The sequence below is a fragment of the Miscanthus floridulus genome, chromosome 3 (assembly GCF_019320115.1).
Source record: "Miscanthus floridulus cultivar M001 chromosome 3, ASM1932011v1, whole genome shotgun sequence".
Lineage (NCBI taxonomy): Eukaryota > Viridiplantae > Streptophyta > Magnoliopsida > Poales > Poaceae > Miscanthus > Miscanthus floridulus.
Genome location: NC_089582.1, coordinates 68931869 through 69003957, shown reverse-complemented (window position 1 = coordinate 69003957; position 72089 = coordinate 68931869). Strand labels below are relative to the sequence as shown.

Here is a 72089-nt window from a genome sequence, read left to right as displayed (position 1 = left end):
ACTAGGATGTCTATATGTTGGCAACACATATATACATGCATAGGTGCCCAAGGTGTAAATAGAAATAGGAACTAGAAATAGAAAAGTGATTTAGAAAAGGAAGGAAATTGGAAAGGCCAAAGCAGCCTAAGCAGCCCAAGCCACCCAAGCTAGCCTAGCTCTCCCCGGGCGTGCACCCATGCCCATGCGGCCAAGCTAGCCCAGCTCTCGCCGTCATGCCCCTGCTCCCCCTCTCATCGGGTGACCAACAGGCAGGCCCCATGGGACCTCCTTGTCATCCCCCTCACTCTTCCCCCTCCTCTGCTTTTCCTGCCATGAGCCGTCGAGTAGAGCATCTCCCCAGAGCGGGCATCCGAGGCCCTGCCTTGCATCCTCACTGCCCATTCCCGGGCCTTGGGCACCGACGTGTAGATGGACGCCACATCCATGATTTGTGTCACCCCAGACCCCTCCCCCAACCATGTTGTGCCACTACGGATGCCCGCCACCATGGCCCCGCACCATGACACCACCACGACCCCATTTTGACTGGACACCGCTCGAATTGGGAGCGCCAGCGCTCACGCAATCAACCTGCACACCCAAAACCCTAGCCTAGAGGCTGTATCGGCCCTACACATACCCCCCTCTACCCTTCCTCATTGTCCACCACTAGCCATGGGTGAGCTCGGGGTATAAAACCCCCTCCCTAGTGCCCTAGGCCCTCTCCTATCCACCCTACCACCACTGGTGGCTTCACCAGCCATGCCAAGCCAAAGAAGAGGAGGAGAAGGGAGGAGAAGAAGGAAGGGGGGCAAGCACCACCTGCCAGAGCTGATCGCTGCCATGGAGTCACTACGGGAGCCAGAGACGCAACCCCGATCGGCTATGTCGGAGTAGCTGCTCGGCATGGCACTGCACCACCTCGCCACAACCCTGCCTTGTCACTACACCGCTACCCTACAACCCCATGCCCGATGATGAGCCTTGACCCCCTCCTATCCACCGTCGCGTGTTCGCCATGATCACTGCCATGTTCTCTCCACCTGGGAGAGGCAAAGGCCAAGCCTTTAGGCTCCACACCACACCGCACATGCCAGAGCATGTACATGGCAAAGAACCCGCCCTTGCCAAGCCTTGGGTGCTTGGGACCACCAGTGTGCCCTCGCCGTGCACCGTACGGTCGCCATGGTTGAGGCCACCTATGGCGTCGCCATGTTCTAGCCACACCAGGCCGGTAGCGGTTCCCAAACCACTGGGGGTGGACTCGCCTTGACGAGTAGCCACCAAAGCATGCATCTTTTTGTCGTAGAGGGCCTAGATGCCATAGCCCGTGACCGCCTCGATGGTGCTGCTACAAGTTAGAACGTCGCCGTGTCAAGGACATTCTCGACGATCCTAGTTACCTTACATCATGAGGAGGGGCTGTTGATGTTCGCCGTGACCCCGCGCACCCCACCATCTAGTCAGTTGAAAGAAAAGTGCCCACCTTGCCTTGGTCTATCAAGGCCACACGCTCGCCGAAGGTCCGTCGTGTACCCTCGCTGCGGAGCAGACTCCGCCATGCCCATTAGTCATTGTCGGTGAGCCTTTTAGCTCTCTGATGACCCCAATCGAAGGAAAAGAGCCACCTTTGGCTCTATTGGTGACCGTAGAGTTATCGCCAGATCCTACCATCGCCGTTGGGCCACCATTGTCGGTCACTTAGAACCCCAAGCCGATGCCTTTTAGCCCCTCAATGGATTTGCTTCGAAGCCTGATGACATGGATGCCCCTGGTTGCCCTGCTAGGCCACCATATCACTCGACCTAGCGTGCTCGCCGCCGGTGGAGGTGCCACTACAAGAGAGGAGTGAGGAGGACAAGGAGGCAGCAGTGCCATGGGCACGTTCCATTATGAGCTAAGGAGAGAGAGGGGTGAGTGGACCCGGTCCACCATGGACTAGCCTATGGTCCATGGTGCACTAGCCTCGTGCCCATCGTGAGTCGACCCCATGGACCAAGCCTAGTAGAAGCCCGTGCACGCCACATGGCCAGCATGGTAGATCACCACATGTCTAGGCCAGGCCAGCCCAACCCGGCCCAATCCGACCCATGACCGGCTCACTAAGCCCAGTCAAGCCCCATCAACGTTGACCATTGACCAGTCAACACTGACCGTTGATCGCGGTCCCACCTATCAGTAGCCCACGCCACTTCGACCAATCCTGTGCTACCACGTGTCAAGCCCTGGATTTTCCATTTCTTTTTCTTTTTCAAAATAAGATTTAATCTTGGAAAATTCATAGAAAATTCATACGACTTCAGAAAAATATGAAACTAGAGTCCAAATTTTTCTAAAAAGGAGCTCAACATCATAGGGTTATGTTTGAGTCCATTTGGATCTTTTGAATTTTTGTTGCTTCTTTGTGATCATCTATAGGAGTCGCTTATTGCGGCTATATGTCTCATTGATAGACCTAGAGGAGTCACATACTGAGGAGCATGACCCCGACTACACTGAGGAGCTTGGAGACGGCCTACCAGGTGCCACATCCCATCCAACCTCATAGAATTCTATTAGACATGCTATAATGTAGATGCTAGTGCTTTATTTTATGCAAATGATCTGTGATAGATTACCGATAATATGGTAACAACCAAGGAGATCTTACCCCTACACACCCACTATTAGGCTAGACACTCGCTTACTTACTTGCTACTGCTTCTACTATGCATTATATTTATGATGTGATGCTTGGTGGAGGGTTGTTTGTGAGTGGTTAAGGCACTTGGTGCCATTAATGTGGTAACAACCGGGGAGATCTTGGCGTGTGTCTTGGGTGTGTGGTGAGGATTGAGTCAATCAGGTAGGATCTTATGATATGTCGTTGGACAAGTCTTGCCGGGGGGTGCGACCTAGGCATCCCCTACGAGAGGTACCTATGGCAGGTGCATGTGAGATGAGATCCTGGGGTGGAGTGTCTTTGTAGGATGAAGCCCCGAGATGGAGGTGCCATCGAGGCATGGGGCATTGGTTGGCCCCTTGTGAAGATATCATGTCTGGTCCCCCTAAGGACTGGTATGTCGAGAGAACTGGATGATAGGACCCTACATGCAAGCCACTTGTTCCTAAATGGGCGGGGGACGGATGCTGACCAACTAGGATAGTGCCACTACTACTAGGTTGGAAGTGGATAGTGTAGGGAGGTACAGGCGTGTGACCCATAGCCTCCTAAGACAGCGTAGTGACCTTAGGGGCCTAGTACTACGTCTCATAGTCTTAGCGTTTCGGTGGACTCTGGGGTTGCCTAGGGCTGAGTGGTAGGGTGGCATCTCACCGGTTGGAAGGTAGCCCGATATCAGCCTAGGTGGGCCACTGCCAATGATGGTGGGCCACCGCCAATGATGGTGATCTTGTGATTCTAGGTGTACACGATCTGCAGGGTTGATTAACCTATACGTATAGTCACATCCTCGGATATGGACATTCCTATGACCTACGCTTCCCTTGATTAGTGAGTGGAGTCCTTCTCTCCCCCTAGGTTCTTGTATTGGATTCCGAATTTGGCCGATGAGGCAAGGCACGAGAGGGAGTCGTCCTTATCGCCTAGGGAGTGTGAGAGTGGTGAGATATGTGTGATGGGGATGGGATAACGTGTGGATGAGATGGGTTAAAACTTGATGCATTATTATTAAAACTTGACATACTCGCATAGGAAACTACAACCACAAATAGGTCTTTTGCTCTACCCTTGCGTTCCACTATCACAAAGCAAACGCAAAGCATTGGGTGGGAGCCAGTGGCCAGTACAAATCATACTGATAATTGTTTGGCAGGTTTTCGAGTCTGAGTACGACTTCTAGGGAGACGGTTGGGAGGATTATAGGTTCTATTCCTGCGCTCAAGTTTGGTTCATGAAGATGGAGTCGACGTCCGCTGTCATTCTACTTGATGTTGTTCTAGTTGCTGCATGCCCTGAGTGATTCCACCAAGTGGCGATGTAATAATGAGTAAACCTTGCTATTTGTACTCTTTTTAAGATAGGTATTCAATGTATGACTGTGATATCGACTGTTATTTGATAATGTGATGGGATGATCGCCTGGGACTATCATGTTATACTTTGAATCTGTGGATTTCCCTTCGAGGAAATCAGGATCGTTTCAGTTAGTCCAACAAAATATCCAGTATCTGTTAAGGCAATTTTTAGTTCAATAACTAAACTGGACTCCATGTCTAATTTGATTAAGGAAGGCATTTTAACCTAAGCACCTCGCTTAATTTAAAATGCCTTTGGAAGTATGTTGAGTACTTCCAAACCAAAACTTACTATGGCAGACAAAGGTAACATGAAAGCACTATAGAGATCTACTCAAACGGAGATGAAAGAACACGATTGTTATTTAGCAAATTGAGCATGGCTTAAAGGTAGAGACAACCAAAATTAGCAACATGGCATAAGATTTTTTTAGAGAAGGTTATCCCCCACACTTGAATTTTGCAAGGCAAAATCAAGTTTGGATGGATATGATTTAACGTTGCATAATAATTGGTTGGACATACCTTGAGTCATCATCCTTCATTCTTTTCGCTTCAAACCTGAAATGGTTAGTGATAAAAATGTCCGAAGGAATATTTTCACAACTATGTTTCTATGCTTGTTTCACAAGGGTATCATAGCAGAAGGTGAAAACTCATATTATCTTCCAAAAGTGCTTGCTTTAGGACAAAAGCTCGTCCTCGGAAAACCTTCTAATTACGCTTCTAATTGGTGAAGTGGTTTCCCCTCCAACACTAATCTTTGTGTACCTATCAAAAGATTCATGCCAATGAGATTTACAATATTTATGATAAACATATGCATCTACAACCACCCTTTCAAAGTCTTTATGAATAGGAAGCACGAGGAGGTTGAAGATCTCATGTGTGGCAACGTTGGAGAGACTAATTAATTTAGGAGATTTCTCATGTGAGCATGGATTTGACAAGGTTTTCATGAAATAACTTCCATGCTCATCGATGTCATCTTCCTTTTCAAGCTCCAAGGGTGTTTCTTCATGAATGTGTATAGGTGGAAATATTGTCTCCATCATTCCATGCCTATGACATTCATTGGACATTTTTTTGTCCAAGATTTCCCATTGATTGGTGGTTCTCGGGTTGATCTCGCCTAAGGCCTTCTCCAAATATGGATGAGTCATGTTTGTAAAAGAGATCGATTTAAGCTCACTATTTGAATCTAGACCAAGTTTGGATTGTACCCATAAGGCTTCATCCTTGTCCATCCATTCTTTAGCAATGGCATATGAATTCTTAATATATTCTAGCCAATTCTTAATACATTCCAGCCATTATCGTTGCTCTTCTTGGTCATCCTTGTGGTCTTCATGGCTCCTATACTTCAATTGTATTAATGGATTTCTAGGGTCATAAGACTTAGGAGAAAGAGCATAAAAGGGATCATCAGGGTCAAGGATGGGTTGAGAAATAGGTTCAAATAAAACATCTAATGTGGTTATAGAAGGGGGAGAAGATAGGAATGGCTTCCAAATGACTTGGCTCTCCTTCTATGGGTTCATTAGACATGTCATCCTTAAATTCTTCCCAATGTCCTATGTGGGAATAAGGACACTTTCTAAGAGGTCTCTTCTTGAGAGGATTTGAATTATATTCGCTCGAAGGTCTCTTATGAAGGTGAGAATTTAAGCTTTTCCCAAAATTAACATAAAAAAGATCATCCTTGATTTCAACAGGGATTCCCAAAGGTGAAATTCCTTCTTCTCTTAGACAATTTTGGGTATTGATGGTTTGGGATTGATAGTTAAACCTTAGGATTGGAGTGGTTGTGATTTGGCTATCAAAACTTCCTCTTCTTGTTCAGGAGAGATGATTCCTTCTCTTCCTCAGGGAGTTTATTATGAATGCTAGTGCATGGAGTCTTTCCACTAATTCTATCAAGCATAGACCTTGCTTCACTAGCAGATAAATGAAGGAAAGCTCCTCTAGAGGCTGCATCAAGGGATTCCTTCACATCCTTGCTAAGACCCATGTAAAAATATTGAAGAAATACAGGGTCTTGAATGGCAAGGTCTGGCCTAGGGATGATGAGTTCGTTAAAATGATCCCATGATGTACCAAGAGATTCTTCTTCTAGTTGTCTAAAATTTAGAATCTCTTTTCAAAGGCTAACCACTTTAGAGATGAGAAAGAAACATAAACAAAATTTAGAGCATAGCGTTTCCCAATCTCCTTGCATACTTCCTACGGTTACACTAAACCATTGTTTAGCTCTTCCCATCAAAGAGAACAGAAACAACTTTCATCTTAAGGTCTTGTCAGACATGCAAGCGATGTGCAAGCATGTGCAGGTCTGTTCAAGCTCTTGTAGGTGTGAGTATGGGTTTTCGTTGCCTTCTTCTAAGAAGGATTTATCTCAAATACAGGCTTGTTATGATAGGCTCTAAAGATTCTAGTGGCTTTAGGCTTGTGCTTGTGGGTTTAGCATATTAATAGATAGGAGTGGAATCCATGCTAAAAGAAAAAGTAAAACAAAAGAAAGAATAAAATATAAAAGGTTAAGCTAGGCTTGTAGTTAATTCAGGAACCATTTCCCCAGCAACGGCGCCAAAAAACTTGTTGGTATATTTTAACGCACACAGATAAATCCGCAAGCACACGGATACCGCTGTAGCTTTCACCCGGAAGTATTCTAAGTATCATATCCACAGGGAAATGTGTGAGACTAACTATGGTCTAACTTAACTAAGGATAGCAACAAGGTTAGGATAAATAGGAGCGTAGAGAGAAAAACTAAGGTTGTCTAATTTTGACTTGGATAAGCTATGTCTTCTACTATTTAACTAGGGACATTACTAGGAAAAGACACCAGCAAAGGATGCTTTCCTTCGAAACCGCATCCTACATACCCTTACAAATGGGAGGTGGACTACAGAGGATCCAACGAGGCTATAAGAGTCACCCTCATGAGCTACCATCAATATGGAATGCAGGATGCATCTACGATTAACCAAAGTCTAAGCACCATGCTTACACTTATGGTTAATACTTTATTCCCCTAGGAAGAGAATAAAGCACTCAAAAAAGTCGCAAACCTACTAAACAATATAAACAAGATGCTTACTTAGATCAGAAGTTGATTACTAGAGAAATCTCAGAGGCAAGCTCATATAGAACTTGGATCCGCCAAGGTACAAGCCGTAGATAGAGCACCGATAGGCCGGCACCTCCTCCAAACTCTTCCCTCACTCTCTATCTCACTATTTTTATTTATAAGACTAGATCCTAAAGAGGACTAATCTTCTCTTGATAGTTGGCTCTGATCCTGACAAGGAGAATATGAATTAGGGTTTTAGAATGAATTCAGGGAGGGGGGCAGGGGCTAATATATATAGACCGGAGCATCAATTCTGGACCCTTAGATCAAACTGACTTAAAGGACAGCGTAGATGCAACCTAGGAGATAGTGGAAAACCGACATATGAAGGAGGGGCTGATAGGTGGGCCTAGCGAGCCAGGCGGCCTGTAGCTGGGGCCGGTTGAAAGGTCCTAATGGCTAGAGGGGGGTGAATAGCCTATTAAAAATTTTCTACAACAACACTTAACAAACTAGTTAGACAATTATGAGGCAAAGTGAGTGTTGCGTTAGCCTACTAAAAATGCAAGCCACCTACCACAATTCTAGTTTATGTAGTTTCAATCCACACAATAACTATGTCACTACACTAAGTTAGTGTGCTCTCAAAAGGCTATGTCACCATGATCAGAGCCGGAGACAATCACCAACCTCCGCTCAATGATCCTCGCTGCTCCAAGCCATCTAGGTGGCGGCAACCACCAAGAGTAACAAGTGAATCCCGCAGCGAAACACGAACACCAAGTGCCTCTAGATGCAAACACTCAAGCAATGCACTTGGATTCTCTCCTAATCTCACAAAGATGATGAATCAATGATGGAGATGAGTGGGAGGGCTTTGGCTAAGCTCACAAAGTTGCTATGTCAATGCAAATGGCCAAGAGAGAGAGCTTGAGCCGGCCATGGGGCTTAAATAGAAGCCCCTACGAAATAGAGCCATTGTACCCCTTTACTGGGCACAACACGGGGTGACCGGACGCTCCAGTCATATCGACCAGACACTGGACCTTAGCGTCTGGTCATGCGATGCGTGCCACGTGTCCCCTCTCTTCAAATGTTGATCGCCCGATCTCAACGGTCAAGTGACAACCGGACGCAGCAGCTCAAAGTGACCGGACGCTGAACCCCAGCATCTGGTCGTTTTTAGTAAGCATCCTGAGACGACTTTTCATGACCAGACATGTCCGGTCATGCTCGACCGGACACACCCAGCGTTCGGTCACTCGGTGACTCCTCTGTCCACTGCCATGTCAGTAGGACCGGACGCACCCTGTCAGGGTCCGGTCACTAAGTGACCCAGCGTCCGGTTAGAGACCGACACTACGTGCCCTCTGCTGCCACTAACTAGATGCGCTGGTCCAACCAAGACCAGCATCCGGTCACTTACAGTGACCTCCATCTTTTCTATTAGGGCACCAGTGGCACCGTTGGACTATCCGCACTCTATGGGCAGACACTCTGCCGGTGAAGTTCCTAACCCTTGCTCAAATGTGCCAACCACCAAGTGTATCACCTTGTGCACATGTGTTAGCACTCCACTAGATCCTAAATGCATATGCAATGAGTTAGAGCATCTAGTGGAATTTGATAACCATATTTTGATACGAGTTTCACCCCTCTTAATAGTATGGCTATCGAACCTAAATGTGATCACACTCGCTAAGTGTCTAGATCACCAAAACAAAATGGCTCCTACCATTTATACCTTTGCCTTGAGCCTTTTGTTTTTCTCTTTCTTATTTTGAAGTCCAAGCACTTGATCATCACCATGGCATCACCATCATCATGTCATGATCTTCATTTGCTTCACCACGTGGAATGTGCTACCTATCTCATGATCACTTGATAAACTAGGTTAGCACTTAGGGTTTCATCAATTCACTAAAACCAAACTAGAGCTTTCAATCTCCCCCTTTTTGGTAATTGATGACAACCCTTTCACAAATATATGAATTAAAATTCAATTGAATCCATGTTACTTGCCTAAGCATATTTACCATGTGTAAAAGGATATGGACAAGTTTCATGAACCCCAAATGGTAGCAATTGCTCCCCCTACATATGTGCTAAGAGTTTGGATTGAAGCTTGCACATATGCTTAGATAGGAAATATAGGAGACATTATCTACCAAATAATGCTAAGGTATAAAAGATGGACCTTTGAAGCGTGATACCAATTGGAGTGCACCAATATACCATCCTTAGCACCATGGTTAGCTCGATACCACTTGGAAACACTTAGAAATGAAATCACTAGATAACCTATGCTTTCTAGATTTTCATTTCATCATTCAAACCTACAACTAGCATACATCACACAAGCATGGATATTAAAATTTAAAACTTGTGCCATGCAAGCAAACATATGAAATGCACATTCAAATGCACCATACAAGTTCATGAGCTTGCTCCCCCTACTTATGTGCTCAACATTTTAATTGATCCCTTTCCTTTGTCATATTTCTCACCTTATGTCAAGTTCTCCCCCTATCACTTGTATCTTTATTTCTCTTCCTCTTTATGTTGTCTTTTCACTATCTTTGTGCACTATTTCTCTCCCTTTATCATCAATGACCACAAAGACTTAAATTATAGATAGGTTGAGATTATCAATGTCAATCAATGGGGTGAGGATCATTTTCCCAAATTTGGTCCAATCTAGATTATTTACCAAAGATATTTAACTCGGTTTGATCCAAGGACAAGCTTCTTCACATCTCCAAATAAGGGTTATCTTGTACCATGTTGAGTTAAACACTTAGAGCTCATTTTCTAGATCAAACACTAGGTTTACAAGCCCACAAACATGTCATATGCTACCACTAGATCAAAATAAGCATAGAAGCAATAGTGGTACCATATAATCATCAAATTCATTTGATTTTCATGAATGAGCCTATTTAATGTGAGAGATGACTAGATGCACTAAACATGTCCTTAGCAAGGATGTTTGCCATGCCAATCAACTTTTACCTTGGATTGCTCGAAGGAGATGCATGTCACATGAGTGGGGGTGCATCAATACATATTTGAGAAATCCAATATGTTCAAATCATTCCTTAGCTTACAAAACCTTTTCTCATCCAATGGCTTGGTGAATATATCAGCAAGTTGATCTTTGGTGCCTACACTCTCAATGCAAATGTCCCCTTTTTGTTGGTGATCTCTTATGAAATGGTGGCGGACATCAATGTGCTTTGTTCTTGCATGTTGAACTAGATTGTTTGTCAACTTGATTGCACTCTCATTGTCACATAGCAATGGCACTTTCTTGAACTTGGTTCCAAAGTCACTTAAAGTGGCCTTCATCCAAAGTATTTGTGCACAATAACTACTGGCAGATATATATTCGGCTTTGACGGTTGATAATGCAACACTATTTTGCTTCTTTGATGACCATGAGACAAGTGATCTTCCCAACAATTGACATGTGCCCGATGTGCTCTTTCTTTCAACCTTGCATCCCGCATAATCTGAGTCAGAGTAACCAACTAGCTCAAACTTTGCTCCTTTGGGATACCATAAACCAACATTTTGTGTATGCTTCAAGTACCTCAATATTCTCTTTGTAGCCTTCAAATGACTTTCTCTTGGTGTGGCTTGAAATCTTGCACACATGCATACACAAAACATGACATTCGGCCTTAATGCAGTCACATAGAGTAGGCTTCCAATCATAGACCAATACAATTTTTGATCCACCATATTTCCACTTGCATTACTATCCAAGTTGTCATTTGTTCCCATTGGTGTGCTAATAGCTTTGCTATCACTCATGCCAAACTTCTTGATCATGTCCTTGATATACTTGCCTTGACTCACAAATCTACCATTCTTCAATTGCTTGATTTGAAGACTAAAGAAGTAACTTAACTCTCCAATCATGGACATCTCAAACTCATTAGCCATCATCTTTCCAAACTCATCACAAAAGTCTTGATTGGTTGATCCAAATATGATGTCATCAACATAGATTTGCAACACAAATAAATCTTTTCCAATCTTATTGATGAAAAGAGTGGTGTCAACCTTGTCCATCATGAACCCTTTAGAGAGTAGGAAGTCCCTCAATCTCTCATACCATGCTCTAGGTGCTTGCTTCAAACTATACAATGCCTTCTTCAACTTGTACACATGGTCGAGCTTCTTATCATCTTCAAAACCAGGAGGTTGCTCAACATATACTTCTTCATTGATGTAACCATTGAGAAATGTACTCTTGACATCCATTTGATAGAGTTTGATGTTGTGGGCACAAGCATAGGCTAGCAAGATTCTTATTGCTTCCAATCTAGCAACTAGGGTATATGTTTCTCCAAAGTCAAGACCTTCAACTTGTGTATAGCCTTGTGCTACCAATCTTGCTTTGTTCCTTACCACTATCCCATCTTGATCTTGCTTATTTCTAAAGACCCATTTGGTTCCAATCACATTGTGTCTCTTTGGTCTCTCTACTAATTCTCATACTTTATTTCTTGTGAAGTTATTCAATTCTTCATGCATAGCATTCACCCAGTCAATATCCTTCAATGCTTCATCTATCTTCTTTGGTTCAATGGATGACACAAATGAGAAATGCTCACAAAATGAAGCCAATCTAGATCTTGTTTGTACACCTCTAGAAATATCACCAATTATAGTGTCCAATGGATGATCCCTTACAATATTGGTTGGTTGGAGGATTGGAACTTGATTGCTTGCACTTGCTTGATCATTGGGTTGAGATGATGTACTAGCCACTTGATCTTGTTCATTGTCATGAGAGCCACTTGTACTAGCTTGATTTGTATAATCTTGCATATTTGAGTTAGAGAGCACTTGCACTTGATCATCTTCATCATCATTCACTTGCCTAGGCCTCAATTCACCAACATCCATGTTCTTCATGGCATTTAAAAGTTGAATGCCTCTAACATCTTCCAAGTTCTCATTCTCTACTTGTGAACCCTTGGTTTCATCAAATTCAACATCATGAACTTCCTCAAGAGTACCACTATCCAAATTCCAAACTCTATATCCTTTGCTTGTAGTGGAATAACCAAGTAGGAATCCTTCATCACATTTCTTGTCAAACTTGCCCAATCTAGTGCCTTTCTTCAAGATATAGCATTTACAACCAAAGACCCAAAAATATGCAATGTTGGGCTTTCTACCATTCAAGAGCTCATATGGTGTCTTCTCTTTCAACGGGTGACAATAGAGGTGATTGCTACAATAGCAAGTTACGTTGATAGCTTCGGCCCAAAAAGATTGACTCACATTGTACTCACTAAGCATAGACCTTGCCATATCAATGAGTGTTCTATTTTTCCTCTCAACAAGGTCATTTGATTGTGGAGTGTACTTGGCCGAGAATTGATGTCTAATTCCAAATTCATCACACAACTCATCAATTCTAGTGTTCTTGAACTTACTACCATTGTCACTTCTAACTCTCTTGATGGTTGTTTCAAACTCATTGTGAATGCCCTTGACAAATGATTTGAATGTTACAAACACATCACTTTTGTCCATTAGAAAGAATACCCATGTGTATCTAGTGTAATCATCCACTATCATAAAGCCATATTTATTTCCACCAATGCTAGTGTATTGTGTTGGCCCAAACAAGTCCATATGCAATAACTCAAATGCTTTACTAGTGCTCATCATGCTTTTCTTAGGATGGGTGCTTTCAACTTGTTTTTCGGCTTGACAAGAGCTACAAAGCTTATCCTTTTCAAACACAACATCTTTCAAGCCTCCAACCAAGTCATGCTTAACCAATCTATTCAATTGTTTCATTCCAACATGACCAAGTCTTCTATGCCATAACCAACCCATGCTAGACTTAGTGAACAAGCATGTAGATAATCTAGCTTCACTAGCATTGAAATCAACCAAGTATAGATTCTCATATCTAAAGCCTTTGAAGATCAAGTTAGAGCCATCTACACTTATGATCTCTACATCATCTACCCCAAATATGCATTTGAATTCAAGATCACACAATTAAGCCATGGATAGCAAGTTGAAGTTCAAGCTCTCTACTAGCAACACATTGGATATGCTCATGTCATTGGATATTATAATCTTACCAAGCCCTTTGACTTTGCCTTTGCCATTGTCACCAAATGTGATACTATCATAACCATCATTGCCATTGGTGTTGATTGAGTTGAACATTCTTGCATCACCGGTCATGTGTTGAGTGCACCCACTATCAAGAACCCAATGCCTTCCTCCAGCTTTGTAATTAACCTACAAAAGAAGATCAATTCTTTTTAGGTACCCAAACTTGCTTGGATCCTTGAAGGTTAGTCACTAAGTTATTTGGTACCCAAATGGCTTTCTTCTTTGAGCCCATCCATGGTTTACTAATGAACTTAGCCTTTATACCATTTGTACCCTTAGTAAGCACATAGAAAGAATTAAGCTTAATGGAGGATACATTAGCATTTTTGCTCTTGGTCTTGCACTCATGCTCTTTATGACCAACTTGCTTGCAACTAGTGCAAAACTGACCATTGTTCTTCACAAAACTAGTCTTGTGAGGAGCAAAGGCCGCCTTGCCTTTCTTGGGGGTATAGCCCAATCCCTCTTTATAGAGAGAAGCTCTTTGGCTACCCAAGCACATAAGCAAGCGATCCTCACCACCATAGGCCTTAGCCAAAGTGTGAGTGAGCTTGTTGACCTCTTTCTTGAGGTTCTCATTCTCAACCATTAGTGAGGCATCACAAGTGAAACCATCACTACTAGATGAGGTGGAAGTAGAAGTACTACAAGAAGGGTTAGTGGGAGCAACAATGATAGACATAGATAATGATTCATCAATTATATCACAAGTTAAGCCTATATTGCAAGTTTCAACATGCTTCTTTTTATTTTGCTCATCAAGCAAAGAGGAATGAGCCTTTTCAAGCTTTTTGTGAGCCTTGCCAAGCTTCTCATGGGCTTCCTCTAGCCTCTCATGAGTTGCCTTGAGCTCATCAAGGGCTTACTTGAGGGCTTTTACCTCCATATTCAAGCTCTTGCATTCCCTTCTCTTAATATCAAAGTGTTCTTTAGCATCTTCTAGCATGTCAAATAATTCATCTTTAGTAGGTTCATCATCATCACTATCACTATCATTTTCACTATCATGTTCATTTTCACTTCCATCATCACAAATTTATACCTTAGTGGCCTTAGCCATGAAGCAAGATGGAGTGTCAAAGAGAGAAGGCTTTTCATTGATTGCAATGCTAGCAAGTGCCTTCTTCTTGGTGGTCTTGTCATCATCACTTAAGGAAGCATCACTATCCCAAGTGACCACATATGAACCACCCTTCTTCTTCTTGAAGGTCATCTTGTCCTTCTTCTCTTTCTTTTCCTTCTTGTTCTTCTTGTTACCATCATCATTGTCGCTATTGTATGGACATTGAGCAACAAGATAATCTTTGCTTCTACACTTAAAGCACCTTCTTGACTCTTCTTTGTTCTTGGATGAAGACTTCTTTCTTCTAGCATGGTAGCCCTTCTTCACCATGAACTTGTCAAATCTCTTGACAGAGAGCCATCTTCTCAACATCATCATCATCCCATGAATCATCATCTTCACTTGTTGTTTCTTGCTTAGCTTTGCCCTTGGATGATGTGGCCTTGAATGCCACGCTCTTCCATCCCTCTTCTGATCCTTCTTCTCCCTCTTTTCTTCCTTTTCATCATCATCTCTATAAGCATCATCGGTTATAATATCTCCCAAGATTTGGTTTGGTGTCATTGTGTCCAAACCGGTCCTCACTAGCAAGGTGACCAACATTCCAAATCTTGCGGGTAAACATCTCAAGAACCTTGTCCTCTATCTTCTCACCAAGTGCTTTGAGATCATTGACAATCACTTCTAGCCTATGGAACATCTCCAGCACGCTCCCATCCTCCTTTATCTTGAAGCTTGCAAACTTCTCTTTGAGAATGTATGCCTTTGTACCCTTCACGCCTTGAATGCCCTCAAATGATTTCTCCAACTTCTTCCAAGCCTCATGAGCCATCTCAATATTCTTAATTTGCTCAAATGTTCTTTCATCAATTGCATCATGAATGGCACTTAGAGCAATGTCATTGTTTTGGAGAAGCACTTCTTCAGTCGCAGTGGGATTCTCCGGATCCTCAATCTCAATTTTGGTTTCTACCACCTTCCACACTCTTCTATTGATTGACTTGATATGTGTGGTCATCTTTGATTTCCAATATGGATAATTTGTGCCATCAAATTGGGGTGGCTTCTTGGTGTTGTTGATTTGAGCCATTTTTACACTGAAGGTTGTTAAGCCTCAAATCACGGTGACCTCGGCTCTGATACCACTTGAAAGGTCCTAATGGCTAGAGGGGGTGAATAGCCTATTAAAAAGTTTCTACAACAATACTTAACAAACCGGTTAGACAATTATGAGGCAAAGCGAGTGTTGCACTAGCCTACTAAAAATGCAAGCCACCTACCACAATTCTAGTTTATGTAGTTTCAATCCACACAATAACTATGTCACTACACTAAGTTAGTGTGCTCTCAAAAGGCTAACTAAAGAGTCACACTAACCAAACTAACAAGCTCTCACAACTAGCTACACTAAAGAGCTTGACAACTAGTTTGCGGTAATGTAGATAGTGTGTGAGATAGTTATACCACCGTGTCGAGGAGTGAACCAATCAATCACAAGAATGAATACCAATGAAAACCAATCACCTCATAATCAAATGATGAACACAATGATTTTTATCGAGGTTCACTTACTTGCCGGCAAGCTACTCCTCGTTGTGGTGATTCACTCAATTGGAGGTTCATGCGCTAATTGATATCACACGCCAAACCCTCAATAGGGTGCCACAAAACCAACATAAGATGAGGATCACACAAGCCACGTGCAATCCACTAGAGTATCTTTTGGCTCTCCACTGGGAAAAGGTCAATAACCCCTCACAATCACCACGATCGGAGCTAGAGACAATCACCAACCTTCGCTCAACGATCCTCGCTGCTCCAAGCCATCTAGGTGGCGGCAACCACCAAGAATAACAAGTGAATCCCATAGCAAAACACGAACACCAAGTGCCTCTAGATGCAAACACTCAAGAAATGCACTTGGATTCTCTCCCAATCTCACAAAGATGATGAATCAATGATGGAGATGAGTGGGAGAGCTTTGGCTAAGCTCACAAGGTTGCTATGTCAATGCAAATGGCCAAGAGAGAGAGCTTAAGCCGGCCATGGGGCTTAAATAGAAGCCCCCACGAAATAGAGTCGTTGTACCTCTTTACTGGGCACAACATGGGGTGACCGGACGCTCTGGTCATATCAACCGGACACTGGACCTCAGCGTCCGGTCATGCGATGCGTACCACATGTCCCCTCTCTTCAAATGTTGATCGCCCAATCTCAATAGTCAAGTGACGACTAGACGCAGCAGCTCAAAGTGACCGGACACTGAACCCCAGCGTCCGGTCGTTTCCAATAAGCATCCAGAGATGACTTTTCATGACCGGACGCGTCTGGTCATGCTCGACTAGACACACCCAGCTTTTGGTCACTCGATGACTCCTCTGTCTAGTGCCACATCAGCAGGACCGGATGCACCCTGTCAGCGTCCAGTCACTGAGTGACCCAGCGTCCGGTCAGAGACCGACGCTGTGCGCCCTCTGCTGCCACTAACCGGACATGATGGTCCAACTGAGACCAGTGTCTGGTCACTTACAGTGACCTCCATCTTTTCTGTTAGGGCACCAGTGGCACCATCGGATTGTCCGCACTATATGGGTGGACACTTCACCGGTGAAGTTCATAATCCTTGCTCAAATGTGCCAACCACCAAGTGTATCACCTTGTGCACATGTGTTAGCACTCCACTAGATCCTAAATGCATATGCAATGAGTTAGAGCATCTAGTGGCACTTTGATAACCGCATTTCAAAATGAGTTTCACCCCTCTTAATAGTACGGCTATCAAACCTAAATGTGATCACACTCGCTAAGTGTCTAGATCACCAAAACAAAATGGCTCCTACCATTTATACCTTTGCCTTGAGCCTTTTGTTTTTCTCTTTCTTCTTTTCAAGTCCAAGCACTTGATCATCACCATGGCATCACCATCATCATATCATGATCTTTATTTTCTTCACCACGTGGAATGTGCTACCTATCTCATAATCACTTGATAAACTAGATTAGCACTTAGGGTTTCATCAATTCACCAAAACCAAACTAGAGCTTTCACCGATCGGCCCCACATGGCAGCCACCTTCCCTCCACTTTGGTGGTTTGCCTTCTGGAGTCTTCTACAGTCTTCCCACATTGGTTTTGCTATGGATAAACATGATTTGCTTTGATGAATAAGTCCACCTTGCTGGTTTTCTAGATAAACCATGCTAAAAACACAAATTCACCAAAACATGTGGAATTTGTCAGTTTAAACCCCTAAACCTATCTTGGTGATCATTTTAATGCATTGATTTAAGTTATGTTGATGGTTTATAATTGATGTTAACGACTGTCAACAACAACTGGGCACTGGGAGTGGGAGATGGCGAGCGTAGTGTGTACCCATCCTGTGAATCCGTCTAGGATGGCGCAAGGAGGTGGAGTAATGTATTCTCGAGTAGCACAGACCGGTTCATGTTTTGAAAGATTTGAGTGAAGGTTGATATATGTAGGTCCGGGACCTACATATGTCGTGTGGTAAGGAAACCCTAGCTAGTCCTAATCGATTCAAATCATCATGCTCCTCGATTATGGAGACTTGATCAACTGCCCTGCATCATAGTTTAATCTATGAAACATGGTAACTTTGGATACGAGCTGATATAAGATGAGATGAGATGAATAATGAAGTGATTTATTTAGATCATGTGCAAACTAGATACTACTAATGACTTAATATGAAGCTAAAACATTGAAAGTAAGCATCCACTCATAGTAAGCTTTTATGCAAAAGTTACTTATTGCTACAATTTTCCCTTTAAGCCAGCATGCCCTTGGAGTCTTTTCTTTTGGTTAGGTAAGACTTGTTGAGTACCCTCAAGTACTCAAGGTTTGTTAACCCCTATTGTAGGTTTGGACTTGTGCTGTTATTCGAGGTCATGTTGGTGGGCTCGACATGATCTAGCTATCTCTCCTACCTTAGATGCTTTACCTAAGTCGCTTTCGTAATTCTACTCATCATTTGGAACTTAGTTCAGTTTTTACTTAAACATGTTTTGTAAACTAATGTTATAGGTCTTCCACACTTTGATGTAAGTTATTTTTTAACCAAATGTTGTAATGTTGTGGCAACTCCATTGTTGATCATATATGAGTTGTAAAAAGTGGATGATTTAGGGTTCCCCGAGGACACCCGATAGACTACCAGGATTATCTGGCTCTCGTGTGCAGCAGTTTGAGGTCTTTAGGACAATGATAGGTACATGTGGGCCATTTAATTAGTAATCAGGGTGGTTCTGTCATAGCTGGTATCGAAGCTCATACATGGATCTACAACAATGTTACATTTGAAAACTTCAAAAGGAATTTACAATTTAAAAGTTTTTGAATGTAGCAAATTAAAAATGTTCTTTAACCTCCCTTATGCTTGCTACTGAAGACTCGTGAAGACTTTCTGGTGACTCAAGTAGAAGGCACCAAAAGGATTTCAACTCTTCTTCCGCAAGTCATGTAGAGAGAGTCGAACTCCTCCGATAATGCTCTACAGAGTGCTATTCAACATCCGTTAGGGCCAGAGTGAAGATAGTGTATAAAATATTGCCCTATATAAATAACTTGTGTCTAGCTAACGTTGTGAAGACGTATAAGGTGAGCATGCATCATATCATCCACATAAGGTTAGAATATAATGATGTTGAGATTCCCTCCTTAAATTTCGGGGACAACTATTTTGCCTTATAGCTATCCTATTCCAATAAATCTCATCATGTACCAGGTTTTTTTTGCCAAATTAAACCACCCTTTGACAATCTTTGCTCCATAAGTTCTTAATCCTTGGAGAACTTCTGGATGTACTTATTTACTATGCCAACTCAATACGAAAGCCTAGTTGATCCTTGACTTCTCAATCTATGCCTATGTCAGCCCTTGTTTTCTTCTACCATGACACATGACATACCTTGATTCTGATAGCCAACATGTGTTGGTTGAAAGTTACTACAATTGTGCCCTATGGGGGTAACATGATCCGTGACCATGATACAACATCAAAACCTAGGGTCTCCTGTTGACCATGGTCATCAAAGGAAATACTGTTGGTTGCTCATTGTTATCGAGGTCTATGGTCATGATCCACTATCGCCCACAATTAAGGTACTTTCTCACTTCTTTGAATCTCTTTTGGAAATTCATGTCCATGTTATCTTGAATTTCCTAATCCCATGTTAATTACAAAACTTCCTTTGATCTTGGCCGTAATCTCTGAATCAACCCTTGTTGTTTTATGAACTTCTTAGAAGTTAATGTGCTTGACACATTTTCTTTTTCATTACTGAACCCACAGGCTCTGCACCCTATAATCTTAGGACGAGATTTCTTTAAGGGGGGATGATTGTAACATCCCAAATGCTAAAAAAGCAGTTAAAACTTGATCATGAGCATCATCAAGCATAATTATCCAGCATTGTTTCATTAATGCATTTTATGTTTCAATTATAGCATACATATGTCATAATTGTGATGTTTCACATGTTGCATGAAATGTTACCTTTGATATCAATTGAGGAACTTCGTGAATTTAAATATGAAAATTTGCTTAAACAATTAAAATTTTGCTAAAATAAACTTTGTAGTTCAAGGTATGCTTTATAATGTAGAATCAAAAGTTTGTTGTGTTTCCAAGTCAAACATGTTAATTTTGTGCTCCAAATATTGAATTCAATAGCTAATCTTCACACAACCATTTTGACTAAGTCTTTGAAATGTAGTTATTAAGTTCAATTTTTGAGCTATGATAATGTGTAGTTGGTTGAGATGTTTGTTAGATGGTTGATCAATAATTAATTGCTCAAATATGCTTAACTAAAATAGTTTCCAAACCTTAGTTTCCAACTTTAAAGTTCTCCTTTTTCAAAATTCAAAACCTTCAAAACTAACATGTTTTTGGGGTTAGTTGTTTAAGCAATGTTGGAGATCATTGATCGATGAACAACTTTGCTTTAGGTGGATCACGACATTTCTTAGAAGAATCAGAAGATCAAGCGCAGTGTTTACGCCGGGTTCAGTCGCCACAGTAACCTCGCTGGTAGTAGCCTCGCTGCCACGCAACTGCTTGCCGCCGACCGCTTGCATCGCCCTCTACGTGCGCAACACGCACTTGCTTCGCGGTGGCACTTCTAAGTAGGTGCTGGTGAAGCTGGAGAAGCCACCCACACTGTCTTAAGCCTATGCCGGCCGTAGCCGCCTCTCCTCCTTTTTCCTCACCATCGACTCAACTCTGTTCATCGGCAAAATTAATTGTGCCCGCTCCAACTCCATCCAATTCCCCACGCCCATAGCTTCACCTTGACCCCACGCGTCGCTTGAGCCTGCTTGCCTCGCCTCTCATCGCCAAACGTAGCCGTGCGTGCTGTTCCCATGGTGGCAGCGCCACCATGACCACCGTGGCCCACTCATCGTGGCCAACTCGCCTTGCTACAGCTCTCTCCCTCTGATCTCTTGTTTTAGTTTCCATGTGCTCCCGTGATGCTCACCATCCTCCCTATTTTGTTAGGCGTGCGTTAGAGCCATAGAAACGTCGACCTTGCCGCCAGTCTACGCCACCATGCTCGCTCTCACCGTCGACAACACCCTCTGGATTGCCTCCGCTCTAACCTTTCGACCACGCAGGTCATGATGAGCTCCGCCATGCCCTCCCCAACCTAGCCAAGCTAATTAGGACCGGAAACGACCGGAGCTTCGTCACGCCACCGTGCCTTGCACCACCTAGCTACCATGGTCGGCGATGAGCTCGATAGAGGCCCTAACTTATTCAACCTATACCGTAGGATGGTGCGCAGGGTTGCCACGACCGCATAGGTGTCCTCACCATCGCCGGAGGACTCGCCACCGGTGAGCTACGTCGTCTACCCACCGACATGCCCGCGGTCAAAGGTGGGCAGGGTCAGTTTGACCCTGGCCCCGCGTGTCAGTGAGAGGGGTAGGATAGGGTGGGTAAGAAACGTTTTGAATTGGTTTTATCTTTTTCAGAAAATAATAAAAGTGCAGTTTCTTATTTATTTCATAACTAATTATTGGAGTGTGGTAAAAATGTGAACATTTTCTGTGTAGTCTTGTGATGATATGCTCTATCCATGAAAAATATTAGTTGGTCATTTCCAGTAATTTTGGTATGCTTAAAATTACCTATTTTAATTATAAAATGAACCTTGTATAATTTTTGTAGACAAAAATATTAATCCTGTGATCATGAAACTTTTTGTGTAAATGTTATGTGCTAATATCTATCTTCGCAAAAAGTTTGGTACTATTTTGATAATTCTAAATTTGTTAATTGATTTAAGTGTGTTTAAATGCCTTTTATTTATTTAATAAATACAAAAATGAATTAGATAAATGCTTGAATGACTTTGGTGTGTTTTATACCTTGATTGTGGACCTTGGAACACCCAAACCCCTATTGTTCCTTAGCAACTTAATTGTTTCCATGATTTGATTGTAATCCACTTGTTTATATAATAAATAAAATGGCTTAATTAAGTATTTAGATTTATAAGTTCTTTATAATAGTTATGAGTTAGGAAAATGTTAAATCACTTCTTGCTGGTCCATGTTAAGTCTAATTCTCTCATGATAACAACTAATTAAACTTGTTAGTTAAATGATGAAAATGCTTTTATAATAATAACCCTAGTTCTTTAGTGAACGAAAGTTGTACTCAAAATAATTAATCTTGTTTAACTTCTGTTATGCACTTGTATGTCTTTCATTAGGCATCATGGCATGTAGTCCATCATGTTAAGCATACATCCTTTATTAGGTGTAGTGCTTACGAGAGTGAGAAGACTCGTGTTGATCAAGTTTCGGAGAAGGTCCATCCACTTGTAGTAGTGATGCCAAGTCTGACTACTGGATCTTTCTCTAGAATTTAACCTTCTCTGCAATGCAGGCAAGCCTCGGAGCATAAACCCTTCTCTAGTATTTATAAATCTTTATTACACTTTAGTCTTGTGAGATGTGCATTAAGTAATTAGGAGTTGGCCGAATACCATTGATGCATGATTACCTTGATTTTCAGGTATCCCTAGTCGTACCCTACTAGTATGTGTCGGTCGATATCTCTTATGCTTAGTAATGCTTAGACTTTGATAGAAGTTGAATGATGGTTTCATCATTCGTGAGAAATAGGTTTACCTCGGTTCTGCTTTTGGGTCATGAGAATACCATGACAGTGATAATGCTAAATTTAGATCGGGCAGGACTCGATGTTATGGTAAGTGTTCTTGGGCAGATAGGTTTGCCTGGTTGTGCATGTCCCACCTATGTCGATTGAGGACCGTTCGTTGTAGCCTTGCTTGTTCGAGAGTTTGTAGTACTGGCCATATATTTTGATAAGCCTAATACCTCAGCTATTCCATTATGTGAAAAGACAACTGCGCACTAGTGAAAGGTCCTAATGGCTAGAGGGGGGTGAATTGCCTATTAAAAATTTCTACAACAGCACTTAACAAACCAGATAGATAATTATGAGACGAAGCAAGTGTTGCGCTAGCCTACTAAAAATGCAAGCCACCTACCACAATTCTAGTTTCTATAGTTTCTAACCACACAATGTCTATGTCACTATACTAAGTTAGTGCGCTCTCAAAGGCTAACTAAAGAGCCACACTAACCAAACTAACAAGCTCTCACAACTAGCTACACTAAAGAGCTTGATAACTAGTTTGCGGTAATGTAAAGAGAGAGTGAGCAAGATGGTTATACCGCTGAGTCGAGGAATGAACCAATCAATCACAAGAATGAATACCAATAAAGACCAATCACCTCAGAATCAAATGATGACATAATGATTTTTACCGAGGTTCACTTGCTTGCCGGCAAGCTAGTCCTCGTTGTGGCGATTCACTCACTTGGAGGTTCACGCACTAATTGGCATCACATGCAAAACCCTCAATAGGGTGCCGCACAACCAACACAAGATGAGGATCACACAAGCCATGAGTAGTTCAGTAGAGTACCTTTTGGTTCTCTGTTGGGGAAAGGTCAAGAACCCCTCTCAATCACTATGATCGGAGCCAGAGACAATCACCAACCTCCGCTCGACGATCCTCACTGCTCCAAGCCATCTAGGTGGCAGCAACCACCAAGAGTAACAAGCGAATCCCATAGCAAAACATGAACACCAAGTGCCTCGAGATGCAAATACTCAAGCAATGCACTTGGATTCTCTCCCAATCTCACAAAGATGTTGAATCAATGATGGAGATGAGTGGGAGGGCTTTGGCTAAACTCACAAGGTTGCTATGTCAATGCAAATGGCCAAGAGAGTGAGCTTGAGCCAGCCAAACGATATTTATAGACACCCCCAAACAATAGAGCCGTTGGCTCAATTATTGTGCTGACTGCGTGTCGACCGGATGCGCAGGTCGTGTGCACTAAATGCACTAGTCGTGTATACCAGATGAGGTCGGTCACTACCTGACCGCCATGTGTCCAATTCAAAATGAATTAGTCATTGCTGCCACAAGTACCAACCACTCACCTACGATCGGACGCGTCTAGTGTGGATGACCAGACGTAGGAGACTCAGCGTCTGGTCGAGTTAAGAGAGCTCCCATAGCCGTTGTGGGCCGACTAGACACGTTCGGTCACACTAGACCAGACATAGGAGACTTAGTGTCTGGTCGAGTCCAGAGAGCTCCCACAACTACTCTGGGCCGACCGAACATGTCCGGTCACTCCAGACCGGACGTAGGAGACTCAGCGTTCAGTCGAGTCCAGAGAGCTCCCAGAGCCACTCTAGGCCGACTGGACGCGTCCGATCACACTAGACCGGATGCTCCTGAGTCCGATCAATATAGCACTAAAACCCGAGACTCACTGATTCACACCGGACATGTTCGGTGTCCGGTCGCTCTCTGCAATTTAGTACCGAGCCACATTACTTTGATCGGACACGTTTGGTATCCATACCGGATGTGTCCGGTCACTCTGTGACCAGTGTGACTAACTCCTTTTCAACTCTATCTTCTTTACCCTTGCTCAAATGTGCCAACCACCAAGTGTATCACCTTGTGCACATGTGTTACCATATTTTCACAAACATTTTCAAGGGTGTTAGCACTCCACTAGATCCTAAATGCAAATGCAATGAGTTAGAGCATCTAGTGGCACTTTGATAACCGTATTACTTCTTTTCCAAGTTCAAGCACTTGATCATCACCATGGCAACACCATCATCATGTCATGATCTTCATTTGCTTCACCACTTGTAGTAGTGCTACCTATCTCATAATCACTTTGATAAACTAGGTTAGCACTTAGGGTTTCATCAATTCACCAAAACCAAACTAGAGTTTTTAACTAGGAGTGGGAGATTGTGAGAGTAGCATGTACCCATCCTATGAATCCGTCCAAGATGGCACAGGGAGGTGGAGTATTGTATTCTTGGGTAGCCCAGACTGGTTCATGTTTTTGAGGATCTGAGTGAAGGTTGATATATATAGGTCCAGGATCTGCATATGTCATGTGGTAAGGAAACCCTAGCTGGGCCTAATTGATTCGAATCATCGTGCTTCTCGGTTATGGAGACTCGATCAACTACCCTGCATTGTAGTTTAATCTATGAAACATGGTTACTTTGGATACGAGCTGATATAACATGAGATGAGATGATTAATGAAGTGATTGATTTAGATCAGGTGCAAACTAGATACTACTAATGACTTAATACGAAGCTAAAACATTAAAAGTAAGGATCCACTCATAGTAAGCTTTTATGCAAAAGTTACTTATTGCTACAATTTTCCCTTTAAGCCAGCATCCCCTTGGAGTCTTTTCTTTTGGTCGGGTAAGACTTGTTGAGTACCCTCAAGTACTCAGGGTTTGTTAACCCCTATTGTAGGTTTAGACTTATGCTGTTATTCGAGGTCATGTCAGTGGGCTCGACATAATCTGGCTGCCTCTCCTACCTTAGATGCTTTACCTAAGTCGCTTCCGCAATTCTACTCATCATTTGGAACTTAGTTAAGTTTTTACTTAAACATGTTTTGTAAACTAATGTTATAACTTATAAGTCTTCTGCACTCCGATGTAAGTTATTTTTAACCAAATGTTGTAATGTTGTGGCAACTCCAGTGTTGATCCTGTATGAGTTGTAAAAAGTGGATGATTTGGGGTTCCCCGAGGACACCCGACAGACTACCAGGATTATCTACCTCTCGTGTGCAGCAGTCTAAGGTCTTTAGGACAATGATAGGTACATGTGGGCCATATAATCTGGGTGGTTCTACCACATTTATTGGAATTAGGATGACTACAGTGAATAGGTTCTTGGGGTATAAAATGCTATACACAAGAAGTATAGTAGCTATGAGCAAGCTGTTAGAGATTTGAATGCATCAGTTGGAGCTCTAACACCACCTCCTGACTTGTTCCAATCTCAAACTGGTGCCACCATGGCACCAGATTATGGTAAGAATGTTGTGACACCAGTTCATGGTAAGATTGTTTCTTGGAACACTGTGATCATTGTTACTCTTTTGTTGCTGGTCTTTGGACTTTGGTTCAAGCTATCGGTGTGTAGCCAGTGTAACTACAGTTCTTAGGCCAATGATGATAGACTTGTAAGGTTACTTAGTTGTCTCCATGTTATGTTGTTTTCTCTAATCCCTTCCTCAGACCTGTGACATTCTGTTCATCTCCTTTGCTTCTTACTTGTAACTTGGAGCCGACTATGGTTGCAAATTATATATTGATGATGTCTGAGGCCTATTAGTGAGATACTTAATTTTCTTAACTGTTGTGATTGTATTTCAACTCCATTACATATTCAAATGATGTTGTTGTCATTGTTTTGATCTATTTCAATTATTCTTCCTCACTTTGGGCTGGGCTGACACTGCCCCACACCAAACGCCATCTCAAGATGGTAGTTCGTGGTAGTTGGTCCTTAGCCGGGCTCTCACCTAGGAAATCAAACAACATCTCAAATGGGCCTAGTCGGATTGGTATAGGGAACCAAACAAGGGGGACTGCACCCCTTGGGCCAGCCTATGGCTGGCCTGGGACAGGCCTCAGGGCTTAGCCAGCCACAACCACCCTTGCAAACATGCCCGAAGGTTCTCCCGACCAAGGGGTCGTGAGCTTGAGGGAGGAGCCTAGCGAACTTGGCTTGCAAGCTATGCCATCTTGTGGTGCACGTCTAGGAGTGGTTGTCATCATGGTCTTGTTCCCATGTCGCAGTAAGGTGTGGTGTGATGCTACTATGCCAGTCATGGCAGTATTGTAGGCATGATGGTGGTTCACCAGCCATCCTATGTGATGTGGTCTCCATTGTGGCCTTTGTCATTGCCTCCTCTTCTCCTAGGGGTGTTGTACAGGAGCTGGTAGCCACCCCTAGGTCGTCGATCACCTGGTTAGCTTATGGAGTTGATGGCCACAATCCTAAGCTTTGAGGTCATAGCACCCGCTGCCTTGGATGGCCTCTAAGTTAAGGCCTCTGTCGTGGATCCCATCCCGTAGTGGGTAGAATCATACATACGTCTTGTTGGACCGTAATTGGATGGTGGATCGCCGTACTAGCAATCACCGCTATGCGGTGTTGTCTTGTCTATGTTGGGTGGCATAGGGATGGCATTTGACAGGACCAAGGTGGCCGCTGTCCCCTCAGTCCTTACAGGGTCAGTGCGGTGTGTCCACTCTTGTCAGAGCAGGTGCGCTTGGCTATTCTCAACCTCTCTCTGTTCCTCCCAGGGGTCGGGACGGCGGAGAGGTCATGAACCCTTGTGCGGCGTGTGGCTAAGGCAGAAGGGAGGGTCGTGGTTGACCCCGTCCTTAGCGTTTGGCCTGGTCCGCTTTGCTTAGCTAGGCCTTGATCGTTTGGACCTTCGCTAGCTGGTGTATCACAGGCCACTCGGCCTGCTAACTAATCAATGCCTTGAGACACTCAGGGATCATAACCCCGACAGGTAGATATGCAAATTCCCATCAATAACTCTGATATTTTTATCGAGGTATCGAGAAGCTTCTTGCTTCTCCCTAGTTCTTGTTGGAACCCCTTGCAAGGAAGTTCTCGCAAGGACAAAGCTCTCGGTCGGATAACTCCATGGATAGCCCTCGTGCCTTCCCCACGCGCAAGTGGGTCTCCAAGATGGCCTCTCCCGGACTGCTTATTGATGATGTTTATATGCATTCTAGATGGCCTACTGACCCTAGAACAACCCTAGATGCATCTCCCTAATGAGCTCCTTCCTGGGAGAGTGGGAGATATTCATAGGTCTTCACAAGAAATTTGTTGAAACCAACAACTCCTAAAACTGATCAGGATGGTTTTCTCGGTTTGTCATGAAGTGATCTTTGTTGTGCGATCCAAGGATTCTAGCTCTTCTACTATATATGGAACCAGGTTTACGTTAACGCACATTTTGATGATTATGATTGGGAAAAAGCTAAAGAATTCACTGGCTACAATGGGTAGTGTGGAAGGATGATCACACCAACCCCATGAACCTAAGAAAGTGGTCAAACCCATGTATGATCAACTTTCTGTGAAGATTCACAAGATCCTATAGGATGATAAGAATGTGCATCATGAAGCCAATCTACAAGCCTCTATTACAAGTTTAATGGCGGATCAACATGAGCTGTTATGCAAAAAATCAAGGTGATCGATTTCGCTTTGACCTCTACAACAACAACAACTAAGACAATTGACCAATATAAGTGATCCATCCTCTAGTGACATATTATGTCAAGATAAAGGCATGATGGCTACACATGATGCGAAATCAATTAATTTGCTTAAGTCCAAAAATAGAGACTCTACTCTTAAAAAGCATGTAGCTGAAGGTGTCTGTTGCATCTACAACACCTGAGACGGATGTTCTACCTTCATCGGTGGTAAACTAAAAGGTCCTTTTATACAGTATGTCGTTGAATTACTTCAACAATTAAATTTTGTTTCTAAAAAATGTCACAAATACTAATACTCTAGTTGTTGAGCCAAGATATCCTAAGCCGATCATGAGCATGCCACCATTTGCAAACTTACTCAATTTGGCTGCATTGGACCAAGTTAGTGAGCTTGGTAATTTTGTGCCCCCATATATTTATTTGGCTTGTGGTCCAACAGCACCTCCACCAATTACAAACCATCCACTCAGTCCAATCCCAAGTCATGTTTTTTATTGCTTGCAACAATGTCAAAAGAAACAGAAATAGGCCAGACCGTTTTTGCGCAGTTCTATAGGTTGGACTTTGAAACTAGCCAAGTCAATTTTGTGTTGCCTACTACAAACCAGTAGATCCCCTCTGCACCTACAAGCTAGATTTTTCCCTTTAGTTTTATGAATCTCTAACACAATATAAGAACAATTTGGCCAATTTAATTTAAGAAAATTAATCTTAGAGCAAATGTTAGGGGAAGAACCTAAACTAAGTCATATCCTTTATACTTTGATTTTATTTAATACCCTATTGGTTTTAAACTCCCTGACTTTTTAAATTCAATAGGGAGGACAATAAAAGAACTTGGGATTGGAGAATATAAGTTAGTATCTTGCTTGGACTTTGCTGGTACTATGGATGCCTTGAAAGTTTATTTGTTTTCTATGTCTCGGTTTGGAATGGCTTCTTTCTTATTTTCATCACTATCTCATAATTCGATCAAATCATGGGTCCAATTAGAGTAGAAGTTCCATGAAAACTTTTTTCCATGGAAATGATGACCTTAAACTCTCATAATTAACATCAGTAAGTAAAAGTCATGATGAATCTATAAATGATTACATCAAGAGATTTAGAGACACTGACACCCAATAATTTAACTTGTTTATAGCCAAAAATGTTCTTCTAAACTAGCTTTTAATGGCACGTGTTCCAATATTAAAGGGAGATATTATTTACTCATAATAAAGTTCATGAAAGAGCTTTGGCCATGGAATGGCAAATTAAAGAGATAAAGAGGGTCATAAACACCACCTCCTTGAATGTGATTCTGATAATTTGGACAATGAATCTAATGGTGTTTATGCTGCTGAGTTATTTAATGTTAATCATTTACTTATGCCTCTTTTAAGCAGATTTCACAAAAAATGGCATGAAGAGATGAAATTTACTTTTGATATATCCAAGTGCGATATGATTTTTGATGAGTTGCGTAAGAATGGATATATCAAGACATCGCATGCCTTATCACCACTTGAAGAATTGAAGCTACAACCTTTTTGCAAATGTCATTACTCTTTTAATATTCTTATGCGACTAATGATTGTAATGTTTTCCGTCGATAGGTCTAATAGGTTCTAAATGAGCCATGAGTGAGTCCATATGAGATGTTGGTTGACTATACTCCACTCCCTATCAACACCATTGACTTACAAAATGATAAGGTGCTGGTTTAGCCTGAATAGGCCAATACAACAAAAGGGTAATGTGGTGAGTGGTGACCCAAGTGAGCTGATGGGCAGAAAAAGAGATGATCTTAGGGAGATAAGACATGCTTCAAAAATCATTTGATGGCAAAGAAACCCTCAAAATCATTGTGAAGACCCTTGAGTTCAGGCGACATTCAAAGAATTCTTCACCCCAACAAGAGACTGTGATTGCTTCTACTAACCAGGAGAAATGGACCAGGATTTGTTTTCAGCTATATTTTGATGAATAGGCTTGCAAAAGTGGTCAAGACCTTGGGGTTGTGATTATTTCACCCAACTATGTTGTCTTTAGACATCATGCTATTTGGAGTATTTTTGCACTAATAACCAAGATGAATATGAGGTGTTGCTATCTGGCTTAGAACTTTTGCAATTCATGGAGGTTAGACATGTGGAAGTTTTTGGCGATTCCTTGGTGATGGTGTAGCAAGTTTCAAAAGTGTTTCAATTGTTGGATGGGTTCCTAAATGTTTATCACGATAAGTGCTTAGATATTATGTTATGCTTTGATGACTTTTCAATTCACTGTTTACTTAGGCATGAAAATTCTAGAGCTAACATGTTGCACATCAATGTTGTATGCATGCAGTAATGAATTAACTATTGAACTTGGGGGTAGAGAAGTTAGTTTATGTATTTCCTAACAACATCATGAAAGACACTAAGTACTTCCATTTTATAACGAGGAGGTAGAGTCAATTTCTTTTTTGGAGATTCTCAAGGACCCTTTACAATGAACAATGGGAAGGAGGGCTCGAATAGGCAAGGAACCTGACACCAGCGTGAACAGCAGCAAGTCATGTCCATGCTTCTTGCGTAGGATAATCACACTGTTCGTTTTGGCTTGTTTGGCTGATAAGCCATGGCTGAAAATACTGTTGGCTGATTTGGTGTGAGAGAAAAAATATTGTTCGTTGGCTGAAAAAGAATGACTTATAAGCTAAATAAGCCCAAACAAACATGGCGAATAAGGATGCAAGTAAGGCACTTGATGCCATAGTGGTGAAAGACCGACAATAGAAGCTAGTGTTTGATCACCGCAACTTCATGAGGAGCCTGAAGTCCTAGATCTCAAGAAAAGACCTTGCCACCACCAAACCTTTGCTATGAGTACCTTGTCAAGGAACGATCGTGAGCTGACAAGGCCTCCTCGAACAAACAAAAAAACTCATGTCTTACATACGAAAGTATGTTCGAAGGTCTTCTTTGCAGCATTGTAAATGCTTATGTCTTACATATGTTTATTGTTATGGATGCAAACCAATTCATGTCTATCTTGTAGTTGATGAGAAAAATAAGGGCCTATTTGTTTTAGCTTTTTGGTAGCCTCTACTGTCCGAAAGCTAAAATAAACAACCTGACTGTTGAGATAGATTTTGAAAAGCTGACTTTTTGGAAATTAACTAAAAGCTAAAAAGCACGTTGACAGAAGCCTTTTGAGCTTTTGGTGTGCTCAAAAGCTAAAAATTTATTACAAAAACTAATAGCAAAAGGCCAAAACCAGAAAGTCGGCTTTTCAGCCAAAATTCAAAAGCTGCAACTCAAACAAATATGCCCTAAATATTTGTCCACATTTTGGTCTTCTGTCCAGGACATACAAGGCGGGCTTTAGGTGATGTGTTAATGTTTAGCAATATCCTTGATTCTTTAGCAATATTCTTTTTGGACGGTACGGATCCCTTAATTGTATTTTTTTCTGGATAGAGGGAGTACGTGATGTGCTTATTAGCCAAATATATTTAAACAACAGTTTTTAGGTGTAGCTGTTTCAACTGACAATAGGTACTCCAGTAGGCAAATCGCAAATCCACATCTCATTGCATGTCATGTGAAGGCAACGTGTTCTTCCACTACTTCGATCAACGGTTTTAAATACAGTCATCTAAATCGGTGGTATTAAATGTAGTCGTTCGAAATGTCTGCAAAAGTAATATAACTTTACTGTTTTTAGGGGTTTTTTTTTGTAAATAGATATAATAAAACAATGATAATTCCAAACCTGTTAATGGATTGGGCCTAAATAACCGTGGCGGGTTGTCAAAAAAAAAAAAAAAGTGTAGGTCGAGGCCAGCTCTCCGACAGCCCCCAAGTCCCTGATCCGCATAGTAAGAATTGATCACGAATCTCAGCGGGTGCTCGAGTTCCTGACGAGACAGAGCCCACTATGGCCGCCGCCGGCGACCAGCTTGAGACTGTGGAGGTGACGCTGCGCGCCGTCGGCCCGTCCCGCCCAACCACCCTCCGCCTCCCTCCGCTTCTCTCGGTCGGTAAAACCAACCCCACCTCCTTTAACCTTCGTCTAGGCTGAGTCCCTCCCTGATGTTTGTCTCCTTATAGGTCGCCGAGCTTCGCGGCCGCATTGCGCGCGAACGCCGTCTGGCAGGCACAGAAGAGGTTCGACTCCGGCTGGTCCTGCGGGGGAAGACGCTCCCGCACCAAGACGATACCCGTGTCAATCTCCGCGATGGGGGTGGGTGCCCTAATCCTGAATTCCTCTATGTCTTCGTTGGCGATTTGCGAGATATGTTGCTAACATCTCGTATCATTTCATTCTTAGTAGTTTTGTATTTTCTTATATAAAATCCGTGCTGTCCTCTAGTATGGGGCTGTCCAATTGAGTTTGTCATGATCCATTTACACACAGGTTTGTTCATATGAGAGTTTTTTTATATATGTTTCGCGATTTCTGCAGATACTCTAATAGTGGCCGTGGCACCTAAGCCTCCTGCTAATCATCTCCTTGACAATGACGATGAGGAGGAAGAAGAGGAAGAACTGGTACAATTTTCTTGCAGTACTTCCAAAAGATCTGTAATGTTAGATATCTTTATGTTGTTCGTAAAAGTCCACCTCTCTCTTTTCATTTCTGTAGAAGTTCCAAATACCACAAACGACAACCTTGTGGAAGAGGAAAATTTTTATGTTTCTTCGAGACAAGTTGAGATTACCTGGTAATGTGCATGCACGGTGCTCATCTATTTTCTTGTAAAATAAAATGACAGTGTGCTCAATGTAACATGCATTCTACTTCTTCAGATATCATTTTGATGGCCCTGTTTTCTCTCAGTATGAAAGCATGGATTATCATTGCAATGTGGTTCCTATTGGCACCGATTGCTCAGAAGTATGACGTTGGACCTTTATATGTAAGTAACTTATTTTCAATACCAGAAACTCAACCAATTATTATCAGTGATATTACATTATGCTCATCCTGACAATGAAGTACATCTAAGTATTCGAAACACATCTAGATAGTTATTGAAGAATTGAACAGATCAATTTCTAGCCCCAGCCAAGGTTATACTGATATTGTGCTGAACCTTGATGCTACTATTATGTGTTGTAAAATTTCGGGTTTGGAATGATCAAACTTATGGAGTTCGTTTCTACGCTTCAACTCATTGGCAAATGCTACGTTTTCTGTATACTCAGATTCTTGGTACCGGTTTCTTGATCATACTTCTTAATCTCGGAAGACGACAACAAGGTGATGTTAGGTATGCCATCTTATAACTTCAGTTTGTGTTCTTGCTCAGTTGTTGACAGTGAAAGCCTTTTATTATGTTTCGACCAACATTGTGTTCTTATGTACCATGCAATAGCTTTTGCTTACAACTCAGATGTTTAGCATCGAGATATGATATGTAATGATACATTGCATACTTGGTCTTCTTATTGGTTGGAGTGCTGGATAGAAGTAGTACAGCTAAAATGTGCTCCATTCCTTGGGGGGCGAAATATGTCTTCCTAAGTGAAAAGCAAAGTTCTCCAACTGCAATATTAGCTAAAAAGCTGCTTGTACTGCAGCATAAAAGTTCCTTCTCTTTTGGTCAACAGCTGGTTAGTGGCTACAAAGTAGTCGCACTGTCAGCTACCAGACTATGCGCTTGTTTTTGCTAGAATAGCTGTGATTTACTTCTGGTATGTCTGGGCTTATCATGATGATCAATGAAATCGATGCTTCTGTATTGTGAAACTGGAGATAAACTGTTCTCTTTTTTCATTGGTGCTAGTATTTTTTTTTTCATCAGTGCAACTCATAAGTTGATTTTGTTGAGTTCTAGTTTGTCTGGGCTTGTGATGCTGATAAGCCAAATAGATGTTTCTCTGCTAAGAGTCTAAGACCTAGGCCATAAACTTTTTCTTTGGCCAGTGCCAGTGCTTTGCATTAAAAATAAAAAAAAGGAAGATGGCCATTCAGATGCAAAGATCTTGTAACAAATTTAGTTGCATTATTAGATGATGAAAAAGTTTATGAATTGTATATTGGGAAGTCATAGCTTATTCTTTTCTGACTTTAAAGTTTAAACTTTCTGTTTGTTCTACCCTCCACGCAGTGCATACTCCATATTCAACGAAGATTTTAGGGAGCTGCCAGGAACACTTAATGCAGATCGCATTGATCGAGATATCCGGGCTGGTCAATTTTAAGCCAAGTCTGGGTGATAGACCATGGTATGCTGAGATTTGTACAGAAGCGTATTGTGTGTTGCCTTTGTTTGTACATGGAAAGCACTGTGGAGATGAAGGCAGTGCTCCTCTAAGGGTTAATGCCCAATATATTTCTTACCTTTAAGTGAAACAGCGTTGCCTGGTTACAATTGGAAATTACCATCACACTTTGCAGATCTGTACTTGTGAAACCAAAACAGCAAAGTTAGCTTAAGACTGGCAGCCACAAAGTGGTATTCCTAATGCAAGTTCTTGTATCTGCTATGAGCCACAAAGTCCTACATATCTACTTACAATTGGTACTGAGGTTCTTGCACTACAGGTTAGTCATTTCGTTAGGTGAGAGCTTCATCAAGACTACTACAAACTTGAACATGTTCATTCTCTGAGCAACTCAGAACTATGTGTGAAATCAGATATACATAGGACGCAGAAAAGGATGGAAGTGGAAGATTACTTCGACTGCATATGTTTGACTAGCATATGTGCATTTTTTACTGACCGTGTGACTGACTCAAAATTATACGTCAAATCAGATGAGGCTGAAAAGTGAATATTCTACTGATAGTTCGAGCTAATATGGCTGAGATAGAGGAGCGCATATATGTATGACATGGAATTTTCACTTCAATTCATTTCACAATTAGGGATACTTGCACGTGCTGTCCAACGAGCCGTACTTCAGTTACATGATACCCGTGCGGCCGTGCTCCCAACATATATAAAAATCCTTACCCCAACTATTGGTGTATTCCTAAAAAAAAAACTACCACAATTCACACAATGGCAGGACTAAATCCTACAGAAGAACCACTGCAAAGTTTCTATGCCCAGCTCAATGCCACTGGCTGAAAAAAAAGTTGAAGGATCTGCCATCATGTAATATTCCCATTTGAAACGAATCCAGGATTGAAGTTCAAGACCCTTTCGAGTTTTTGTTGATTGAACACTTCAACTTCGACCAAGAAGACGGCGCTGACTGGCCGGTGACCTGAGAGGTTCAAACCAGAGCTCCCATATGATAGTTGTTTGGTACCCTTCCCCAACCATATTACACGATCGCACCTGATTCATTGGCAATACACTGAACAACTGAGCATCTTCGAAAGGACATTGAATTACTGGAATAGATAGTAGCTGGAATTCTGACAAGAAATATCAAGTTCAGAAACATGGCAAAATAGACTCTTAAGAATGCTAGAAGAAAGCTCAAGTTCGGAAACATGGTCATGGTTTGCATGCTTTAACTTGGTATATGTGGAATTGTGGATATATGCATACTTGATATATTTCTAATCTTAACCAAAAATACTAGTATAATCAGAAAGAGACTTAACCATGCTGGAGATCTTTTTTTCTCTGCTTCATTATGAAGCTCACCAACATATCTGGTTGAATTCCTTTCATACTTGTAAGTTGGTGGGAAGTTACTCAAGCCTTCCTTTCAACCAACAAAAGTATTCCCACTTATTAGCTTCTTCGTTAGCTGAAATATATGTGAATAGCTGTCAATTAATTTTCAGAAATTGTCAGACTGTGGATTGTGGAGCAATAAAAAGTAATCGTCAAACCTGATCTGACTTCAAAAGATCATCCCACTTCTTCATAGCCACCAGATATCGTACTTCAGAATCTGGCAGGTCAATGCGGTAGTTAAGATCCCCGAACCAGAAAATTTGACTGCACCAAAATGAAATTCTGACATCCGACATAAAAACTTTCATCCGATAAAATCATGGTAGATGTAACATTAAACTAACAAAATGCAATGAACTTTTTTTTTCAAAAGATACCATGAGAAATAAACTATATTAACCACAAAATTAACATCTACCATTAAAGAAGCAAACTTAAAAACGGATCATGGCATCTCCTTCGTGGCAAAAATTTACATATGAGGGTGTTGTATGGGCACAAATGTAATCAAATTCATTATTGGCGTGTTGTATGGGGGGCAGCGTGTTTGGCCTGAGCTGATTACTTTGTAAAATTACAGTCCATAGCATGCATTAGTTCTTTCACCAAAATAAGTGTATATAGATTCCTTGTTAGCTATGAAATTGGTAACACTGGCACTGGGCCATGAAAGTCGCTGAAAAATATACTTGTGTCCACAACAAATCTATATTTTTCAGTTTTACGTGCAATACAATTTAATGAACCCAATAGCTTTTCTGAGTGAGGCATATTTCTCATCTCAGGAGTAACTATTTTTCAAGGAAAATAGCATCATGGGGACAAAAGTGGTCTTTACATACGCATGAGAAGGAATCTTTTGTGGACGACCAGCAGCAAACAAGGAAGAAAACCTTGTTCTTTGTAAAATCTCATAAACATCAGCGTTCCTTTTTTGTTGATCCCCTGATTTATGACCAGATGCAAGATGAGAGCAGACAAAGCACAATCGAGTTTGGAAAAGAGTCATGCTGATGGAAATCGATCCCTGCACAAGGAAAAACAAGATTGGCGAGCTAAAATCAGCATCTTCATTCAACTCTGTACATCAACAGACAATATAAATGTACATCATCCTGTAGGATTAAAGATGACCTTGTTGCCCATGTATCCCAAAAGTCCAACCCCAACCGGTGATACCTCCAAGTTGTTAACATGTCGCCTCAATTTTCGGGAAACCCATACAGAAACATATATTCCAACCATTTGTTTGCTAACAATGCGCACATAATTTGCACGATGCTTGGAAGATTCTCTTTTCCCAAGAGTAGCACAGTCCTCAACAGTATCATCAAAAGTTGAGTCTTCTTCTGACGCCAAATCAGATAGCTGATCAAGCGAATTTAAAACATCAAGCTTCTCCTGCTGTTCAGACCATAACATGCTAAGATTTCCCGAGCTATGATACTGCCTTCTCATCCCAGCATGCAAATCTACATCCTGGAGCTCAAGACCTCGACAGTTTTCCACAAAGTTGGCGCTAAATAACCCCAAGCTCATGACTCGCCTCAATCCTGTACCTGATACCAAAACCTTTGATGGAGTGTCGAGTGGATATTCTGGCAACTCCAATGAACTGGTCTCATCGAACCAGTTGCAATGAAGCTTACTCTTACTAGTTGGCCAATCTCTAAGCTGAGTTAAACTTCCTGTCACTCTATCTTCAGGTTTGGATTTTGTATATTCATGCCCATCGCCTGAAGCAACAGGTCTTAGTAATGGTGAGAGTGGAGCACTGTAGCTTTTGCAGATTGTCTTGATGTGTTGAGACCTGTTAAGTGTTTGGCGGATAAGAGCTTCCCATTTCTGTATTGGTCTACTGTCCTCCGCTCCCAAGACATTACCAGCGCTTAATGGGACAACTTCCTGGAAACTGAAACACAAGTGAAGCAATTTAAATAGGATATCCTGAACAGTAATTAGCCTTGTTTAGTATCATGGTCAATGGGCCAAAGGACCACCACAATATGCCAATCAAGCATCAGCAGTCAAGCATACAAAAACAAGTCCACATTGAATGATGCATTTTCATATTTTTGCGGAGGTACATACCCTAAAACATACAAGTCTGCTGGCTCTTGGGTACAAAGCTACTGATCAAGATCAAGGTCATCACTAGGCACTCTTCCAGCAACATTCCATGTTCCTATCATCACCCTGGAGGACGGTGTCAACCTCTATTATCTAAGTGCACTGGATGCTTGACACATAACACGTTAAATAATACAGATGAAATCATAAAACCAAACCTCACATCTTTGTTAGTGATGTAGCTAACACGTAAACTCGCTGATTTCCTTCTCTGAACCCTTCGCAGAGGAACTGTTTTCTCTCCTAGCAAGAGAGAACACTTGAAATCAAGCACATAACAATATCAAACAAATTTCATGACCAGAAAAGGTTTGAAAAACCCCAATAGGCATGAGACATGACATGAATTTGCATTGTACTGAAATTATGACTATCAATTGTATCCTGACCCTTCAGGATTATGTTACCTAGTATCATTCTGTCCCTACAGGCTAAAGCATAGGCCTACAATGAACGGAAAAAACACGAAATAAACTATAGGAAATATTCAAATATTGTTATGACTGTACAACTGAACAAGATAAGAGATCAGATGAAAAGTAGCAACAAGTGACTAACTCTCTGGACTGTTCCGTTTGGGATATTTCCAGCTGAGGCTTTCTTAAAATCTGATCACTAAAAAATGGTGTCTAGACTGGCTCATGAAACCTAAGTTAGTCACTTGGGACCAATAAGGTTACCTAACATGAGCTGCAAGGGAGGAGTTTCTTTTTTCCTTGTTATCAGCTTGTGTTGGATTTGATTTCATCTCTCAACTCACTTGGGACCAATAAGACTTTCTTATTACTGTTGCTGCAGTATAGCTTGGCCATGAAAATGTATATTGGCAGATGTCTTGCTAGAACTGCGGATGGCATATTAAAATTTAAGTTGCGAAACATTATGTGCTCAAGGAGGGCATTGTTAAATAATCTGTTGCTCCCCTGTATGAACGCACGACAGGGACAAGAGCCGAAAGGCTCCCTGCTGCTGCACTGTAGCTGTTGCAGGGGCAGGCGCCGAAAGGCTCACCTGCGGTACTGTAGCCACAGCAGGGGCAGGCGCCAAAGTAAGCCCTGCTGTCACATCTAGTCACTGTAGCAACATGCCAGCCTGACATGTCTGTGTACAAAGATTAGATGAGTAGAGTTGAATATATAGTTTCCCACTGTAACTTAGTAAAGAGAGCGGGTTCAGTTTTGCCATCTCTTCTGTAGAGCTCCGGCCAACGCTGGTGTTTATGCTGTGTGTGTTCTGTTCTCCCTCCCTGCTTCTATTTCTAGCCATAGTGTGTGGTCGCCAACGATAGTATGTGGTCGACAACGCTGGCGAGTGGTCGGCTCACCTGTGCCAGTGATTCAGAGGCTAACAAGTGGTATCAAAGCCGTACAAGCGCCGTTGTCGGACTAACCGCCGGCGATGACGGACGGTTTGGAGATGGGCGACAGCAGCGGTGCTGCTGTGGTTGCCCAGCCACGACAGGAGGTCGTTGTGCGCATGGTGCAGGAGGTCAGCGGCATCAGTTGGCCGATGCTGACTCGCACCAACTATGGCGAGTGGTCGGTGACCATGAAGGTCAAGCTCAGAGCCCGACGGCTCTGGAATGCTGTTGACAAGGGCACCGACAACGAAAAAGACGACATGTCAGTATTAGAAGCTATCCTCGCTGTTGTGCCAGTGGAGTATAGGGAACCGTTGCGGACGAAGAGCTCTGCTAAGGAGGCGTGGGAGGTCACTGCAGCGATGCGCGTCGGTTCCGACCGTGCAAAGAAGGCGACGGCCCAGCTGCTGAAGCAGGAGTACGCCAACCTCAAGTTCAAGGATGGTGAATCGGTGGAGGACTTCTCCCTTCACCTGCAGACACTCATCAGCAAGTTGCGGACTGATCGAGGCAGCGAATTCACTTCGGTGGAGTTCGCTGCGTACTGCGTGGATCAGGGTGTGGTGCGACACCACACCGCGCCATACTCACCACAGCAGAATGGCGTGGTGGAGCGGCGAAACCAGATGGTGGTCGGCATGGCTCAATTCATGATGAAGGCCAAGAGCATGCCGGCAAGGTTCTGGGTGAGGCAGTGACCACGGCGGTGTTCATCCTCAACCGCGTGCCCACCAAGACCCTAAAGGGAAAGACGTCGTTCGAAGCTTGGTATGGGTGTAAGCCGAGCGTGTTCTTCCTCAGGACATTTGGCTGCGTCGGCCATGTGAGGAACACCAAGCCTCACCTCGGCAAGCTGGAGGACAGGAGCACACCGATGGTGCTCCTGGGCTACACAGAAGGTACCAAGGCGTACCGGCTCTACGACCCACGCGGAGGCAAGGTGGTTGTCTCGCACGACGTCGTGTTTGACGATAAGGCGGCCTGGGACTGGGACAGTCCGGGCACGGGGGAAGCTAGCGGCTTCACCAGCACCTTCGTCGTCAAGTACTTGGTCATCCACGGTGGTGGAGATGCTAGATAGGAGGTGCCGACCACTCCAGCAACGGAGCCGAGCACTCCTGGGGCGGTGCCGAGCACTACAGGAGTGGTGCCGAGTGGTCCTACAGTGGTGCAGACCACTCCAGGCTAGGTGCCGAACGCTCCCGTAGCGGAAGCCGAAAGGTCTTGCAGTTGTGCTGACTACTTCAAGACTGGTGTCGACCACTTCAGGAGTGGTGACGAGCGGTCCAGGAGTAGTGCTGAGCACTGCAGCCGGGGTGCCGAGCACTCCTGATGCTGTGCCGACCACTCTGGCGGAACAGGGAACTACATCGAACATCAATCAAGTTCGCCTCACCTCCAAATTACATTATTGAGTTCGTGGATGCTTTCCACGATGGTGAGGAGGTGCGGTTCCGCAGGCTGGACGACATCGTTGGCGGCACAGGGCCCTCAGGTCTGGCAGGTCGGCTGCTTAATGACTCAGAGCTGCTTCTTGTCAGTGCAGAGGAACCACCCACGTTCGCTGCTAGCCAAACACGATGCAAATTTGCGACGGGCGATGCTGGAGGAGATGAAGGCGATCGAGGAAAACGAAACTTGGAAGCTCGTTGATCTACCTCCAGGATGTCGTCCGATCAGCTTGAAGTGGGTGTACAAGGTCAAGCGGGACGAGCGCAGCACCATTGTCAAGCACAAGGCGCGCCTCATCGCCCAAGGCTTTGTCCAGCACGAGGGCATCGACTTCGAGGAAGTCTTTGAGCCGGTAGCGCGCATGGAGTCTATCCGACTGCTTTTGGCTTTGGCAGCAGTGAAGGACTGGCGCATCCATCATCTGGACGTAAAATCGACCTTCCTCAATGGCGAGCTAGCGGAGACGGTCTTTGTCAGGCAACCTCCGGGATTCGCCGTCAAGGGAGCGGAGCACAGGGTGCTCCGACTACGCAAGGCGCTCTATAGACTGCAGCAGGCCCCGTGAGCGTGGAACGCCAAGCTTGACGCCACGCTGGGCGAGCTTAGGTTCACACAGTGCCCAACTAAGCACGCGCTCTACACGCGACGACGGGGAAGGAGGGGCTCGTTGTCAGCATGTATGTGGACGATTTGATCATGACCGGCGTGCGTGCAGAGGACATTGACAGCTTTAAGTGCGAGATGGTGGCTCGTTTTCGAATGAGCGATCTTGGCGCACTCTCTACTACCTCAGAATCGAGGTGAAACAGGGGAAGGAGGTGCTCATGCTTGGTCAGAGCACGTATGCCTCGAAGCTGTTGGAGCGGAGCGGTATGGCTAAGTGCAAGCCGTGCGTGACTCCGATGGAGGAGCGGCTGAAGCTGACGAAGGCTAGTACCGCGGTGATGGTTGATGCAACACTCTACCGGAGCATCGTCGGCGGTCTGCGCTACCTAGTCCACACGAGGCCGAACATTGCGTTCGCCGTGGGCTATGTCAGCCGCTTCATGAAGGATCCCCGAGAGGATCACTGGGCTACAGTGAAGCGGCTATTGCGCTACGTCAAGGGGACGGTGGATCATGGGATCATCTTCCCCAAGACCAGTAGAAGTGGGCTGCAGCTCACTGTGTTCAGCAATGCAGACATGGCGGGGGACATCCACGGACGGCGGAGCACCTCTAGCGTGCTCATCTTCCTCGGATCGGCTCCAATCTCATGGCTGTCGCTGAAACAAAAGGTGGTGGTGCTGTCCACGTGCGAGGCAGAGTACGTGGCGGCGGCCAAAGCGGCGTGCTAAGCTATATGGCTGTGCCGGCTGCTGGGTGAGCTGACCAGTGTGGAAGCTCACCCACCAGCACTGATGGTGGACAACCAGCCCGCCATCGCCCTGGCGAAGAATCCGGTTCTCCACGACCGGAGCAAGCACATCGAAGTCAAGTTCTACTTCCTTAAGGACTGTGTCGATAGAGGGCAAATCGTCATCGAGTTCAGTCGAAACTGGTCAGCAACTGGCGGACGTCCTTACCAAGCTGCTCAACCGTCTTCGGTTCACGGAGTTGAAGAAGATGATCGGCATGGTGGAGGTTCTAGGGTTAGCAATAGGATTAGGGGAAAGAATTGTTAAATAATCTGCTGCTCCCCTGTATGAACGCACGGCAGGGACAGACGCCGAAAGGCTCCCTACTGTTGCACTGTAGCTGCTACAGGGGCAGGCGCCGAAAGGCTCCCCTGCAGCACTATAGCCACAGCAGGGGCAAGCGCCAAAGTCAGCCCTGCTATCACATCTAGTCACTGTAGCAACATGGCAGCCTGACATGTCTATGTACTAGGATTAGATAGGTAGAGTTGTATATATAGTTTCTCACTGCAACTCAGTAAAGAGAGCAAGTTCAGTTTTGTCATCTTCTCTACAGAGCTCCTGGCCAACGCTGGTGCTTGTGCTGTGTGTGTTCTATTCTCCCTCCCTGCTTCTACCTCTAGCCATAGTATGTGGTCGCTAACGATAGTCTATGGTCGACAACTGCTGGAGAGTGGTCGGCTCACCTGTGCTAGTGATCTAGGGGCCAACAGGCATAAGCGTGCCTTTGATTCTTTAAAGATAATATTATTACATTTCTAATCAACACTAGCATATTTTTCTGATGATCAGGCCTCTAAATCAGATATTATGAAAGTACATAAACCATTATCAATTTATTTCTCGTTTCTAAACTCTATTTATAGAGTATCACTATATCAACGTAAATCTGAGCTTTGCAGGTTAAAGTTAGGATATTATTTTGCAAATCTAAAGCTGCAAGAGAATCATTGTTATGCCACCACTAGGAACAGTAATATATATATATATATATATATATACACACACACACACACACACACAAACACACACAATGTTGTAGCAAGCAAGGAGGAAAACTGAAGCTCCACTAGCACTACTAGTTAACTAGTTATAATGAATACAACTATAAACTTACAATATATGCCAGAGTGGTGCTATTATGTCAAACTTGAAAGCATTGTTCACCTAAACAGTTATTGAGCCCGTTTAAACACTACACTGTACACCATTTCCATTTAATAGGCTATTTATCCTTTTTAAACGACTGTTTTGCCCATTTAAATGGACGTTTAGCCAAAATAGTGACTATACGGTAGGTGACCCATTGTTTAGCGTTTAGGAAAACACGGCTTAAAACGCAGTCAAGATATAGACATCATTGTAGGCCTTTATGGAAACAATCTTACCTGAGGATTTGCTAATCATGTATTTGATATTTCCATTATCATCTCCAGAGTTACTACCATCTGAGAAAAGGTGTAAAATTCTAATTCCAAATGGAAGTATTGAGAATACAAGCAAAATTCCTATAAAAGAGTAAAACAACAAGACAAGGAAGATTAAGCAAAAAGTGGATACAACAAAAGACACACAAAAGTACCCTGCATAAGAAAAGAACAACTCACAGCAGGGGGCAGGGTTGTTAGCACTGTACTCAAGGACAACAAGCGGGACGACGCTTACTCCTTTCAGCATCTTCTGAAGATGCTCAAGCACCTCCTCATCAGTCAACTCAAGGGACAGGGACCATACGAGAAGGGTCCTTCGCCCCAGAGTACTCAAAACCGTAATTTTCTCGCTCCTTCAGAGGTTGAACTCGGCGGCTAAAGAAAACTAGAAATAATCCTGAAGCCGGTCAAGCCTTGCTATTTCAGAGTACAAATCCTCTCAAGAAACAGGTTTGATCGCCTGGACCTCAGCCATCGTCACAGGATTCTTTTCCCATCGGTCATTAACCAAGGGACCAGATCTAGAATGAACGGAAAGAGGAGGAATCAAATTGGCAGCATAAAACCAGTCGGCACGCCTAATCCCTCACAGAATCAACCAGGTCATAGTCAAAGAATTTGCTCTTAAGACCCTAGGCAAAACTGAATCCCGCAGCCACCAAGAACATTGGTGTCATCACGGCGGGGTTGTGGCTTCAGACGAAAGAAGTAACGAAAGAGAGAAAGAGAAGGAGGAATTCCAAGGAAAGTTTCACAAAGATGAACGAAAATAGAAAAATGAAGGACAACATTAGGAGCAAGATGGTTCAGGCTAATCCCAAAATAGTTGAGAAATCAGTGAAGAAAAGCAGAAGCAGGAAGGCAGAGTCCGGCACAGATAAAGGAGACGAAAAGAATAATCTCACTAGGACCTGGAGTAGGGACCCGATGCTCACCTGGAGCCCTCCAATCAGCAATGTCCTTACTCTCAATCAGACCATCGCTAACAAGCTCACGAAGCTGATCTTCAGTCATTGTCGGAGCCGGCCAAATCTTCTGAGCAGCCCTCATGGCCATAAACTCTTGATTCTCAATCACGGAAAGTGATGCCTCCTCATCTACAAAGGCCGCTTGGGACTTGCTCGCTGATTTCTTCCTACCCATATACTAGTGGGAGCAATAAAGAACTAGGAGGCAATGATGATTTGGACAGGCGGCACTCATATGACGGCAACAATGGTGGCGGCGGAAGTTTGAAGACTAGGGTTTCAAGGAAAAATCAGAGTAGTAAAGAAAAAGAAGAGGAAAGGCCCTTAAATAGATTTTACACCAGTAAAAACGTGGCCCACCAGGCCTGTTTTAACACGGCATGAGGACGCAACGGTCCATTTACTGACACAGCTAAAATGACAGACGACACAAATCCACACAACGGTACAGTTCAACGGACAGATTTCAGACTTATCCATCCAGCACCACGGCGGAAGTTATCATATTACAACAAAAAGAACTAATCAACCATGAAGCAAAGAAGGGGTTACCTCACAAGGAACGCAACAACCCTGGTCCTTATAGAAAGAACTTGGGAATCTCATAAGCAACTGGGACATCAGGAGAATAAAGAATGACAACTCAGAAGACAAGATTCTTTCCATTATAAATGGTTTCAAAAAATAGAAGATTACACATCTTACAAGACCCAACGAACTCAGTACTATGACAAGCAAGGTAGCAAAGAGGAACCCAGGACACGGCTAGGCTCTAGAACGACTACATGTTCCAAATTTCTACTCGGTAGAACAAACCGCCCTCGGCTACACTATTTTCTTCAAAGGACGGACGTAGTGCATCCAAGGCGGAAATCAGCAGCACGGTGGGACAACATGGAGCAGAGAAGGCCAGCAGGCATCTGTCTACCCAAGTCCGATGTGATGCTGGATATGGTGTCGATCTGCACCGGACAGTCTCAGGGCAGGTGACGAGGATCAATCTAGAACTGTCCAGATGAAGGAACGCATCCCACATCACAAGACTCCCTCCTACTACCACCACGTACTTCCAAGTACAATGCTGTTGCGGGATTAGCCTACCTCTAATCCCTATCACAAGACTCCCTCCAGCTATGGCAACATACACAAGAAATGCCAAAATACGCCCGGAGGCTGCTCTACTTCACAAACTACCATATTCATGACTACGGAGACTTCAGACCACGCAACAAAATGCTCGATGAATCAAAACAGCACACAAGGAGGATATTTATAGGCCAAAGAAGCGGTGCACCTAGACCAGGAGCACCAATGGAACAAACCTAACAAAGGACATAGTGAAAAGATAGAATTCAATGAAAGAGGACTCAGGCGTGAAGGAGCAGTACTCAAGAACGAGCATATTTAGAAGAATATACTAACACTGTACAACTTGTGAACAAACAGCATTTACTATCAACAACCACCATACAACTACATCTGACAACAGCAGACTACCAGAGAACATGCCAACAACTTGTATCCAAGTTCTTTTCGGATAAAAGAACCCAGCAAGAGGCTCAGGGGCTACACCCAGTGAGTGCACTTTTTCCTTCAAAAAAGTGCACATCACTCAGATGACTTCCTCAAGACAGCAGTTTCTCAAACAACATAAGATTCAAGACCCTCAAACTTTTTGTTCCAAATAGCAAGAGGCTCGGGGGCTACACTCAGTGAGTGCATTTTTTTCCTTTAAAAAAGCGCACATCACTCAGAAGACTTCTAGAAGACAGACCACTTCAAGGCCACATGACAAAAAGAACCCGAACATAGCTATATCCGAGCTCTTTTGACAAAGAACCCGGGTATATGCTTAGGAGCCCTTCGACGAAGAATCAGAGCGATTTCAAGAGAAGACCCTCCCACTCCTTGTGCCAAACAGCAAGAGGCTCGGGGGCTACACCCAATTGGGAGTACTTTTTTCTTCAAAAAAGCACACACCACTCAAAGATCCCAAGAAGCGCTACATGGTTTCACTCAAGAAAGCACTCGGGCGACGCTTGTTCCTGCTCGACAAGACCTGGAGGAACAAGACAAGGCTTCCGGAGTTCAACCATGAAGTGCTTGGGGCCTTGTCGGTGCGGGATCCATGGGATACCCCGCAAGGAAGGGAGAAGATCTCTTCTAACTAGGATTCCACCCATGTAATCTTAGTAGTGATATTATTATGTAATCCTACTAAGAACTCTCATCCTACTAGGAACTCTCATTATAAACTGACTAGGATTCTGACCTCCTGACAATATAACGGAGGGCAGGGTTCCTAGGGACGGGACTTGAATAAGAGAACACTTCACAATCAATCCAACGCAAAAGGCTAACGCCGACTGGACGTAGGGCTATTACTCGATCAAAAATCGAGGGTCCGAACCAGGATAAATCGACTGTCTCTTGCGTTAACCGTCGAGTTTCGCATACACTGAAGCCCAAACATACTGCCCCGGGTACCCCCATGGCAGGCTATCGGTGGTGAAACATCGACAGACGGTGGGCCGGCCAACTGGGCCGCGGGGACGGTGGGCCTGGGAGGGGAGGAGTGGAGTGAGGAGGGGGAGGGGGGTGGCCGGGCCGCTGTCGGGCCGGCTGACGCAGGCCAAGCCGTGCCATGCTAGCCCATGGGCCTGAGTAGGGGCCTAGGCATGGCCTACTCCCTTGGGCCAGGCCAGCCCAGGCTCGCATGTCACCTGGGCCGTGTCGAGCTAAAAAAGCGGGCTTCGTGCCGTGCCGTCGTGCCTCGGGCTGCATGGACAACTATAATGGGAACCTCACGAGCGGAGCTAGCGGCGTGACACTACTACAAAAAGCATTTCTAGGGGCGGCTAGGTAACCATTTGTAGGGGCGGTTTGCCCAGCCGCCCCTACGCAAGGGTCTCTACAAATCATGCATTTGTAGGGGCGATTCCTAGGCCGCCAATACAAATCTATTTGTAGGGGCGGACTGGTAGCCGCCCCAATCTATTGTAGGGGCGGCTGTAGTACCAGCTGTCCCTATAAATAGGTATTTGTAGGAGCGGTTCAATCTAGAACCACCCCTACAGTATGTTTTCCCACAAAAAAAATTCAAATTTACAATTCAAAATCGCGTTGCTAAACGTCCCACAACCAACGTTCTGAACCGCGTTCGCATTGCCAAATGCCCGCGACCAACATTTCAAACCACATTCGTGTTGCCGATCACCCCGCGACCAGCGTTCACGTTGCCGAACGCCCCACGACCGTGACTACTAGTACAAGAGTATTCTATAAACTACAATTACAAGTCCAATTCACAAGAATATATACAATCCATCATTAAATATATAAATTCCATACACATTGTTATCAATGTCCTAGAGCTAGCCTTTTAGTCTCACAAAGATGTTGGTACTGAGGATTTGTACCTAACTCAGACTCTCGGTCATGGTAGGTGCCTCTGACGTGTACAATCTGGTCTAATATGAAGGTGCAAAGGTCGCCGACGAGCTCTAAGAGTTGGTCATCCTTGTATGGGTCTCTTTTCATTCCTTTCTCTTCTCTCCACTACAAGAGAACAAGTTTCGGTTTAGTATTTCATACCATTTATGAAGTTTTTATACTACGGGTGAAGAGGTTTAAACTTACCCTTGAGGGGTGTCTCCTGTAGGCACCGATGTTACTCATTATAGAACATATATAGTATCCATAATGTACACTCCCAGGCTTCTGCTTGGGGCACTATGTGTTTTGCATATGAAAATGTTAAGTAATGCTTTTGATAGCCATGTAATGGAGTACTGAAGAAGTAAGTTACACTTACCGCACATAGTGTTTTATAGCCAGCTTTTCCTTCCTTGCTGGATCATGCCTTCCATGGTGATTAGTGACATAGAACCTAAATGCCCTGTTCGAATTATTTTAGCAAATACAACTTGTTAGTATCCAAAAGTGAACGTTACAAGTATGTATACAAACATATAAGCTAATGAGGATTGTCGATATGTATACGTCTTGAGAATCGATATGAAGTCTTTATATGTCGTCGTGTCCTTATCTAATAAATCAAAGACCCATGCAATGCTCCTCCCGACATCGATGGCTATACAAATCCAGTGGTTGTTGCATTGATTTAATCATAGAACTAGATAAGCTCTTTGCATTGAATAAAATATATCAAATAAAGCTTTAAGTATAGAGTTGAGCTTACTCGAAGTTGTATGGTAGCCATATAGTAGAGTGTTGTTGGAGATTTTTGAAAGCCAGGGCAATGTATGCCATAACCTTAAGGGACTCTTCCCTTAGTTTCGCCGTACGGATGTGCTATTTCTCTAGAAGAGTCTTTGTAGCAGCTAGCTCTTTGGCATCAAGTGTCCACCGTTTAGGGTAATTGAAATTTGTTTGGGCTATAGCTTGAGGGTCCACATACCCGGCTTTCACACTTGGCATTTGTTTGACAATGTGCACTTGCATTCTACAAATCACGGCGCGGGTTAGTTACAACAAAATTCAAAGATTACATTCATATCATATCGGGAGGACAAGGACTTATAGGAACCACATGCGAATTAGATTCATCTCCATTTCTCCCAGGTGAAAGCATGTTTGCATGTCATTGAAGTCAAAGATAATTTTTCCGGCTGGGCTTCCAAATGTGCCGATGGGAAAGCATGCTTGTATGATATTTATGCTCGTAGGGAGAACACGCAAGTACCAATCATGGAACCTTCTCATTCCAAGTGGTAGGCGCTGGATGTCCTAGTTTGGTAGGAAGGGCTTGCCTCTTTCATATGTTTTCGGGCAATCCTTTGACCATTTGATGGCATCAACATTTGGATACTGCTTTGCAATTTGGTGGAGTTTGCTAGTGACGGCCTCCTCAGAACCCCGTGATGGGATTTTTGTAACTTGGTTCTCAGGCTTGAACTGGTCATGGAAATACCACTTGGACATCGACGAGACGTCTTTGATCGGAACATAAACTGGCCTTATGGTGATTGGATGCTTCTTTCAAAGTTCCCATACAGGCACATTCTCATCTTCTTGTGCGGCAGCTTCTTCAGGAGGCACTTATTGTTCATGTATCGGCTGTGCTTGTTGAGAAGACTGTGGTATCTCATGATGCACTTGCTCGGTACGAGCTGGAGAAGGTTGTGGCATCTCATCAGGCACATACTCGCTAGGAGGCGGGGAAGAATGTGGCATCTCAGGAATGTGGGGGTCACGAGATGGTGAAAATATCTCCCCGACCTCAACAACTCGCTCCAAATTTTGGAGAGGGGGAGGCAGCGAAGAAGCAGTCAATATAATGTCCCATTTGTGCCAGAGGATGAACTGCCCCATAATGTCTTCGAGTAACACCAGCCCCTCGGGAGTTGCATAGTCTATCCTCCACTGCATGAACTCGGGCTTCACTGTATGCACCTCGACCCTAGTGTAGCCCGGAGGTATCTTATTATTGTGGTGTAAGCCACCGGGAGGATGTGCCACACCCGTTGGCACCTCCATCACAGTGTTCTGCCAGCCACTGAGAAACACCAAGGTGCAACTAGTTGGTTCCCGTATGCGATTGACTAGGGTTGTGGCTGTAGTGGAACCTTGGCTGCTAGGAACTTTTGGAGGACTGCCAACTAATGCCAGTTCTCCCGGTGGCGTCTCTAATATCCATGGCTCTGTAGACAGTCCTTGCTCCTCCAGCGCCTTCGCAACTAGAGCCTTCACTTGGAGCTCAAGACTAGTCTCCTGGTCTTGGCCATGTTTCTTGTACATGTGCCTGTCCTCTTCGAATCCTTGCTTCTAGGTCATCCTTTTCCCTAGCCCCCTAGTGCAGCCTGTGTGCTCCTTGTTTCCCAAGTCAAGGCTAAGCTTGTCCCTCTCTCTGAAAGAATTGAATGAGCCCTTCTCCTTATCTTCAGGATATTTCAGTATCCTTGATACCGCCTCTTGGGTCTCTGGCTTATCAAACTTAAGATTATTGCCGGATGATTCTGTACTCCTCGCATATATCCAGTTCCTTGAGCGTACCTTCAAATTTGTCACATCGATATTCCTAGCAGCTACGGCCTCTTCGTCCATCTTCCTAAACTATTCTTCCTTGGCATAGTAGCCACCGGGGCCTAGATGATGGTGGTGTTTATCCCTTTTTGCCAGCTCGGTGTTACGGGCACTGAGCTGCAATGCCTCCGGTGAAGTCTTCTGAGCCACGAGCTCCTCCCATTGACTAGGAGTTATTTTGCTAAACTCATTGAAGGGAGTTAACCCCTTTTGGATATACTTCGTATTGAGCTCTGACCTTCAACGTCGGAATGACTCTCCCATCATCCTGATAGCATTTTTTTACCAATTCGTGCTTACCCTCTGGAAATCTAAAATTGACCTTCAGCTGCCTATCCCATAGTGCATTCTTTGTGTTCTCTAGTACCTCTTTCCAGTTAGGGATTGATGGGTTCAATTTATCTCTTACTAGGGCCCCGATCACATTACGGAATTTTTCTCTTAATTCCTTCGGCTCAAGGATCTCCCCTGCTGGCCCGACCTCCATTATCACATAGCATGCATTATCTGGATATAGATTTCCTTTTCTATCCCCTCATTTCCTCTTAGGCTTGGTAGTCGTGGTTGTGTCTTGAGTTTGTGGAGCAGAGGCATCGTGATCCGTCTCTGTGGCTGTTGCCTCTACTATCCTTTCCTCTACTCTGTCTTGTCCAGCGAGATGTCACGGACGTGAACATCGTCTTTTCTGAGTTTCAGGAGGGACCTATATATACGACAGGTCAAAGTGTTAGCAGAGGTAACACAACCAAAGCTTTAGCAAAATTTACAAGCTAAGGCTTTTTCCCTACCTCCTCGTTCGGGTCAAAATCCTTGTCCAAATATTCCTCTGTTGGCCTCCTTCTGGCTTCACGTGGGAAAGGATCCTCGGGACTTTCATATCCCTCTTCTGAGTCATCATTATCATCCTCTTCTTCTTTGCCTTCAGCAGCCTCTCCTGCTCTTCCTTCTGCTCCCCCTTCCTCCTCGTCACACTACTCTTGAGTAAGCATCACTTCTAGATCCTTTTCTAACTTGATATAGAACTGCTCCTGAGTTAGTTGGTCCTCTAGTGCTTGCTCCTAATTGGTTGGGTGCTCATCATGCTCAGGGCATCGGGCTGCACTGTCTGGTGTCCGTGACATTATTCCGTGCTTTGTTCTAATAGATGCAAGAAAGTGTGCTTTAGGTACGCGAGAAGGTATAAGAAATCAAAAAGGGCTATAAACCAAAGTAGTCCTATAAAACAATAATATATCAAAAAAAGAGTAGTAGCAGTGGTAGAGGCCTCAGAAACATGTCACAAGATTTATACAGGTTCAGGCCGCCAGTGTGGCGTAAAACCCTACGTCCTGTGCTCTGTCATTTGTATTGATCTAGGGTGAGATCTGTTGTCCTCCCTGAGGGGACCCCTGCCTCTCCTTATATAGTTTGGAGGAGGAGGGTTACAAGTAAAGTATCCTATTTGGTACTATTATAATATCTAGTACAACTTGTAATCTTACTATGCATGCCTTGATCTTACGGGCCGGGCCACCTCGGATGGTGCGGCCCATGTACCATCTTGTGGTACTCGGGGGTATATCCCCCACAGCTAGTCCCTGAGTGCCATGTATTCTGATGCGACACGCCGTTTCAACCTTCTCTGAACAGTGAGGCTTGAGTTCTTGACATCTCCGACCACCGTTGTCGCCGGAGAAGTAGGTTGTCCGAAGAATGTATGGTGCTCTTAAGAAGAAAGAAAAAGATTTCCGTCCTGGGAAGTGTGCTCACTTGTATTTCTAAAAATAAATGTAAGTGCGTCTTGAAGTGTAGCGTCCTTGATCATCAGAGGCGTAGGGGTCGAAAAACAAACACATTCACCGCAAGGTGAAGTGTGCCCACTTAGTCCCGAGCCTAGTAGTAGGTGATGTAGGCACGTGGTGCCAGGGTCTAAAAAGAATTCCTAGTTAAGTTGAGAACCCAATCATCGTACAGGCGATACGAGATGCACCGGCAGGTGCATCGTACCGATATAGTCCCTGAGCTTGCTGGAAGGCGAGGTATGAGCCTTGTAGCAAGGTCTAAGTGAGAAAAAAATATCCCAACTGTATGCGAGTTGCCAGTCACATGTAGTCGAGACGCAAAGTCCCCAAGCCATGGTCGGAGAGTGGTCGAGGCAGTCCCCGAGCATAGGTCGAGGAGTGAGCGACGAAGTCCCCGAGCCATGGTCGGAGAGTGATTGAGGCAGTCCCTAAGCATAGGTCGAGGTGCGAGCGATGAAGTCCCTAAGCCGTGGTCGGAGAGTGATCGAGGCAGTCCCCGAGCATAGGTCGAGAAGCGAGCGACGAAGTCCCCGAACATAGCTCGAAATTCCTGCAATATAAATATGTAGAATGGTAGTACATGATGTACAAAATAATAATTTATGGAGAAAAAATCAGCGATGAAGAAATAACGCTCAGCAGTCATGAGCATGATGTGATAAAGCGGTTGGTGCTTTGTAAACATCAGTGTTAATGTGAAGTTTGTGTTTATACTTAATATAAATTGTCCGACCAGTTAGTATGCAGCTGAGTCTCTAGTCCCTAGCTAGCCCGTTAACCATAACGCGGGGCGTGGAGCCCGTGCACGTGTAGGATGAACAAAGCGTCGCTAAGGAGCCACTGTCGACCACCCATAACGTAGAGGGCAGACGCTCGTGCACGTGTAGGGAGGAGCCAGAGACAGGGCCTTTTCTGGAGACATTGAGCGTCAACATGACTGGTCGAGGATTTGCATTAAGTATAGCTGTATGTTATATTTAAGATTGTATACATGGACAAATGTTATTTGAAGAATAATTATGACAAGGATGTTGTGGAGAAACGTCGTAATGAAAATTATATTGAATATAAATATTAGAAGTGTACTTATCTTTGGATAGAAATCTGGTCGATGGCAATAAAGTTGTCTGATCCTTGTACTTTTCGGCCTGTTGTGATAGTGGTCGCGGTTGTCATAGCGTCGTTCTTCATGGTGATCATCATTGCGACGTGGTCTGGTGGTCTGGTGGTCAAAGCTCAGCGGAGCCGCTCGGGACGTGGTCTGGTGGTCGGAGCTCGGCGGAGCCGCTCGGGACATGGTCTGGTGGTCCAGTGGTCGGAGCTCGGCGGAGCCGCTCGGGACGTGGTCTGGTGGTCTGACAAAACTCGTGTCGTCCCCTTGATCTTGATGAATGCGTGGTTCAACTGGCCCATGTAAGCTGAAGGTGTACGTCGTCCTTCCTTGCTGGGTTGCATGTCCGTCGTGCATGAATACAATGCATTTACTAGTTGACGTCACCTCTTGCATGGAGTTGTAGCTCGATACGTCTGCCTTTGTCGATTGCCTTACTTGACCGCACTGTTGTGATGATGTGAGGATCCGGTACAGATAGGTCTTGCATGGCAGGCGAAGTCGGTAGATGGCACGTATGTCTGGTCTTCTTGGTTTGGCATTGGATCGGCCCATAAATAGACACATGACCAATTACGTCTTGCGCGTTGCGGCATCGTCGGAGAATCTGATATTTGCATGCTGGTTCAGAGTCTATAGAGGCTGAACACAGGGATCGAACGAACTCGTTTTGAGATCTTGAATTGTCACCACGGATGATGTTGATGAAGAGGATCGCCATCTGATTCGCCTAGGAGTCTGTATGCGCACCCCCTACCTGGCGCGCCACTATCAACGAAATATGGTCGGCAGTCCATCTAGGGGTATGCCCATGATGGTAGATTGTCGGTAGACGGTGCGCAAGACACGAACCGGATGGTTACAGAGACACAAGACACAAGATTTATACAGGTTCAGGCCGCTAGTGTGGCGTAAAATCCTACGTCCTGTGCTCTGTTATTTGTATTGATCTGGGGTGAGATCTGTTGTCCTCCCTGAGGGGACCCCTGCCTCTCCTTATATAGTCTAGAGGAGGAGGGTTACAAGTAAAGTATCCTATTTGGTACTATTACAATATCTAGTACAACTTGTAATCTTGCTATGCACGCCTCGATCTTACGGGCCAGGCCACCTCGGATGGTGCGGCCCATGTACCATCTTGTGGTACCCGAGGGGTATATCCCCCACATCATCTGATCTTGAACTTGGAGCATCAAGGCATCATAACAGAGAAGAGAGGAGAAGGTAATGTAGGGGGCAGCTGCTAATGATGCCAAGTTCCTCACAAGTTCTTGATCATCAGCTCATATTCCATATAATGTATGGACTTGGATAATTTCATCATCAGCAAAACAAAGGAGAGGAGAGGAGAGGGAAGATTTGGCAAAAAACCAACAGCTGCTTAGCAAACAAAGTACAACAGTTGATGGCAAAAGACAGGACAACAAGTCCTGTGCGAGTCCTGGGAGATTTGCTAAAAAAAGCAACAACAGCCAACAGTTAGTAGCTAGAAGTAGCAAGTAGTAGTAGTAAGTGGAAAGTAGTTGAGTAGAGTAAGTGTAGCAGTAGAGTGGTAGTAGTAGAGTAAGAGCAGCAGCCACTTAGGAGTAGCAAATAGTAAGAGGAGTAGTAGTAGTAGTAAGAGGAGGAGTAGTAGGAGTAGTAAGAGGAGTAGTAGTAGTAGGTGGAGGAGGAGTAGTGGTAGGAGGAGGAGTAGTAGCAGCAGCAGCAGCAGCCACTACACACCAGCAGTATATAAGCAAAATAAAAATAGAGAAGGAGTGGTAGTAGTAGCAGCCACTACACACCAGCAGCAATACACACCAGCAGCAGCAGCAGCCACTACTACCGCGCTCCTACTTGCGTGAATCAAAGGGGCCAAGAAGAACAGTTGTCTACCAGATTAGTAGTTAGGAGAAGTGGGCGGGTGGCTGCCTAGCCGGCGGGATGGCCGAGCACCGAGGATGTAGCCACACTGGCCTTTGCCCTAGCATGGGCGAAAGCACATGGCCCGGCCACACGGTCATTGACCATTAGCTACAAGCCAGCAACTAAATACCTTAGGCCGATTTTTAATAGGTAAAAGTTTATAACATTCTTAAATCTAAACTCTATTTTATATTGACATATCACAAAGTAATAAAAAGTATCCTTGTTCGGAGGCTGGGCACCTCGGTAAGTAGTAGTGCTAAAACTTACTGCACATGGGCCTTTATCAAAGTAAATGATAATTAGTAATAAAAATTCCTCATTTGGAGATCGGTTGCCTCAGTGAGTAGCACAACCAAGTTTACTTAGTATGAGCCTATCTGAAATTATTTATCAAAGAAAATGATAATAGTAGTAATAAAAAAATTCTCATCCTGACATCTCAGTAAGAACCACAACCAAATTTACTGAGCACAGGCCGTCAGGAAATTGATTAAAGAAAATGACCATCGTAGTAATAAAAAAATTCCTCGTCCAGAGATCGGACACCTCACTAAGTAGCATAGCCAAATTTACTGCACATGAGCTCGTCTAGGATAACTAATCAATACTAATAGAACCTAGGTAATTATTTTATCAAATTGAAAGATATCAATAATAAAAATACTCTAGAAATTAGACAGCGACCATACAGCAAACCCACTTTACTGTATGCGTGTCCAGCCTGGTATTATATATCGATCAACATAATACTAATTAATAAAAGAAAAACTTATGGAAACAAGCCCACATGTCAAAGCATGGCTAAATTTACTCATAATGAAGTTTAGTAGTGACTAAAAGAAACATCAATGCATAGCACTAATACTCATCATCTTCATATTAGCATGTATCAACTAAAAATTACCAGATAAGAACCAAAACAAATTGATAGAGCTTGTTAATTTTGATCATTTTGTTATTATTTCACGTATGGGCTGCACCATTTAATGATTTTTGCTATATTTATATGATAGTAAAAATGATTCACGACTTCTGGAAATTACTGGCCCAACAGTATCTGGAGCTACCCTCACTCTCAAGCCATATGATGTTCAACCAGCCACCGGTAATAGTAATATGTAGTTTTCTGGGCATATTTATATAAGATTATATCGCTCTTAGTATAGCACTGTTTCTCTAAGTAATCCCTTATGGTTATCTTCATTCTTTTAAAGAAACAGCTTAGCAAAAAATTAACAATGTTATTTGAATAATTATTCTGTAGCAACTAGCAAGGAGCCTGACCATAAATTGCTAAACTCATCAACAGAGGGGACAATACTGTCTTTGTAGAAAAAATGAAATTGTATGAGTGTTTGTATGCCTTGAAATGTATGTCAATGTATTATTACAATTCTACTTGAGGCTTAATAATAAGGTAAAAAAATATATGTTAATCTTGTGTGTTTGTTCATCCATTGTCATTTCCTGGAGTCATGATAGATCTTCTATGTCTGTTCAATTCTTATTAGGAAAAGAACATACCGTGGTATCAACAAATTTTGAGGACAGCCCAAGGACCATAAGAAGGTCATTCTCGTTTAGAGCAGAGGTATATTTCATAGAGGCAAGCATAGTTCGTAGAGCAAGCAGAGATCTGACACTTACCTGTCCAGATGGACGATGTGCACTGGTGTGCGGGGGCGGGACGCCGAGGGTCGGCGCACGGGGGTGGGCGCCGGGGGTTGGCGCGCAGGGAGCGGGACGCCGGGGGTCGGCGCGCGGGGGCGGGCGCCGGGGGCCGGGCGCGGGACACCGGGGGTCGGCGCGCGGGGGCAGAACGCCGGGGGCGTGCGGGGGCGGGACGCCGGGGGTCGGCGCGCGGGGGCGGGCGCCGGGGGCCGGGTGCGGGACGCCGAGCGCTGGGGGCTGGTGTAGGCGGGCACGGGACCGGCGGCGAAAACCCTAGGCGCGGGCAGCCTGACGGCGTCAGAGGAAGAAGACATCGCCTAGACAATGACTCCCGTGCACTTCTTCCTATTTATACTCGGTAGTATTTGTAGGGGCGGTTCCTGATCCAGCCGCCCCTACAAATACATTTGTAGGGGCAGTTCCTGATCCAGCCGCCCCTACAAATGCATTTGTAGGGGCGGTTCCTGATCCAACCGCCCCTACAAATATTTTCTGTATTTTAAAATTATAAATTCTATATTTTTTATATCATAAAAACACAAAGTAATATAAAAAAATTGTGTATATGCACAAATATAATATTTTGTATTATTCTATATATGAAGAAATATATATATATAAACAATTATAGTCAAAACAATATAGAAAACAAAAAAAATAAAAAATAAAAAATTGAATTTTAAAACTTTGACTAAAATTTTATGACATTAAATGAAATAAAATGAAAATGTTGTAAACATAAAAGTTGTATAACTCATCAAAATGTACAACTTTTATTTTGGTCATCTTATCATGTGACTTTGTTTGAACGATTCAAATTTTGAAATTCAAACAATTTCAACTTGAAACAATATTTTGAAAGAGTAAATGATTTCAGATGAAAAACTCATGAATATCAAAGTTGTAGAACTCATCAATATATACAACTTTTATTTTGATCATATTTTTATTTGACCTAAATTTGAATAGTTGAAATTTTGAATTTCACTAAATGGACAACTTCAAACAAGATTTTGAAACCTTAAATGATTTCAACAATAAAAGTCGTGAACATAAAAGTTGTTGAAATCCTCACTATCTACAACTTTTATTTTGATCACTTCTTCATGTGACAAAGTATTAGTAAACATTGTTCATAAATTCACATATGACTCATAGTTTCATGAACTATATGAGAAATATGTTGATTTGTGAACAATGTTTACTATAACTTTGTCAGATAAAGAAATGATCAAAATAAAAGTTGTAGATCTTGATGAGTTATACAACTTTGGTATTCATCATTTTTTCAGCTAAAATCATTTAATGGTTGAAAATCTCGTTCGAACTTATCATTTTTTTAAATTTGAAAATTTGAAGTGCTCAAACTTTGTCAAATGAAAAAGAATGACCAAATCAACATACTAACTTGATAGGGCAAGATTTTAGAAAATTTTAGGAAAAAAATCATCACATTTGGAGTTAGTATGAGGGAGAAAGGCTAGTTACAAATTTTAACCAGAGATTAAAAAGAAAAATCACAGCTGTTCATGATGATCAATGATGAATAAGTGTGATTTCTCTTTTTAATCTGTGGCTGAAACTTGTAACTAATTTTTCTTCCCTCATACTAACTCCAAATATGATGGTTTTTTCCCTAAAATTTTCTAAAATCATGCTCTATCATTTTAGTCTAGTCATCTATCTTTGTCACTAATTTTGAACAATTCAAATTTTAAATTTCAGAAAATGACAGCTTCAAACCTGATTTTCAAACACTAAATGATTTCAGCTGTAAAGGTGATGAATATAAAAGTTGTATAACTCATCAAGATCTCCTACTTTTATTTTGGTCATTTCTTCATTTCATAAAGTGTTGAGTGATTTCATAAAGTTTTAGTAGTAATAGAGTGGATGTTCAAATAGAGTCATCTGGATGTTGCAAAGGGTAGTCTCACACACATGCATAAAATGTAGTCTTACACACATACAAAAATATATAGTCTTAAACATGTACATAAATATATAGTCTCACACGCATGCATAAATGAAGTCTTATAAACACATACTTACACAAACACTATACGTTTAACAACTAGCTAGCCCGCTGTAACGACTTTCCCCTTGACACATTTTCATTCCCATGGCATTATGTCTTTGGGGGAGGTTCTTTTCCACAACACTAATCTTTTTACGAAAGTCTATGAATAGCGGCATCTCATCATAGTTATTGTAAGCTTCAACATCGTCCATGCCATCAACTCCAATAATGTGCTGTTTTCCAGAGGCAACCACGTGCTTTGTCTTCTTCTTTAGGGGGGAGGTTACTTTATGGGTCAGACATATAGAAACTTGTGCGACACATGAAGCAAGCACCCAAGGGTCATCTTGGTAGCCTAGATTCGCGAGGTCCAGGACTCTCAATCCGATCTCGTTCAGTTGGTGTTGTTTGATCTAGCGGCATCGAAACAGGGCCACTGTTATATGCCTTCCATAGTCAAGTTCCCATATCTCTTCAATGATGCCAAAGTATTGGATCTTTTGCCCTAATCCATCGATAGCCTCTATTCGAACGCCGTTGTTTTGGTTCACATATTTACTATCCTTTGCGTGGGTATAGTACGTGTACCCATTGATGTCATAAGCATTCCAAGATGTCACTTGCCTCAATGGCCCCTCTGCTAACCTACTGATGGTAATAGAGTCTATGTTTTCTCCAGGCGGTATGTTTTGGTCCTTCAACCATGTAGTTAGTTGTTGCTTGTGTTGTTTCATGACCCAATCATCCGAACGGCTATTTCTCTCTGCCATAATGATAGCCAAGTATTCATCAATATATGGTTGTATCAGTTGTGTACTCTACAAGACACTATAATGTGCCTGACTCACCTCTTTGTAATCATGGTCGATGAACACTTTTCTACCACTGGTGCCCTTCCCAGCCAGCCTATCCTTGTGATGAGAATCGGGTTTACCAATCCCTTTCTATACTTTTAGGTACTCTTGACAGCACTCGACGACTTTTTCAATACTGTAACCCTCTATCATGGAGCCCTCTGGGTATGCTTGATTATGCACGTATCGACTTAGAACCGACATGAACCGCTCGTAGGACCACATTTCATGCAAGTAGCAAGGGCCCAGTGCCTGTATTTGATAAACCATGTGAATCATGAGATGTGGCATTATATCAAAAAAAAGTAGGAGGTAAACACATCTCCAGTTGATTTTGTGTCTCCACCACAAATTCATGTAGGTCACTCAGCTCTTGCTTGCCAATCATCTTCTGTGAGATCTTCAAAAAGAAGTAGCACATGCGGGTGATGGCCATTTTCAAGAACTCTGGCTTTATAGCCCTGATTGCAATAGGTAGAAACACTGTCAGCATCAAATGACAATCATGAGCCTTGCAGTCTATTATTGACAAGTCCTTCATCGACACTAGCTTCTTCACATTTGCTAAAAATCTAGTCGGGACTTTGATCCCCCTCAGGAAAGTGCATATAGCTCTCTTCTCGTCTAGTGTTAGGTTGAAGCACGCCGCGGGCATAGTGTATTTTCCATTAGCCTCAGGTACCGAGTGAAGCTGTGGCATCATATTTAGCTGCACCATGTCTTTCCTTGCTTTTAGACCATCTTTTGACTTGCTTGTGTCCATCAAGGTAGCAATGAGATTCTCAAAGACATTCTTCTGCACGTGCATAGCATCAATGGCATAGGGGGACCTCCAAGTCTGGCCAATAAAGCAGATACTAAAGAAGATCGATTGTTTCTTGAAAGGTACTCCTTCGACAGGAGGTGTGCTTCTATCTCTGTTCGTCCCATCCTGATTCTTCTTTCCATAGACGACGCGTATGTTTTCACCATTCTATACACGTGTTCTCTATTGTGACATCTCTCCGGAGGGGTTTCAATCTCTGGAGCATTGTCATAAAATCTAAAGAACAATTTGCGGTGGTACTTGTGACTTGTCTTTAAGAAGTGTCGGTTCCTTAGGTAAACTATCTTCTTGGATGCATCCAGGTACACCCATGTAGTACCATCCAAGCAAACCAAGCATCCTATCTTCCCTTTGATCTGTCCAGACAAAGCAAACAGCGTGGGATAATCATTGGTAGTAACAAATATTATTGCTCTACATATAAAGTCCTCCTTTCAAAACGTATCATACATCTGCTCCCCATGCCTCCATAGCCTCTCCATTTCTTGCATCAAAGGCGTCGAGTAACACGTCTATATCAATGCCTGGTTGTTTAGGGCTAGAAATAAGAATAGTGAGGAGAAGGTACTTTCTCTTCTGACACAACCATGTTGGGATGTTGTACATGGTCAAGATCATTGGCCATGTGCTGTGGTCGCTCATCCTCTCATTGAAGGGATTCATTCCATCGGTGCTCAAGCCAAACCGTACATTCCTTGGGTCATCGCTGAATTTTTTATGCTTCTCATCAAACCTTTGCCACTGACTACAATCAGCTGGGTGTGCAATCTTATCATCATCCACCTTGCGCTCATCATCCCACCATGTCATGAGTGCGGCTTCTTTAGGGTTTAGAAAGATACGTCTCAAGCGGTCGATCACTAGCAAGTACCATATTACCAAGGCAGGAATTCTTCTCTGCTTTGCATCGTTGCCTAATGGAGTGTCTTCTAGGGGCTGAGATTCTTGTACCACCTTTTTTGTACCCTTCTTATTCCTCTTTTTCCCCATGGAGGCTTCGTCCCCACCGTAAAGGTCATTGTTCTTGTACCGGCTAGCCCCACACCAGTGGACATTTATCCAGTGACTTGAATGTTTCGCCACAAAAAAGTATACAGTGGTTGGGGTATGCATGGATTTTTCAACCTCCATTGTCAATGGACATATGACCTTCTTCGCTTGTTATGTGTTGGTGAGAACTAAGTTTGGTTGTGGCAGCACCCATGACTAGGAGATACAATAGATCATTAAAACTACAGTCTGACCAGTCGTACTTAGCCTTCAGGATGAACAGCTCAAGCACTAAAACATAGCAATGTCCAATGTATTGGACAACCCTTTTCAACACCATACACAGTCTTCCTTCGATGCTTTTGTCACCCTTTCGAAATTTTCTAGATCTTTCGGGCTATTTAGTAAAATCTCTGGTCCAAGGGCTTGAATCATGTCCTCCAAATCATCTTCATCCCCAACACGTGCACTCTACCATCATTATTGGCACCACCTTCGTCGTTACCATCCCAACCACCAGCATCATCACCTTGTTCATTGCCAAACTCGAAATCCATTCATGCATCAAGCTCTGCTGAATATTGGGACAGGGATTCTATGGTTTCATCGTCGTATTCCTCCTCATCCTCATCGTTAACAATAACTGTTTCACCATGATGAATCCACTACTGTGTAGTCCTCAATAAATCCTCGCATAATCAAATGTGATCTGATGATAGTCACATCTGTCCATGCCATACGGTTTCTTGTAATCTTTACAGGGGCAAATAATTGTATCCTTATTCTCTTTCAATGTCGTTGCATGCTTCTTTGCGGCTTCAATAAATTTATCCACCTCTTCACTGGAAACCTGCCTTGAACCTTAACGAACCATACATCCAAGAGTTCCTGTACTCCATCTTTTACAACAATAACAAAACAAACATTAAAGGACTACTTATTCAGATATATATAAACATGAATCCAAATTAATATTTACTTGAGAATAATTGTATATACTTCAGATATATATGAATATAAATCTAATATAATTACATGAAGCATACAAACACACCATGGTAGAGGAAAATTAATTAATGGCCCAATTATCCATAAATAATTAAAATACATATTTATTGATTACAATAAACAATTTCAAAGACAACAATTAGCAACAATTATACTTTACCCAATATCTTTCATACAAACCCTAGTCCTAATTTCATCAAACATAAATGAACAAAAACAAAATCAATAAAAAAAACCAAACCCTAGATCTAGATCCACATGCACATGAAACATTCATAAAACTAACTAATTGTTCACTAAAATAAAAAAACATGGACCAAATAAGGTGCTGATCTTGTTCTCCTCCCTAATTTACCCTAGTACATTTGAAACTTGGCTCTAATTTTCTTCATAAGTAGCTCAAGCACCATAGAAAAGAGAGAAAAAACAAAACTCTTAATTACTCACTAATCAACCATTAAAACTTCAAAAAAAGTATGGAATACAATTTTCTTACCTTCTACAACCTCTCCACCAAAGGATTTGAGACTAAAACCTTTCCCTTAGTAGAGCAATTTTTTAGGATGTGCTCAAGGCCTCTCCACCTTTCTTTCACTGGTTGGAGTGAGTGACCCGAGGAGGAAGAAGGTGCTGCATCTATTTTATATAGGGGGCATTTGTAGGGGCGGCTGGTGATTGAGCCGCCCCTACAAATCGGAGCTATAAATACTGGGGTCATTTGTAGGGGCGGCTCAATCACCAGCCGCCTCTATAAATAGCATTTCCAGGGGCGGCTAGGTGATTGAGCCGCCCCTACAAATCAGACCCCATTTGTAAGGGCGAATCGTAACACCAGCCACCCCTACTGTTTGATTTGTAGGGGCGGACTGATGTCTGGGCACCCGAGCACGTCACTGTAGGAGCGGCTCCATCATCAGTCGCCCCTACAAAAAAAAATCAAACCATTGCTAAAAATCGTCTTTTACGTAGTGTGGGTCCCATGATGGAAATGACGCTTGGCTTCCAACACAAAATCCACAGTTTCTTCTGTGCTTGGAGATCGAGCCAACCTGGTTTCTCACCAGAGAAACAATTTCTTCATATTTTATTCTCTCTCCAATAAGTATCGTGTCACATCAATATTTTTGCTTACCTATCATGGTATTTAATGCTATGAAAATCACCTGCATTGAGACTACTGTCCTTACAGCTAAACATTTATGAGCATGAGACAATTATACTATTGTAGATAAGTGCTTGTTTAGTTCCAAAAAGTTTTCCAAAAAATACTATAGTAGTCATCACATCGAATCTTGCGATATGTGCATGAAGCATTAAATGTAGAAAAAAAAACTAATTACACAGTTTGGTTGGAAATTGCGAGACGAACGTTTTGAGCTTAATTAGTCCATGATTGAACACTAATTGCCAAATAAAAACGAAAGTGCTACAGTAGCTAAATTCCCAAAATTCGCGAACTAAACACGCTGTAGAAGTTGTTGCTACGCAACTCGCAAAATTATTTTTTGTGTACAGAATAGTGACTATAGAACTGTATGAGACAACTTAAAATACAATATATAGATTGTCAGTTAAATCAACTCAAATTAGGTGGCAACAAATAATAAGACTACATATAAGACATCGTTCACCAATACGTATATACATAAGAGGGAAGAAAAAAAAAAGCTCATAATGACCAAGCGGGAATTGAAGCAACACAAACCAAAAGCTATGACCAAATTAAAGTTTGATCAGTCTTATTCGTTTGGTCTTGTTTGACTGATAAGTCATGGCTGAAAGTACTGTTGCTAATTTGGTGTGAGAGAAAAATATTATTCGTTGGATTGAAAAAGTACGACTTATAAGCCAAATAAGCCTAAACCAATCCTCTCCTTTTTGACGCTGGGCCACTTGGGTCTCGAGTCGGGTCACGAAGGCTGCTACTGCTAGCCTGCTACTCCACTTGAACCTTTTTGACACCAGATTAGTGGTCAAGGATGTGATTCGATTCATAACGGCAACATTATACCAAGGGAAAATTGGCTAGCAGACGCCGAAACTAAATGTCATTTGCTGACGAACACCTAAAATGGATCTATTTGCTGAAAGATACTCTCGTTATTGATAATTATGCTATTGGACACCGCACCTCTTATTTTATTTATTTCCATATGTTGAGGAGAGAGAAGAAGCGATGAAATGACATTCTTGCCTATAACAACCCAGGTTTTCTTAGAACAAAAAAATCCAAACTTAAAATTTTTTCTAACAAAACCCATGCATGGTAAGTGTGCATACTAGGAAATCACCCTTGTAGTTGCACAAATAGATCCCAAGTTAGCATGATTATGCATTTGCATATAAAACAATTTATGAGTTGTTTCTTCATGATTTTATGTGATGAAATAAAATCAAGTAAACCTTTTTACAAACTTGTTGTGTGTGTTGCCAACCCTTGGCATTGACCCTAATACCCTAGTTGACCCCTAGTGGACCTCATAAGGATGTGTACGTGCTTGACAACACATGTATACATGCATAGGAGCCCAATGTATAGCATAGGATGGAAATAGGAAGTAGAAAAGGAATTAGAGAGGGGAAGGAATTAGAAAGGACAAAGCAGCCTAGCAGCTGCTGCTAGCCTAGCTCCACACCTGCGTCCGCTCCCGCGCGCACACTGCCAGCCGGCCCAGCAAGGCCGTGGCCCAGCTCCCGCTCGCCCACGCCCCTGCTCCCCCTCTCGCCGGGTGACCGATAGGTGGGCCCCTATGGGACCCCCCTTGTCATCACCCTCGCTCTCCCCCCTCCTCTGCTTTTTCCCTCCGAGCAGATCATTTCGCCAGCAAGGGCATCCAAGGCCGCTCCCCCGCATCCCCACCGTTCGCCGCAGAGCCGTTGGTCGCGCTGCTGTAACATCTCTGGTGTTACGAGCTCACTAAGCACTGAGATTATGGCCTAAGAGATAGATATAATAATATAGTGAGTTCGTTTACTTAGCGTGAAGAGGTGGTGATGAAAACTCCTAACAAAAAGAATAGAATGAGTTGTGTTAATTGTTGGCATGAAAACAATTTCTATGAACAACGACCAATTATAACTGGAGTATAGTGTAGAAATAAAGATTTGAGGGTAAGTTACGTAGCTGGGCATGCAATTTTAAATCTTGGAGAATAATAATATCAGCTAGTATTTTTGGGAAGCCGACAAACAAACGATTTAAGTTTAAAGTGCTATCTTTGGTAAATTATATAGTGGAACATACTTAAATAGTGCTTTAATATTTTGTTCCTATGAGTTAGTACGAAGTATGGACTAGGTCATGGTATGTTAGTTAGTTGAAATTAACAAGGCTTAGACCTTTTGGAAATTATGGCAAAAGTGTTAAAAGTTGTAGATCAAACTAAACCCTTAATTTTTCTAAGTGGAAAATGATAGGCACTATCGTTTTTGGTGGTTAAATTCCAACAAAAATAAAGTAAGCAGTATGTCTATCTTTTTGCACGATCGATTGCACCACGGTGAGTACATTAGCATAGTATGAGTAGTTGTGGTATGGGTAGAACGTTGTTCTCACAAAAATTACCCAAAACTCATCAAAATGCGCTGTGAACTACGTTGTGGACGTTCTGTTCGTGAACCCGTGATTGGGTGACGAGCTCATGTTGGCAGGCTTGTATCTTCATCTCTAGTCGCTCTTGGGCGTAGGGATTACTTCGTTGGCTAGATGATAGTCCCAGTTGCGAGTTGGGATAGCTGGTCGGTCTCGGGTCGGCTTAGGCATAGTTTTTCGTTCGCTTTAAAACTCGTGCATGTCACCCTTGTCACTTTCCTATCCGGGCTTGCGGTCACCTTATGCACGCGCGTGGCGAGCGCCAGGCTCGGCTGTTGCCGGCCACGGCTTTCTCCTTAGGCCTGTGCGCGTGTCATTGCCGCGTGTCGGTCGACGTTGTGGTGCGCCCCTCACCTTCCTATGCCCTCGTGCTATCCTGGCCGCGCCATGCCGTTGTGCCGCACGTAGGGTCAGGCCAGTGCCTTAGCGACCACCATCGGATCAACATGGCGCTCTTCTCACCATCCAATCCAACTACCATCGAGTTGCTAGCGGTCTTCCCTGCCTCGTCGCATGCCTATCCTTGTCGGGATGTCGTTGCTCCTCTCGCATCGCGTCATACCTTGAGTCCACGTGGTAGGCTTGCGACCCATCCTAGTAGCTCAGCGACCGTTCCCTCTGAGCCACATCAGTGATCTTGTCCTCGTGTATTTATCATGGCCTCAGGCCAGGGTTTGGTCGGGTCAAGCATAGTCCGTCGCTGCCTGCCTTGATCAGTAGAGTTGTGCCATTTTCACCTTGCTCGTGGTCTGTTGCACTGCCACCCTAGATCAGCACTCCAGCAGCTAATTAAGAGTGATCACTTGCGGGCCGACTCGTATCAGGGCATAGGTGCGCCTCGAAGGCTGCCAATTTGGCAATTTGGTCACTGCCAGCCATAGGCGCCGCCGCAGCCATAGGTTTGGGGGTAAGTTCCACTCTGTGGGAAAAGAATCAAATTGAGGGTGTTTCTAAGCTCATGTTAACTTCCTCTATCCGGTGCTCATTTCCGTTTGGCTAGGGCATGCATTGCCGACGTGTTGATGCCACCTAGTCCACACCGGAGCACTGCCGTGCTCGCTGGGCGCACATGTCTAGCTTGGCTCGAACTCCCTCCAACTCAACCATCGCCATAGCATGTACCGTGGTGAGCTCCTGATGCCTCCCCACCATCTCAACCCCTTGTTAGAGCTCTAGATTGTCGGAACAGCAGCGCCATCATGTGATTCCGCCTACCATCGTGGATAGCATTTGGTGTTGCACCGTGGAGCTCCATTTCGCTCCTCATCATTGTGCATTGGCTCGTAGTTCCCTGTCGGCCCGCTTATTGCGCCGAGTCGGTCCCTAGGTGGCCGGTGTGGCCGCACAGAGCTGTTCAGAGCGGTGCCAGCAAGCAGCGGGTGTCTCAGGGACTAGCTCCGTGTGAGGATGGGTTTGTTGGGGGTGCTGGATGAAAAATGCACCTCTTGTGCAATAGTGAGCAAAGGCATCGAGAAACAACCGCGTAGTACGGGGACTTTTCTACAAAAGCACGGGCATGCGCATGGGCTCCCAACCACGAGCCGCTTGCTTGGCTGGCCTGCTACGTGTGTGGCCACTCCGTGCGGGGTGTGTTGGACTGCTAGGCCAAAGTGGTTGCCGCCGGCCTGTTTCAAATTCTAAAACATTTTCTAATTTAGTTTCTAAGGCCAATTGTAAATTCAATATAAATTTGTGTAGTGGACCAAAAATTGTGAAACTAATCTTGTTAGGTTCCTAAAATCATGCTCCATCTACCAGTATATCTTATCCACAAAGTTCAATAATATTTGTAGGAGTTCTTAAATTAAACTAAGATGCTTAAGATGCAAATATGTGGGAACTTTTGTGATAGAATGATGGTAGTGTTAGCTTTGAAAATTTTACAGTAGCTCCATAGTATTATTATGTGCCATTTGTAGTTTGTGTAGCTTCAGAATAATTAGTTTGTTGAGGTAACTAATGAGCCCTAGTTTATATATATTGTTAATAAAAGGAAATAAAGAAACACCTAGGGATTTTATAACTAAAACATTGTGGGAAATTAGCGCCTAGTTCAACAACTTGGATACGTGGTCTAGTACGTTAGTCGTCAGAGCTAGTTCGTTAGCTTGAGAGGCGTAATCGTATTTTAAGAGTTGCGATCACCGTTGATTTTTTATGTCTCTGTGTTGCATCCACGAATATCATAATAGGGACAACTATGGATCATGGAGTCGACCAAAGTAGCAGAGAAGATGGTGCCTTGATGATCTTGTCATCATGATGGAATGTTAACTTTGGTTGTATCTTACCCAAGCAAGCCCCGTTGTATAACCCTTATTTTTTATAATCACTGAATATATATATATCTATGATGTGCATTTATGTTACATGATCTATATTGAAACTACATGCGTAGATAAACCTACCATGAGTCCTATTAGCATAGGTCGAGTAGCTGCTATGCTTAGGCTATCGGTAGCATGAGTAACCTGCCAGTTACTCACAATAGGTGATTATTATTACTCTCATGACAAAATGGTAAAAGGAAATGGAGACCGGGCAGGGATATGGTATGGGTATTGGTGTGGGGTAATAGATTGTGTCCTGTGACCAATGGGGCATAGCTTGGTTACACTATTTTCCCTGTCTGTGTTGGTTAAGGACTATCCATTGTAGTGGATTGTAGTTAGGTTACAGACTTATTATCCTGAGCACATACTTTCTTATGGGAGCGGGAAGGCTCGTTGCTCTCTTGTGTGGGTTCTGGCTCTTTCTGGACCGACTGATTGGAGGTGGGGATGGTGGAGGTCTAAGAACCACACTGAGTCTAGGACTCAGGAGTGGGGGCTTGGAGTCCAAGTTTGAATAGGGACCTAGACCCCTTGATAGGAGAGTGGTGGGTTGGTCTTACTTGTGCTTGGGGTAGAAGTGGGGCGTGTGTTTTGGGGTACCTAGCTAGGATACATCGGTTCACGAATTGCCGTGTGATACAGTATGACTTGGCAATGGTCTAGCATCGTAGTAAGAACTGGAATATGAAAGATGGTAAAATGGTTCTGATTGCTTACCACCTGCTTGAAAGTAGCATAGGTGCTTACATAGAATGGTTATTTAATGAACTAATGATGACTACTAATAAAATTGAATATAACGACACACGTTTAGTAATGCTTTCCACAGAAGCAACAACCCACAAGCCAAATAAGCCTTGGATATCCTTGGAGTCTTTTATTTTCCTCCTATTGGGTAAGTCTTGCTGAGTATATTCGAGTACTCAGGGTTTTATTCCCCTGTTGTAGGTGATCGGAGGATGCTTAGAGTTGACTCTTATGTGTGGAAACCTCCTGGTGGGCTCAGAGAGGATTTCTTTCACGCTACGACCATAGTGTTTATTTATAACCCTTACTAAAGGTTTTTATAAGAAAAGATGCAAAATTTGTTAGCATCTCTTGTATATAATGTCCACTATGTTAATGCTCTACCATGTCCTTAATTTAATCCTACTTCCTTTGTAACTCTAATAACATGGTTATATTTCACTGTTATAAATAATAAATATTATACTCTGATGTTGCATGGAAAGTGATGTAAGAAATGACTAAAATGTTGTAAGGTTTGTTCTCCCATTTATGATCCTGTTGAAAAATATGAATTTTCGGGTTCTTCCATGAGGTGTGCTCGATAGAACTATTTAAATGAGCTCACTCTTGGGGTGTTTAGTGTATAATGGAAGACAAGCACCTCCAGAAGTGAGTTATTTTAGGCAGTTCTACCACACACGCCCACGGATGGATGCCACATCGAAGATCCACAGCACCCTCAGACCTCCCCGTGCAACGGCCGCATCGTGCTGACGTCGCCGCCGTGGCCCTGACGGCTGACACCACCCCATTCGCCTTTTTGACCGGGCGCTGTTCGAATTGGGAGTGCCAGCGGGCGCACAACCATCCTGCATGCCCCAAAACCCTAGCCTAGAGGCCATATCAACCCTACATGTACCCCCTCTGCCCTTCCCCACCATCCACCGCTCCACCATGACCGTGGGCTCCCTATAAGAAGGCACCCCCAGTGCCCTAGCGCCTCACCCTCGCCCCGCCGCCACCTGGTGGCCACCCAAGACCGCCATAATGCCCTAGAGGAGGAGAAGGAGGAAGGAGAAGGAGGGAGGGAAGGAGCCGAGCCCGCTAGAGTTGCTCGAGCTCGCCGAAGAAGAAGACGGCACCCCGATCATCTTCCTCGCCGTAGCGGTTCGGCACTACACTGCTACCTCTCACCATGGCCTTGACTGACCATCGCACCACTATCCTACCTACCCTGCCACCACGGTGAGCCCCCGACGTCGCTCTCTCATGCTCACCATCATAGACATGCCATGGCCACGCCACCGTGTTCTACCCCTTGGCAGGGCCAAAGGCCGGGCTTTTTGTCGTTGTGATGCACCGCACATGCGCGCACACACACACGAGCCAAGGCCTGGCCCCACCGAGCCACTGGTGCTCAGGAACACTAGCTCCTACACATCACACCCGTTGTGGTCACCATGGCCGACGTCTGCCATGTCGCCACCCCATTTCGGTCACCTCAAGTCAGTAGAGGTAAAATGACCACCCCGATGAGTTTTGCCTCATTGAGGGACATGATGTGCGCTATGTAGAAGGGGAAGGAGACCCCCGAGAGCCACTGGACATGTTCTACCTTGTTAGAGCCACACGCCTCCCATGCCGCCACTATGTTATCACTGATCTCGGCCGCCTCAAAGATCGAGGAAGGGCCGATGGTGTTCACCATGATGTTGTGGACCTAGCCGCCTTGCTAGTTGGATGGGTGGCCACCTCTAGACCTGAGGTCACCATCACTGGAACCCCACTGGAGTTTTGACATGCGTTCCACCATTGAGTGGACTTCACTGTGAAGAAAGGTCACTGAGGCCACCCATGTTAGGCCCCTGGCTACCCGAATCATAGGGAAAAGGGCCGCCTTGAGCCCTAAATGCCTGCTTCACTGGAGCCGCCATGGCCTCCATCACTGCCACCATCCTGGACAGCGCTGCTGAGCCACGAGCCATAGCCTCAACCATGCCTGCCTCGCCAGAGTACTAGGGGTGCTCATGGAGGCCCAAGCTGCCTTGATGAGCACCCAACCGTGCTTATGCTACGTCACTATGAGACCACTAGAGCCACCACACTATCGTGGATCCACTACAGCCTCACTAGAAGCCAAGCAGCCACCTTTGTGACCCCATCGTGCCTACATGGGTGTAGAAGGACCGTAGGAGGACGAAGGAGCATCATCGAGCCGATGACGAGCCCCACCAGCTGGCCTCACTGCCGGTGAGCCACGAGGTGTACACGCCCCTCTTGTGCACCATGGACCGTGAGCCAAAGCAGGAGGAATAAGGGTGGCGTGCGGTCCACCGTGGACCATGCCTGAGGTCCATAGACCCACGCCGCCTGGACCACCGTGAGACACATGCATAGACCAAGCCCAGTAGGAGGCCGAATGCGCCACGTGGTAGCCTGCCTGTGCGACACGTGTCTAGGTCGGGCCAGCCCAACCCAGCCTAACTCTACCCTTAACCCAGCCTGCTTGAGCCTAGTCTGAGCCTAGTCAACGTTGACCGCTGACTAGCCCCACCTATCAGCGACTGGATCCACCTCGCCCAATCACTGCACGCCACATGTCAGCACCATATTAACCCAGCCCCTTTTTTTAGGAAATGTTTTAAACTTAGAAAATTCATAATAAATTCATCCAACTTTAGAAAAATATGAAACCAGTGTCCACATTTTTCTAACAATGAGCTCTATGCCATAGGCTTAAGTTTGAGTGCATTTGGACCTTTTGATTTTGCATTGCTTCCTTGTGACTATCTATAGGAGTCACTCATCATGGCTATATGTCTCGTTTGATAGACCCAGAGGAGCCACAGACTGAAGAGTACAACCCCGACTACACTGAGGAGCTTAGAGATGACTTGCTAGGTGCCACATCCCAC

General features: G+C 43.7%; 2 protein-coding genes, 1 long non-coding RNA gene and 1 pseudogene across 4 annotated transcripts in view; 3 read left to right on the top strand and 1 right to left on the bottom strand.

Moving 5' to 3' along the window:
• LOC136545931 (uncharacterized) overlaps positions 1-4049 on the top strand; it is a 15431-nt gene extending 11382 nt beyond the window's left edge. The window contains exon 4 of one of the 2 annotated variants that reach the window (XR_010781185.1): positions 3798-4049. This is a non-coding gene — a long non-coding RNA (uncharacterized lncRNA). Of the gene's footprint in view, positions 1-2435; positions 2507-3797 lie in introns of those variants that run through there. The other variant, XR_010781188.1, reaches the window with a different exon arrangement.
• A 27734-nt stretch (positions 4050-31783) lies between these two features.
• Positions 31784-34608, top strand: LOC136545930 (uncharacterized). The gene is made up of 7 exons (XM_066537896.1): positions 31784-31958; positions 32033-32165; positions 32388-32473; positions 32568-32646; positions 32732-32841; positions 33131-33195; positions 34036-34608. Exons 1-7 carry the CDS (start codon positions 31860-31862, stop codon positions 34127-34129), a joined length of 666 nt encoding a protein of 221 aa, XP_066393993.1. The 5' UTR covers positions 31784-31859; the 3' UTR covers positions 34130-34608.
• A 417-nt stretch (positions 34609-35025) lies between these two features.
• On the bottom strand, positions 35026-39195 carry LOC136543866 (type I inositol polyphosphate 5-phosphatase 2-like; annotated as a pseudogene).
• A 2215-nt stretch (positions 39196-41410) lies between these two features.
• On the top strand, positions 41411-43427 carry LOC136543865 (uncharacterized mitochondrial protein AtMg00810-like). Its single transcript, XM_066536202.1, has 2 exons — positions 41411-41657; positions 43342-43427. The coding sequence occupies exons 1-2, from the start codon at positions 41411-41413 to the stop codon at positions 43425-43427; spliced, it is 333 nt and encodes a 110-aa protein (XP_066392299.1).
• Positions 43428-72089: the final 28662 nt, after the last annotated feature.

What these genes read in the sequence shown, in the direction of transcription:
- LOC136545930 (XM_066537896.1), top strand. Translation starts at nt 31,860, where the DNA reads ATGGCCGCCGCCGGCGACCAGCTTGAGACTGTGGAGGTGACGCTGCGC. An exon ending in TGTCAATCTCCGCGATGGGG is followed by an intron (nt 32,166 to 32,387) that starts GTGGGTGCCCTA and finishes CGATTTCTGCAG; the next exon opens with ATACTCTAATAGTGGCCGTG. An exon ending in CGACAACAAGGTGATGTTAG is followed by an intron (nt 33,196 to 34,035) that starts GTATGCCATCTT and finishes CCCTCCACGCAG; the next exon opens with TGCATACTCCATATTCAACG.
- LOC136543865 (XM_066536202.1), top strand. Translation starts at nt 41,411, where the DNA reads ATGGAGGAGCGGCTGAAGCTGACGAAGGCTAGTACCGCGGTGATGGTT. An exon ending in CTTCCCCAAGACCAGTAGAA is followed by an intron (nt 41,658 to 43,341) that starts GTGGGCTGCAGC and finishes TATCATCTCCAG; the next exon opens with AGTTACTACCATCTGAGAAA.